Source organism: Pezoporus flaviventris, unplaced genomic scaffold, assembly GCF_033815535.1.
Source record: "Pezoporus flaviventris isolate CSIRO_AGI_PZ_B2104156 unplaced genomic scaffold, CSIRO_AGI_Pfla_v1 ptg000002l, whole genome shotgun sequence".
Taxonomy (NCBI): domain Eukaryota; kingdom Metazoa; phylum Chordata; class Aves; order Psittaciformes; family Psittacidae; genus Pezoporus; species Pezoporus flaviventris.
This window is the reverse complement of record NW_026892550.1, coordinates 53136600-53208688: the sequence shown is the minus strand read 5'-3', so window position 1 is coordinate 53208688 and position 72089 is coordinate 53136600. Positions and strand designations below refer to the sequence as shown.

General features: G+C 38.9%; 1 long non-coding RNA gene across 1 annotated transcript; it reads right to left on the bottom strand.

The window, feature by feature from the left end:
- Positions 1-45652: 45652 nt before the first annotated feature.
- LOC133275499 (uncharacterized) lies at positions 45653-48763 on the bottom strand. Its single transcript, XR_009745550.1, has 2 exons — positions 48139-48763; positions 45653-46775 (listed from the first exon to the last, which is right to left on the bottom strand). It is a non-coding gene; the product is annotated as an uncharacterized LOC133275499 (long non-coding RNA).
- Between the last annotated feature and the right edge of the window lie 23326 nt (positions 48764-72089).

The window sequence follows — 72089 nt, the reverse complement described above, 5'->3', positions numbered from 1 at the left end:
CCACCCAGGAACAACGGACTTTTCAAAATTCAAACCGTACGAGCAAAAGATGATGTTCATGTAATGTTGTGCATTTCAGGTAGTATCTGCCAATCTCGGAAACCAAATGCTATGCATAACACTTCAACTCTTCCCTGCAATGCATTTATATAAGCCATCAGGTAAAATAAAAGGGTTTACATTACAAACAATCTAACCTTTAGATCCCACAGGGTTACACTTCCAAAACAATCCCACTTTTAATAAGATATGCTATGAATAGAAACATTTTCAATCTTACATTAGTAGCAGCTTTGCAAAGTAACATCTCAAGCCCACAGTTTTTTGGCCAAGATGCCACACTGCACTGTATATCATGTGAGAGGAATTAATAATCAAGTACGGGTTGCTATTCTAAATTGGGAACTTCATTATAATAAGAAAAAACATGCATATGTCTTTCCTTATTTTCTTGAAAAACTTCTGCAACAGCCCTTCAACTGGAAGAAAGAGCTCTCCATTGCTTAATGCTGTGCACACTGATTGCTGGCTGGTGTGTGCATTTCAGGAACAAACATATTTCTTTAGAAACACAGTCTAAAAGCATAATGTGTTCAACATGAAGCAGTTCTGTTTGTGCAAGTAATTTGCTCATACATTTCAATAAATCAAATTTGGAAGAAAAAGGAAAGAAAACCCACATATTTTATTTTCAGCTGAACTCTTTCATTTCAGAACTTGATTTCCCCCACAGCCCCTTTACAATTTGCCTGCCTAAAACTATTCTGTGAGCTTTCTTTGGGTAACTATGTTGAAGCTCCCATTTCATAAAATCAGTATGACAAAATGTTCTCCTATTGACTGCCCTACAAGAGACAGCTGGAGAGAAAAGCAAGAATACATTGACAAATAAATGCTTTTAAGAATGACTTGCCCTGACTTTTAAGGTAAATCTTAGTAATGAATATGCAAGACAGCCTCAACACCCAAATTATAAGAATAGAAGAGCAGGAAAAAAAAAGAAGGAATAAAGGGGGTACTTATCAGATACAGACAAACCTAGAGTGAAATATGCAGGGTTACATTTTGTGCTTCATCACTGACAAAGCCAGAGGTTTTTGTTACTTAATCTTTTGGACCCTACCGTAAGGGTCTGACTGTAGTTATGCACAGATCCAGCATCTCCTATTTACTACATCACATTTTATTTTATTTCTTCCTATCATCATCCTAGCCATTCTCCTTAAAAAGGACAAACTATAATGCAAAAGCCCTACTCCTGGAAAAGCAGAGCAAAAAGCAACATTAGAAGAAAGATTTGGGGCTGCTTCTTATACCACAGGTTTACCAGCCCTTTTACCTGACAAATAGAAGACTTGCCAACCCCATCACAAACAGTTTCTAGGGTTAAATAAAGTCATTTTCAAGGGGTTTTCAGCCATGGAAGTGTTAGCTGGAGAACGGGAGAAACAGGGAGTATTTTGGAAGCTGAAGAATCTGGAAGTGGAAGGGTTACTTGATTTTTACATTTCTGTTTTATTTTTTAAACCCAATTTGAACTCAGGCACTGAGATTCATCCCACTTGAAATAACACAGTTGAAATAATTATGCTTACTTGGAGCCGCTACAGGCGCTGATGGCCACAATTTAAACTTCCTAATGACTGTGGTGGGCAGATTACCAGGGGGAGGACCACTCACTGCTTGTGCCAGAGTGACTCTTTGACCTTTTGTGCAGCACCTGAGCAGCCTTGGATATTTCCTGCTCAGTCAGCCAGTAACAGAGGACAAATAGAATAATTTTAAATTAATTACAATCCCCATCAGTATATTCATGTATCCAAACAAATTAGAGAAAAAAAAAACCTCCATAAACTTGTTCCAACTTTTTTAAAGAGTTGATTCTGGTACCCTAAATAAAATTATTTAACATATATATTGTTTTTAAAAACTCCAATTATGTTATAAAATAATATTGGCAGCAAAATTCTAAAGTGGAGGCATCCAGACTCTCTGTAAGGAAAGGCTGCATTAACAAGCTGCCAGGAGCCCGACAGCTGCATTTAATTTTCATAAAAGGGAGCAGATTGCTTCAGCTGCCCCCCATAGGGAGGTGAGGCCCAGGGTGTATCCTAGAAGGCACGGCTGCTGCTGCCCCAGGCATCCCACGCGCAAGACAGGGCAGCCTCACACCACATCCCACAGTCTAGTGAGCCTCTCTTGCGTGCAGTGGTAATCTGGCATTTTCCTTCTCCCTTTCCACTAGTTTAGGAGTGAGGCTGTGACAGAAAAAGGACACTTAACTTCTTTTTAATTCACCCATACTCTATGGGTACAATAGGATAGGACAGGAAATAATTAATGACTAATGCAAGCCTCCTTTTTATGCACTCAGAGAACGGCTTCTTTAGATGTTAATGGTTCTGCTAGATATCAGTTTCAAAAGTCCACACAACTCAGGCTGCTGAAGAGGGCAAAAGTTGAGGCAAGCAGAACCGCAGTGCACATCTTTCAGAGGATTTATTTTTCACCCAAGTCTATAATGTATTATTTATGATTCCAAGACCGCTACCAGTTGCTGATGATGTCACACTTGGCTTTTTACATCTTTTCTGCCACCTGAATTCTAACTCTGAGAAATCTTACACTGCAGGGAAAGGCAGGAAGATGTCAAAAAGCATGTGCTATGACTTATCACGCCTCAAACATGCTGAGAACACAGACACTATGTAATGCCTGATAGAGTGCTTTCGCATTGGGACATCAACAGCTTTTCCTTTGTCAGTAGTGCTAAATGAATTGGAAGATTGCTGTGCTACAGCTTCTCAGTCAGGAGAGCTGTCAGCAGCTTTGCGATGGCCATCTGGGGAAAACAAACGCTTGGCCCAAAGCAAGATGACGTAACAGGAGAGGAGCACTGGTAGGGACATGGTGGATTATATTAAAAACCCATCTTATTTGTTAGCTATCTGTGGATGACAGCATTGGAGTGCACAATAAAATGCTTTTATGATGCTCTGTAAATCCCTTGGGTTCACCACACTTGTGTACATCTTGAGCTCATCTATTGGCCAGGAATGAAACAGAAGTCAGTAATATTTCATTCAAGATTACAATTGTTATTTATGTATAACTCAAATAATAGCTGCTGCATAGTGCAGAAGTCTGTCAACTATATTTTCCTTTTTTTTTTTCTTGACACACATCTTTTCAACTCATTTCCCTTGCACATTTGTTTAGTAAAAGATATAAATACTTTCTTTGCTGTGCTGTGGAAAACTAATGCTGTAAGGTAATGTGCAACATGTATTAGTTTTGTTGTACACAGAAAAAGAGCGAACCCATCTTAACAAAGACAAATGCCAAAAATCAAGTGTCTGCTACCCCAGTTTTATGATGAACAGAAAATTCCTTGTGCTTGCAAGATTCAATCACAATAACAATTCAATGTATTGATTAACAAATAATATCAAAATTTGTAAAATATGATGATCAGTTCATGACTATTTCCCAATCATGCAAAGGTTATTCAGTTGCATGTCTTTAGCTTACACTGTTAGGTCTTGGCTGACTCATAGTGGCAGAATGGGTGAGATTTGAATCCCACTTGGTTGTTGAAGTAGAAGGACTGTGTTCAGTTTGATGGACTTTCTCCTGATTTACAACAGGTTAATGGAAATCAGAAGCTGGCAAAATCCCCTTGGATTTCTTTTTGGCCAAATCTACAGCATAATGGCAAAACAGTACTGAGGAGGGTGCAGTGAATCAGCAGACCAAAGTGACCCGTTCAAAGATGACACTGAGAAGTTTGCATGGCTATAGCACAACCAGAACCCCTCTAAACTCAAAAATAAAAAAATTGAGATGTCAAAGGCAAAGGAGGAAAAAAATAGCAATCTTTCTTGTATCTCCCTTGTTTAAAGAACACTCAGAAATACATAAGCAATACAGACAACATTTGCTACACTGAATGTTAGCCCAATAGTCCACTAGGATGCGATAGTCTGCACTGAAGCTCAGCTATTAGACTTGCATCCTAGCAGTTTACAATACACCTGCCACTCATAAAAAATCATGTAAACTGAAATGTAGCCAGAAAGGAGAGGTACAGAAATCCAGTGTCGGATTTATTTAGATAAAGATGTTTGACTTTGAAGTCCACATTAGCAATCAAGCTTACATTCACTCAGAAAAAGAAGAAAAGTATCTTACCTGAATTTCAGAGGATCATTTCTGTCAACCAGGACTTCAGCAGAGACCCAGATTTAACTTACAGTTTTCTCAATGGAAAGGTAAACAGTACAGCATGTTCTGAAAATTAAGATTCGATGATTAAAGACATCATTTATGACACATGAGCTTGCTCAGTTTGTTTCTTTGTGCATTTCAGTATGATTCACTAAAAAATCTGCTGATAGTACATTTTTGCTTAGCCCCATTTGCTTGGTCTGTTTGTTTGCAGTTACCGTAGTTTCCAGGCACCTTCCTTTAAGGAATAGCAAAATACAGGTAATAATAATAGGAGCCATAAATTCACCAAACATTGTGGATGCATGAATTGTCTAAAATAAAAAAAAAAACAAAAAACACTCTCCCACTCTCCCACTTCCCCCCCCCCCCCCCCCCCAAAAATACAACAAAGCAAGTTGCAAAAGAAGCAGCTGTGTCCCTGGATTCCATCAGAAACCTGATTCTAAGAAATTACATATCAGGACAAGACCACGAACTTCAGTGCAAATTCCTGAAATAAAATTTTTAGGGTTTGATTTTTTTTGTTTGTTTGCTTGGGCTTTTTTTGGGGGGGGGAGGTGTTCTTTTTTTTTTTTTTTAGTTGGCTGGTTTCATTTTGTGGTTATTTTTGTTACTGTTTTGTTTGTTTTCTTGTAATAAGAAAATAAAATCAGGGTTAGTCACAATGCCACAGAACAGGTACAGCGTGTAACTGAAACATCCAAATTCTCAGAGACAAACAAAGACATTGTCTCCACTGCTTGCAGAGCAGGCAAACAGCAACAGGAAGAATTATGCCTCTAGCCCAACCTCTCATTAGCTTCCATTAAAAAAAAGAACCAAACAAAATCAAACACAAACACCACATGCTACTCAAACAATATTAAGAAGACTGTAAGTATCCAATTGCAAAGATTGTGTCATTCTTTAGATACTCAGTTAGTTGAAAGGACCACTTGAATCTATGCAGAGATGTAATTTCAGGTGTGTTCTCTATCCAGAACTAATCAGGAAAAAAGGAAACTTCCCCCTTTAACAAGAAAACATCAAGTAGTATTTGATAAACAGACTTACAAGTTCCCATTTGAACATTCAAATGGTAAGTCATAGCTATACAAGGCAAGCAAAAATCTCTATTTGTATGTGGGTTGCTGTAGAGTGATGAAAGGAAGATGTGCGAGCGGCAAATATTGCTCTCTTGGCAGCCTTCATATAGCTGAATAAGGAAACACTTCAAAGAAATAGCACAAAAGTCACAGTTGAAAAGGCAGAATGATTTTTTGGAAGTATTTTGTGACTGCTCATCTGTTACCTAAAACGTTCACATAGCTCCCAGTAGTAAATAATTCCTTCCTCCCTGCAAGGCAGGCATTTTTCCTTTTTTCAGAGAGGCAGAAGAGTTTAAAGCTCTAAGGCTGGGACCCAGGTTAGTAGGGTTCTGCTACTGGGTCAAAGCTGTGACCTTAAACCAGTCATCTTCTCCCTTTGCAGGCCTATTTTTTTCTTTTTGTTTGTAACTTCTTGACCATTTATGGTACTTCGTTCATCCATTGGGCAGCTGTCAGTTTGCCTGCATTCCTTCTCTCCCATTATTGGGATGGTTCGAGGTTTTCTTCCTAATCACACCTAATTGGCTGTTTAAAATGCATAATCCACTTTAGAAGGTTACTGTAGCAGAGGCTTTCAGGAAATGTGTGTGCTTACGTTATCGAAGGTCTGTCTTTGGCATAAATCGTTTGTGGTTTTCTACCCCTTCACCCCACCACATCACTAGAGATGTTTGGAAAAATGCACAAGCAGCTTCCAAGAGTCTTCTACAGCACTGCATTTTCACTAGGAAACAACAACAGTTGATGAGGGAGGTATAGGTTTGGACTGATGCTTTGGAGGAGGTGATGTTATATAACAGCAAACTGGATTAATCAACAGGCATTTTAAATTAATGAACTGCATTATAAGCAATTCACAATGTGCATAGTTTAAATAATTTTATCAAAAATAGAAATAAAATCAACATTTACAAGAAACTACACATCTACTATCAGTGTTTTTTCCTGCCCAAACACTGAAAGATATGATACTGCAATATACTGAAGTCTTTAATCAATCAAGAGGAAGAGAAAGGGTGAGGAGAAAAGAGAGAAAGAGAATTACAGGAGAATTAAGATTCCTAACCTGCTAAAGATCCAATAGCCACTGTTGGAAAAGGGATATCTTCTATAATAACCACATTTATTATGCATTGCTAGTAAAATCCTGACAGGTTTATCAAGTCATTATACAGAAACCCTACCAACAGTGCATGCTCACATACCAAAAGCCCACAGTCTAAAATTACATGTTTAGGCATTCGTTGGATAAGAATATTTCAGGGGGGAAGATGGGTGAAAAAAAAGAGAAGAGATAAAAAGAAAGACTCTCCTAATAACATGAGCGGAGTCAGGCATATCTGCAGGTCTTGACAACTACATTATTTCCACCGTTGTTATCTCAATGTTACTCTATAAGCCCCCTGAAAATACCTTGTAAAAGGATAACTCAGAATCCACTGATCCTATGAAAGTACAGGTTTTAATTGCCTAAACCAACATCCTCCTCTGCATTTTCTCTCTTTACAAAAGATCCTAATAGACCTGAAGCACCCAGGACAGAAACAGGGCAGGATTATAGAACACAGCAAATTTAAACAAAATTCACCAAACCACTGCAGGTTTGTGAACTGATTTTTGAGGAGCTGGGTGTTCCAATAGAGCAGAAAAAATATGGATAGAAAATGAGGTTTTTTTTTTTTTTAGGAAAGGTTATGCTGACACTTAAGAGCGACATCTGGTTTACCCAAGAATAAGTGCCAATAAATACCTTAAGATGGAGCATTGACCACACACCTCTGCAATCACACTGCAGATATGTGAAATTTATCGTAGGCCTCCCTGTTATTTACCTCACTAGAAGAAGCACATTGCTAAAAAGCAAGAACAAACAAACAAACAAACCAACCCACCTGTCTGTGAGGCTGTCAAACAAACTGAAGCAGGAGATGAAGGCAGTGAGAACTCATTCAACATCACGATACAGTCAGCATGGTAGACACAGTGGTCCTGGTTCACAGCTCACATATCCAACTTCATGTGGCCAAGTCAGTGCAGACCAGGGAACATTAGCTCCTGCATTTCAACGCTTAAGTGACTTGCACCACAACAGCAGGGAACAAAGGCAAAGGAAATCAGGTTTTGTGCAGAGTTTATTACTAAAGTGTGGATTAACACCATTTCCAGGTCACAGAATTCAGCCTAGGTAATTAATTTCCTTGCTGAATTTGCCCGAAGTCTTCCTTGGTTTTGTGCTCACCAGCAGCAGCTCCCACTGCAGCTACAAGTCAGAAATCGCACAGGTATGTTCTAAAAATAAAGTCCTAATGGAGAATTTGGATAAACTGACCTAAAACAGAGTCACCAATGTCTCTTTCAGAGAGTTTCTAAGCAGTGTTAGAGGCAGTGAACTTTCTTTTTCATGCTGTTTCTGTTAGAATCAAAAAAAAAAAGCCGTAGTACTGTAAAAAAATGGACAAGTGTCCTTGTTTTGGTTAGGTTAAAGTTAATTTTCTTCCTAGTAGTTGGTATAGTGTCCTGTTTTTGATTTAAGTTAAGAATAATATTGATAATACATGGAAGTTCTAGTTGCTAAGCAGTGCTTTTGCTAAGTCAAGGACTTTCCAACTTCTTATAGTTCTCTGTTAGCAAGGAGGCTGGGGGCGCACAAAGAGTTGGGAGGGGACACAGCCAGGACAGCTGCCCCCAACCGACCAAAGAGACATTCCTTACCATATAGCGTCATGCTCAGCAATAAAACTGGGGGGAGTTGGCTGGGGAATGGAGGCCCACTGCTCATGTACTGGCTGGGCGTCAATCTGTAGGTGGTGAGCAATTGCACTGTGCATCACTTGTTTTGTATATTCTTTTATGATTATCGCTATTTTGACATTCCTTTCAGTCCTATTAAATTGCCTTTATCTCAGATCATGAGTTTTTACTTTTTTCTGACTCTCTTCCCCTTCCTACTAAGGGTGGAGGGGGAGTGAGTGAATGGCTGTGTGGTGTGCAGCTTTCTGCCAGGTTAAGCCACAACAAGAAGATATTCTTAATTTTTGCATTAAAAAAAGTATGATTAGAAATATAAAAAATCCCAACTGGCCAGGTCTGCCTGAGAAAACCTGAGAAGAGAAGTAGGAACTTGAAAATCAGAAACCTGACAATTCACACAGAGGCAGGCATGATTGAAGCATATTGAAGACAAAACAGGGCATCTATCAGATATCAGGCTTTTATGCAAAATGAGCAGTTACAAATTGAGACATCAAACTTGTCAATCAAAACCTTCCATCTTTTCTATGTTTCAAAAGGAGTTTAAACTTTCACTAAAGCATGCTTGTTTTTTCTAGAGTTGGAAATAACCAATAGTTTATCAAGATGCTATTTGTTCATTTTGTCTACCGCACCTGAACCAGGGAGGCCAGAAAGGTATGGAAACAATCTATCCTTAAAACCCTTCCCTAAAGAAATCTGGACATGTGCAAAAGAAATTAAAATGCTCATAAATTTTTGTTTTTTTTTTTAAATAAAGCACTTGCTTCATGCAGGGACAGAGATTTTTGACTGGATTGACCAGGGAAAAATGATCCACGAGGAGGGTTCAGACACTGAGCCTTGATAGGCAGTCACAATAACTCTGATGAAGCAGCTGTTGTTGGCATTACCAAAGTTTACATATCAATTTATGACAGTGTGATGTGTCAGTATAGTATTGCTCAGTAGCAATTAGTTTCATTTGGAGCGATTAGCTCAGTTACTTACAGATGCCCGTGGTGTTAGGAGCCATTCAGAGTTTGCCTGCAACTTTCTGCTTTAAAAAGTCTTTGAGTATTACAGACATTTCTTGCAACCCAAAATCCAGATTAAAACATGACGGAAGCAACGCTTGGAATAAAAAAAAAATCAGGATGCCTAGAATGGATGAGCAAAAGCCAAGTTATCAACAGCAAATTCTCTAAATGTCAGTGCTGCTCCCCACTTACTGGAGAGGAATTGGTTTCAGTCAGAACTGCAGCGCTCATGCAGCTTCACCCAAAGAGCATTGCTGAGGCATCTGCAGAGGTAAGCAACAGGTAGACAAAAAAGGTCATCCTTCTTTTCCTATACATAGACTCCCTCTATCCTGACATCCAGATCGGCTGGAAGAAAAATCATGTGCCCTTCCAGATGAGGCTCTTTCTGCAGATAGAACAAAGCTCTGTGCTTGCAGGGACTGCATGTACACAGCAGGATCTGTGCTAGTACGGTAGATCCTGACCACCTCTCCAGGTTGGATCCTAGCCAAAAACCCTTTGGCACAACAGCAATAGTATTACAATAACATTGTTGTACCAGAGGGTTGTGGATTTTCCTGTGGAGAACTCTAAATCTGATATACAAACTGGCATACAAAACATCCCCAAGACAGGGGATGCTTTAATCATCCCATTAATAAAACCTTAAATATCAATTGCTCAGGTACCAATTATATTAAAAGAAATGTAAAAATAAGCTGCCAACATTTTAATATCCCAGTGACAATAAGATACTTTACTGGTTATACTCATGCATTTTGATAGAACTGCAACTGCTTCTGGAGTGGAGGCCCTTCCCTTAATTAAACAAGGTACAAATTAATAAGATTAACACGGTGCTACTCTAGTAATATTTGCCCTTGTATACCACTCATGGATAGTATACAGCATGTGATATACTCCAGTCCTCTGCATGTTAATTCCAGGTCACAGTTTAATTAGCCCATGCATAATATATTTGAGGGATCTCTATTTGTGATTTGATTGCTTTTGTGTTGGAGTTTTAATTCAAGAATCATTTCTTGTATCATCTCTATTCTGGGCAGGGGAAGACCATGCTGGTCCTAGGAAAAGCACAGCAGCCTTTGGAAATCCTTTGCCAGTGATGAGGTGAGATGAGAACCAGCAGTAGCATGATCTTCTGCATTAAACTCCCATCTCCCCAAAGCACTCTCTTAAGAATCTCAGCCAGTCTGCATTGCGTGCCTACCCATAGATGCTGATCCCTAGTGATTTTAAATATTTCTTTCCCAACATGTAAACCCAAAATTGCTTCCGACATAAATGTCCATCTTTGGATCACAGCCGAAGAGTAGCTGATTACATTCCTATGAATGTTAGGCCTTGTATGATACAAGGAAAATTGTAATCCCTGACATGGAAGGTTTAAAATGTTTTACAGAGGTTATTTTCAAAAAGCAATCCTCTGAGGTCCTATGAAGGACTTACAAAATGCTCGCAAGTATAAAAATAATATTTTACTGGTCTCCCTTCCTTAATTTTTATCTTTTTTGTCATGTATAGACATGGTCCCCTGACTCTGAAGTAAATAAGATTAAGATTTAAAATTATTCAAATTACTATTTTTTGGGTGTAAAAATCAAAAGTTGTTTAGTCAGAAAATATGAACGAATCGCTCATAAACGTATATGTAATATTGGGTTTCTATCAATGCTTCTAATAATTAGGAAATTACTAACTAAATTGAAGTCATCTAAGCAGTATACGCTAAGTATAGCCAGAGACACAAAGTATCATGAAAACAAAAATATAAAGAGTTTGAGGGCATGATATCAAAAAGAGAAATATATCCACATAATTATTCAACACCAAACATTAATCCAGTGAATAAAAGCACTAAGGGTTTAAAGTAATTTGGCTAGCACACACAAATCACTTTGCTACAGTAATCACATGCTCAGACTAATTGCGCACCTGATTCTAAAATAAACCCCACAGCTTAAAACATTAATCAGAGGGTTAAGACACTGGTGCTGAAAGCAATAGGATACAGTTATATGTTCATTGTGTTTTAGATAGGGTTGTTTCACACATCAGTGCTAGCTTGGTCTACAGCAATCCAAGAGTCAGACTGAGCATGTTCATTGGACATATACCTTTTTTTTCCTGATAATATCACAATTTGCACACACAACATACCAACAGGGTAGCAGATGAAGAAAGAAACAGAACAATTAATTGATGTCATTTTTACATACCTTAGGAACATTTCATTAATAGGAATTTAAGTTAGCCCCCACTACTTTTCTGCATTTCTGTGGTCACGAGTGCTGTTTCTCAGACAATACCGTCCTTTTCACAACCTGTGCCTTGGAAAGGTCTGCAGAAAAAATGAAGCCATCTAGATTTCTGAAGATGTCGTGTCCCTCCTTACAATAACAAATTGCCTTGAGGATGTACTTTAAATTATAGATCTCCAATTATAAACCATGTTTTCACATTCTTCTATACCGTTTTTGTTCCAAATGAGTGCCACCTGTTTCCAATAGCAAAATAACTTATTAGTCAATTGTTATCAATTAACCTTCAGCAACCACACACTGCATTACAAAAGGATTATGAATGTAGATCAGATCGCAGTCCATCACAGGGAAGGAATTAGGTGTATACATAGTCAAAGTCTGTTACACCATATTCTGTCTGTAAATTACCACACCAGTGTTTTCAGTATATAAAAAAAAACCTTGGTGCATATTAATACTTGCTGGAGCTTCTCATGCAATGAGGGGACCTAGCAGTAGTAGCAGTGTAAGACCTATAGTACTAGAATTTACCTAAATCTAATTTTTCTGTCTTTCATCCACATCTCATGTCAGGATGCGTTATGCATTCTTTGTGCTCAAAGAGAAATATACTTCCACAAAAAAAAAAAAAAAAGCAACAAACATAACCCCAATCTATTAACAACAATTATTTACATTAACATAAAGAATTATCAATCCTATGTTGTATTACATACTATGCTTGAAGAACTTCTAGGCTTCTCCTCAATCCCCATGGTTTTTTTGGTATTATGATCTCATCCTTGCTTGCTTTCCTTGGGTCTGGCAAATCAACAAATATTACTGAGACTGTAGTCCATCCTAATTCCAGTGCCATGACAAGCCTTCAGCAGCAGTGGTGTCACAGCTGCCAATTAAAAACATAACAACTTACTGTTGAGAACTGGCAAGGGATGTGCTCAGTTGTCTGACACTCCTTCATTTCTAAAATGCTTCCTTGGTTCTTAAGCTGATGATCCCTGTTAACACCAATACAGATTGGGAAGCTGAACTCAGATGTAATGATCGCAGGCTCTTAGAGATCATAGCCCTGTTAGTAGACACCAAACTGAATGAACTGCAGAAACAAGTGACAGCAAAAATGTTATTAACTGTTCCCAATAGTCACTGCTTTGAGATACAGATTCACCTCAATATGCACTCTCTCTTCTCTGTCCCTTTGTGATAAAACAACATGCATGAGAAAAATTATCCTTTCTCTCCAGCTGCAGATTTTTGTCTGCTGTTAACTTTTCTTGCTCTGTTTCACTCCTGACATTCCCATATTTCACCAACTATTTCTAGTGTTGGCTGGTCTAAAGAAAACTAAAAATCAAATGTGGTCCCCATAGGAGTCATTTTAAAATAACAAGCTTTTCTTATTAATGAACTTGCTGTTTAAAGGATAACCCAGACTCATGGAAGCCAGGGACCAAGGCCACTGAAGCCAATGAGGCCTAGACATGTCCTGCATTCAAGAAACCTCACTGCGTTTTGAGGCAATACCATCTGCTTAGATGAGAATTGCTCTTTCAAAGACCCGTGACGTGTGGCTGTGTCTTAGAGGAATTTTTCTCTAGGATTCCCCCTTTTTTATTTGGACACCTCAGAGCAGGAATGTGTCTGTGTTCTCACATGTACTGTCATCTCTTCATCTTCAAAAGCAAAAACAAACTTCTATCTCACCCCACGCTTGTGGCTTCTGCAGTTGTAACTTATGTCTAAGTACGCAAGCGTATTCAGACAAATGAACCACATTATCACACCAGACATGCTGACCTAACCCCAGATGAACACAAGCCATCAAGATGAAAGAGCTATCAAGGGGAAAAGAACACTGTATTTCTTAGGAAAATACTGTTTCTTAAGCACCAGTTTTATTTTATCAAGACATTTTTGTTTCTGAAGGAAGAAGCAAAAATGCAATTAAAGAAAAAGGCCGAACATATGAATGTCATTTGCATGGTTAAGCAGAGATAACATAGTATTCTGTATTTAATCCTACCCCTACCCTGTTGTCGTGGTTTAAACCCAGTCAGGTAACTTGTTCACTCACTCCCAGTGAGTGGTGCCGAGCTGACAACAATCAAGGTCCGTGTCCGTCTCCCCCCCCCCTGCACCGGGGCTCTCCCCTTCCCCGCTCCCGGAGGAACGGGGAGGAGGATCGAGAGAGTGCAACTCCTACAGGTTGAGACAAGAACAGTCCAGCAACAAATCACCACCGCTACTATCAGCTAAAACAATGATAAGGGAAAATAACAAGGGAAGAGAATACGATACCACCGGCCAAGAAAACGAGTTCCACCCGGAAGCCCCTGTCCTTCCGGGTAACTCCCAGTTACCCCCCACCCCGGGCATGACGTGCTGTGGTATGGAATACCTCCCTGGCTAGCCCGGGTCAGGCGCCCTGTCTCTGCTTCCTCACAGCTTCCCCTCCTCCCTGGCAGAGCATGAGCCTCACAGAGTCCTTGGTCAGGGTAAACATCACTTAGCAACAACCGACAACATCGGCTTCACCAACACTGTTCTCAAACTAGAAGTCAAAACACAGCACTGCACCAGTTAACACAAAGGAAAAAAACATGACTGCTACTGCTGAACCCAGGACATTATCCACCCCTTATTCCATACCATTCACGTCGTGCTCAGATCCCACATTTTCAATACACCATCGCTCTCCCACATATATACATCCATATACATACAGACCAAGAGGAAAAAATCATTTTCTTAGTGCATGGACCAATCCCTATAATGCTGCCGAGTCCATTCGGTCCATGATGTTCCAAGTTCATTCTCTGTTGGGATGATGGCTGGAGGGAAGTCAGGGCCAGTCGCTGGTGACCTGGAGACATCTAGTTGATGGGCTATAAAAGCATTACATAGCAGGCAACAGTATACAATTGAGTTCACTGGCTTTTTTCCCCTAAAATCAAATCCCCTTGAGGTATACATCGGACTTCCCCATCTTCCCGCATTACCCACCAAGTATATCCAGGTCCCTGAGCAAAAGCAATCCCACGAGTGGGTTTGCCTTTACCTGAAGCAGGAATAACCCAGACTGTCTTCCCCAGCAAATTCTTCATCTGCACCACGGGAACTTTGTCCCCCTCTACAATATGTAAAAGTTCTGACTGGGCTGGGCCAGCCCTGTTGGCAGATCCTCTGGTGTTGACCAACCAGGTGGCCTTTGGTAAATGTGTATCCCAATGCTTGAAAGTTCCCCCACCCATCGCTCTCAGTGTAGTTTTTAACAGCCCATTGTACCGTTCGATTTTCCCAGAGGCTGGTGCATGGTAGGGGATGTGATATACCCACTCAATGCCATGCTCTTTGGCCCAAATATCTATAAGGTTATTCCGGAAACGAGTCCCATTGTCTGATTCAATTCTCTCTGGGGTGCCGTGTCGCCACAAAATCTGTTTCTCAAGGCCCAGGATAGTGTTCCGGGCAGTGGCATGGGGCACAGCGTATGTTTCCAGCCACCCGGTGGTTGCTTCCACCATGGTAAGCACATGGCGCTTGCCTTGGCGGGTTGGTGGCAGTGTGATATAGTCAATCTGCCAGGCCTCCCCATATTTATACTTCAACCATCGTCCTCCATACCAAAGAGGCTTTAACCGCTTGGCTTGTTTAATTGCAGCACATGTTTCACACTCATGAATAACCTGGGCAATAGTGTCCATTGTTAAGTCCACCCCTCGGTCACGGGCCCATCTATATGTTGCATCTCTGCCCTGATGGCCTGAAGTGTCATGGGCCCACCGGGCCAGAAATAATTCACCTTTATGTTGCCAATCTAAGTCCATCTGAGCCACTTCAATCTTAGCCGCTTTATCCACTTGTTGGTTGTTCTGGTGTTCCTCAGTGGCCTGACTCTTGGGTACATGGGCATCTACATGACGTACCTTCACCACCAGGTTCTGCACCCGGGCAGCAATATCTTTCCACAGTGCAGCAGCCCAGATGGGTTTACCTCTGCGTTGCCAGTTGTTCTGCTTCCATTGCTTCAACCACCCCCACAGGGCATTTGCCACCATCCATGAGTCAGTATAGAGATAAAGTACTGGCCACTTTTCTCATTCAGCAATGTCCAGGGCCAGCTGGATGGCTTTCACCTCGGCAAATTGACTCGATTCACCCTCTCCTTCAGCAGTTTCTGCAACTTGTCGTCCAGGACTCCATACAGCTGCCTTCCATCTCCGATGCTTTCCCACAATACGGCAAGAGCCATCAGTAAGCAAGGCATACTGCTTTTCACTTTCTGACAGTTTATTATATGGTGGGGCCTCTTCAGCACGCACCACCTCCTCCTCTGGTGACATTCCGAAGTCTTTGCCCTCTGGCCAGTCCATGATGACTTCTAGAATGCCTGGACGACTGGGATTTCCTATTCGAGTTCGTTGTGTAATTAGTGCAGCCCATTTACTCCATGTAGCATCAGTTGCATGATGTGTAGAGGAGACCCTGCCTTTGAACATCCAGCCCAGCACGGGCAGCCGGGGTGCCAGGAGGAGCTGTGCTTCAGTGCCAATCACTTCCGAAGCAGCTCGAACCCCTTCATACGCTGCCAGTATCTCTTTCTCAGTTGGGGTATAGCTGGCCTCAGATCCTTTGTATCCCCGACTCCAAAAGCCGAGGGGTCGACCTCGAGTCTCCCCTGGAGCTTTCTGCCAGAGGCTCCAGGTAGGACCGTTCTCCCCAGCTGCAGTGTACAGTACATTTTTTACATCTGGCCCGGTCCGGACTGGTCCAAGGGCTACTGCATGAACTATCTCGCGTTTAATTTGCTCAAAGGCTTGTTGCTGCTCAGGGCCCCATTTAAAATCATTCTTCTTCCGGGTCACATGATAGAGAGGGCTTACAATCGAACTGTAATTTGGGATGTGCATTCTCCAGAACCCCACTGCACCCAAGAAAGCTTGCGTTTCTTTCTTATTAGTTGGTGGAGACATTGCTGTTATCTTGTTGATCACATCTGTGGGGATCTGTCTACGTCCATCTTGCCATTTTATTCCCAAAAACTGAATCTCCTGTGCAGGTCCCTTGACCTTACTCCGTTTTATGGCAAAACCGGCTTTCAGCAGGATTTGGATTATTTTCCTCCCTTTCTCAAAGACTTCTTCCGCTGTATCGCCCCACACAATAATGTCATCAATGTATTGCAGGTGTTCTGGAGCTTGCCCCTGTTCCAGTGCGGTCTGGATCAGTCCATGGCAAATGGTAGGGCTGTGTTTCCACCCCTGGGGCAGTCGGTTCCAAGTGAACTGGACACCCCTCCAAGTAAAAGCAAACTGTGGCCTGCACTCTGCTGCCAAAGGAATGGAGAAAAATGCATTGGCAATATCAATCGTGGCATACCACTTGGCTGCCTTTGACTCTAGTTCATACTGAAGTTCTAGCATGTCCGGTACGGCAGCACTCAATGGTGGTGTGACTTCATTCAGGCCACGATAGTCTACTGTTAGTCTCCATTCTCCATTAGACTTTCGCACTGGCCATATGGGGCTATTGAAGGGTGAGCGGGTCCTGCTGATCACCCCCTGACTCTCCAGTCTACGGATCAGCTGATGGATGGGAATCAGGGAGTCTCGGTTGGTGCGATATTGCCGCCGGTGCACTGTTGTGGTCACAATTGGCACTTGTTGTTCTTCAACTTTCAGCAACCCCACAGCAGAGGGATCTTCTGAGAGACCAGGCAAGGTGGACAACTGCTCAATTTCCTCAGTCTCCAAAGCAGCAATACCAAAAGCCCACCGGTACCCTTTTGGGTCTTTGAAGTACCCTCTCTTGAGGTAGTCTATGCCGAGGATGCATGGAGCCTCTGGACCAGTCACAATAGGGTGCTTTTGCCACTCCCTCCCAGTCAGGCTGATTTCAGCCTCCAGCACAGTCAACTCTTGGGATCCTCCTGTTACTCCAGAAATATAGATGGGTTCCACCCCTTGACAGCTTGATGGCATCAGGGTACACTGTGCACCGGTATCTACTAGAGCCTTATACTTCTGTGGGACTGATGTGCCAGGCCATCTGATCCACACAGTCCAGTAAATCTGATTGTCCCCTACCTCCACCTGGCTGGAGGCAGGGCCCCTCTAATGGTCGTCACAGCATTGGACACTTAAGTCGTGTTGAAAGGGATTATTCTTCGTTATCACAGGAGCTGGAGTAAAATCAGCTCTTCCACTCCATCTGGGAAACTGCTCACCAGAGACTGAAGCCGTAGCTCTCATGGGACGATCAGTCTTGGCCCTTGCTCCCCTCTTCAGTTCACTCACCCGTTCCTCCAAAGCTGAAGTAGGTTTTCCATCCCACTTTGTCATGTCTTCTCCGTGATCCAGCAGGTAAAATCATAGGGTACCCCGTGGCGTATACCTTCTGTATCTCCTCTCTTGAATAATAGGACGTCTTTTGTTAATAGCTGAGACGTGTGTTGGTACACGTGAGGAGCTGGATAAATCAGATACATCGTCCCTCAATTTGTCGAGGTCCTGGGACAGTTTTTTCACAGCTGAGATGATGGAAGGAGTGAGATTGTCTTCGAACTCTCGGAGTTTATGAACCATTTCATCCACTGTTAGTGGTACTATGTCATTCCAGGTCACTGTTGCCAATGAATGGGCATATGATGACGGTGCATTCCGTGTAAGTTTTCGCCACATGGGTCGTGTACATTCAACTTCATCTGGATCTATAGGTGTATCCCCGTTATTCGGCTTGATGTGATAGATCATCTCTACGATGGCCGATTCCCTCAGAGACTGGATGCCTTTGTCTATAGTAGTCCACTTGGCCGAACGACTCGTAACATCGTCCTTGTACGGAAACCTTTCTTTCACAGCTGCCAAGAGCCTCCTCCAAAGGCTGAGGGACTTTTTCTCTCTTGCAATTGCTTTGTCAATTCCCCCTTCTCTAGCAAGTGATCCCAGCTGCTTGGCTTCTGTACCTTCTAGTTCGTGACCATCGGCCCCATTGTCCCAGCATCGGAGTAACCAGGTGATGATGTGCTCCCCTGGTTGACGGGTAAAATCTTTTCGCATATTCCGCAGCTCGGTTGAGGTCCGAGGTCGAGAAGTTACCTCTTCTTCTTCTTCTTCGTCATGTGATGATGACTCCTGATCAGATTCTGGACCGGGTGGTGAATTCATTGGTTCTTCATCTCGCTTCACCCTTTTTGCCTCCTTTTTGCTTGTTCTCTTGCGTACAGGGGCAACTGATATTGGTACGAATTGGTCCTCTGGTTTGGCTGCAGTGATTATCACTGTGGTTTGAGTAGCGACTGTACTTGTTGCTGGGGGTGGTGCAGCTACCGTGCTTGGAGCTGGGGTAACCGCGCTGTCTGTTGCAGTTGAAGTTTGAGCAGCTGCTGTACTTGCCACTGGGGTAGCTGCGCAGTTCATTGCAGCCAAAGTTTGAGTAGCGACTGTCGCTTTGCCCTCAAATCCGCCGATATTCTTTTCCTTTTGAAGGTGCTGGATAGTGTTGAACAAGGCCCTGTAAGCATAGGCCAAGCCCCAGCACGTTGCCGTGATTTGTCCATCTCTGGTATGGCCAGAATGACCACACACCTCATTTAAGTGTTTTACTAATTCTTCTGGATTTTGCAGTTGTTCGGTAGTGAAATTCCAAAATACTGGAGGGGCCCACTGACCTAGATACTTGCCCATACTATCCCACACACCCTGCCACTCATGGCTGTCCAGCCTCTGGGAAAATCTCTCGGTCCTCCTACATCGTCTTTTGACCCCAGACAAGACCCAAACCTGAATCTGCTTAACTCTTGAAATCAATAGTGGGCAAAACACACTCTGTATGCGTGTTAGCATGGTGATTCCCATCACTATCAGTAAACAAGTCTCAACAGCATTAAAAGGCCATTCAAAAAATTCAAAACTCTCAAATGTAAATGGTCTGGGGGGACGACTAGGAGGGTAAAAGGATGTCTCCTTCACAGGTTGAGCACCTGAGAAGGAGAAAAAAGATGTGTAATTGCTAAGCACCTCCATCATATACCTCCCAAAGTATAAAGGTGGTGACCACACTGGGAACATAAACCAGATCAGTTTCATGATCAATGATTCTATTGTATTACAAGTCATTACCATAAAGTACAATGGGATAAAAACCTTAGCCCAAGCCCCACCCTTGAAAAACACTAATACAGCCAATACCGGATGGACGTAAGATATGGTATACTGAAACTGTGAGATCAAGAGGAAAAACCTTGAGAGCCAATAAATCAGCATTGTGACGAGTGACTATCAATCCAGTCAGATCTGTTCTTATCTCAACCCCTCGTGCCCCACGTTGGGCGCCAAAAAGAACTGTCGTGGTTTAAACCCAGTCAGGTAACTTGTTCACTCACTCCCAGTGAGTGGTGCCGAGCTGACAACAATCAAGGTCCGTGTCCGTCTCCCCCCCCCCCTGCACCGGGGCTCTCCCCTTCCCCGCTCCCGGAGGAACGGGGAGGAGGATCGAGAGAGTGCAACTCCTACGGGTTGAGACAAGAACAGTCCAGCAACAAATCACCACCGCTACTATCAGCTAAAACAATGATAAGGGAAAATAACAAGGGAAGAGAATACGATACCACCGGCCAAGAAAACGAGTTCCACCCGGAAGCCCCTGTCCTTCCGGGTAACTCCCAGTTACCCCCCACCCCGGGCATGACGTGCTGTGGTATGGAATACCTCCCCGGCTAGCCCGGGTCAGGCGCCCTGTCTCTGCTTCCTCACAGCTTCCCCTCCTCCCTGGCAGAGCATGAGCCTCACAGAGTCCTTGGTCAGGGTAAACATCACTTAGCAACAACCGACAACATCGGCTTCACCAACGCTGTTCTCAAACTAGAAGTCAAAACACAGCACTGCACCAGTTAACACAAAGGAAAAAAACATGACTGCTACTGCTGAACCCAGGACACCTGTCTTCTTAGTACAGTGCAAATGAGAAATTGAAACTTTGGTAAAACATCCACAAGCTTCATTAAATTGCAGCCCTGTTTAATTAATAGTAGAGTTCTAAGGTGCATCGTTGTCTGCTCTCTCTTCTTACAAGGTTTGAAATGGGTCTCCCTAATAGAAGCTGAAGAAATAAGGTTAAAGAAATACAATGACAACTCAGACTGAATTTTGGCTTGTACTTTCAAGACACTCGAGGGGGTGGGGGGTGGAGGAAGTATTTTCCATGCTTTCTGTTAGTTTGCAGCTTTCCTCAGTGCCAGCACATACAAAAACCGGTTCTGAGATTCTCTGCCTCCAGTTCTTGATCCCACTTTTTACCTTGTGCGGTTCCAGGTCCCTTCACACCGCGTCCAGTCCAACCCCTTACAGCCTCTTTCCTCCCAAAATTATTTCATCCCAGGACCCTTCCTGCCTGTCCTGGTCTTTGCTGTGAGTAGGTGAATGGAAACTGGCACTTGAAAGCATACCCGTGTTACATTTCTGTTGCACAGGGCTTTCTCATGATAGTGCTGAACACATCAATAGCAGACACTGTGCTGCAGAGGTGCATAAATGGAAGCAGAACTGTGGGACTGGGGAAACTTTTCCAGGCCTGTGCTCCCAATTTACACCACTGTAAATGAAGGAAGATTTATGTACTCAGACACTTGGTTGAAAGTTATCCATAACAGACTTACAAAAATAGGTGAATAATAATGAAGAATTTGATGTCTATAAAACCAATTCAAATGTCAAGAAGAGTCATATATGCAATGTAGGCACTAGGCTTCAGCCTGCAAAGAAACTGGCAGAAAATCACAGCATGTCATGCACTTCCCTTTGTCTTCACATGTGAGTACTTTTGGTGTTTACATCCCAAAGACATGGATGACAACAGAATATATACAGCAGCCTGTGCAATAATCATGCTAAAAACTCTGAAATTTCTCATATCAAGTAATGCTCTAGCATAACGCTCAGCTGCACAGAAATACGTTATAACTTTATTACAGCATTAAAGCTGCTAACTTACTTTGGATAGAACCCTTTCTATAACCTGTCCCCATGAAATTATTTCACTACTACCTTGCTCAGAGCATTCATCTCTCTATTGTCCATAATTATTTCAATGTGCTCCTTTTTGCCCTTTTATTTCCATTAAGACAACTATAATTATGAGGCTGTTTCTTGTCTTAGACATCCTTGCATCACTAAGAGCAGTAAACCTCCATGAGGCTATGCTGTTAATCTTACCCATAATGACAGAACTTGTAATATTCTGGAATCAAATCCATTTTACAGCTTGTTTTACAGCTTCAGGGTTAGTTGTAAGAGTGACAGCTCCTGTGAGATGAGATTAGTTCATCTTTTACAAAACATGTAAAGCATTTGTTCTGATAAGGTTTTCTGGTGCTTTTAATGTCGTCCACTACTTGACTTTTATTATTTTGTTTAATAACTAAAGTATTCCACACAATGGTGTAAAAAATGTTACTTTTCATGCTGATGCCAGAAAAAATGCACCCCTGCACTCTCTCCTTTTTCTTGTCTTTTTTATTATTATTACTATTATTATTATTATTATTATTCTTTAACTACTCAGAGACTTAAAGAGTCATTATGAAGGTTTCAGTTTTAATTCTTCTTAAATCTGGTCTGCAAGAAGAGATGCCTCTTATAGATTTCCTGACAGCTTAATGACCTAGACTTCTAGAAATGTTTTTTCGTTATTAGCTATGCTGTAAAGGAAACCAACATCAGCACTGCTTCTAAGGGAGAAACTAAAAAACCCTCCACCTAAATGGGGATCGGACATAAGGAATTTTGTAATTCTGAATTTAATATGCTTGTTTTCGGTGGCAGGCAGCTTTAGACACCAATTACATATAAATTAAGTACACTGGAATTGCTTCTGTGACTTACATTTATGGGGTGTGATACGAATAAAAGACCAGCCTGGATTTTGAGCAGACGCATTCTAGGCAGCAGATCTGAATCTGTTTGAACTTTAGGGGAATTAGATGTGGGTTGACATTTGTGGCTTTGGTTCACCTCCACAAGGTTTCACAAAACCAGAATATCAAAACCAATTTCCTCAGAACCTGGAGATGCTCTATTCTCAGTTCTACCTCTGAACTTCATGGAGGCAGTAAGTGACTAAGGCTCAACAAGTGGCTTATTGAAGTTCATTGAAAGACTTGAAAATTAGAAAACCCCATCCCAAAAGTAAAGAAAAAATGTTTCCAATTACACAAGCAAGCCAGTCTGTGGTTTATACAGGGCAGAGTGCATGCAAGCCTTACAAGCAGGTGTGAGAAAGCTCATTTTAGATATCTTGTACTTTCTTTTTAATCAAATCCTTCTCCGAGATTTTTTGTGTATCATAATCTGAATTAACAAGAGGCTGACATAATCATCTTCACTGGAACTTTGCATAGCTGTTGTATTTGAAATTGTCAGTGTTAATGCACTGATGTAAGCAATCATTTTGACTCTGTTTCCTAGGACAATTCCCTCAATCAACATGGTAATATCATTGGACTGGCTATTATTCATCCCAAGAAAATCCTATTGATTTCACTGAGGTGGTATTAGGCTTTGAACATTTACAGATGCTGGATTATGCTCCTGGTGGCTTCTTATAGATCTCACATCCTCCTCTGGTTTCCACCCTCCAAGGAGCTTTCCTCAGTAGACCCATGTCCTCTATAAATGTTTCACCCAGAAGTCTTCACCCTACTTATTAGAGCCCTGGGGTCCTTTGGGATGTGAGTCAGGCCAAAAGGCAATCAAAGGTTGTTCTAACATCTATTACTTGAAATCGTGCTTTGTTATGTTGAAGAGTCAATTAGCTGTCAGATATGCAATTAAATCAACCTGTACAGTATCTCATTAAATCAGATATGAAGCAAAGAATGATTTTTTTAATTTTTTTTTTTTTTTTTAGACAAAGATTTTCCTGGTATCAAAAACACCTGAGCAGCTTCCATGCCTGAAATTTATCCTGGAGCTATTTGGGATAAGATTGCCAAAATGTTCCATGTCCTTTGACTCATTTACTTTGATGAGAGCTGAGTGGCAGAATCTTTATGTACTGCTTAGAAATTTGGGATCATGGGAAACACGTCTGTAATCAAATGAAAGCACAGTATTGCGTGTATTTTAATTGCTCTTGCTCTATTATTACTAATTCATCAAGACAATGCTAAACCACAGGAAGACTGGTGAAAAGGCTTTTTACGGCTGCAGCAAAAGGAGTTCATAGGAACAGTCAAAGCTGTTCAACTGTCAGCACATTGGACCAGTGGCTGCCAAGACAGAAACTGACACAGGAATGAAACGGTGATGAAATTCAGAATTTTCAGAGGACCCAAATCAGAGGGTCCTCAAGATCTCACTTTAACAATTGTTAAAGTCTCACCAATGGATATACCGTGCTTCCTGGATACGGTTTATTTGAAAGAGTTTGTGTTTCCAGTGATTTCAGGCTCTAACACATGTAAGACCTAGTCAAGAAGCAGGTATAAAGAAACTGGGAACATCATCAGAGGAATGTGAAAGGAGTGACATAACTCTAAATTATAATGTAAAAATAAGAAGAAAAATAGTACTGGAAAGATAGATCTTCACTATTCTTTCCTCTTTAATTATTTAAAAAAGGGGGCAGGGAAGAAACCTCGAATTCTCTCTTGCCTGCCTATTACTTCTAGCAATTTCTGGTTACAGGCTTAATAGCCCCAGTGGACTGATAAGGACTGAAAACAAATAACACAGCTACAGTGAGTAATTAAAAATGGCTAGCTAGGATTCGTTGTCCACTTGTTTGTTGTGGATGACTATTTTTAAACTTTATCACTACTTTTGTTGTAAAAACACATATTCTAGAATATGTCAGCCAGGCTGACTGAAAAGGTCAGACTAGTCAGAGGTCTTCATGTGCTTGTACATTTTTCAAGACTTGTTTCAACCCATACTTATTTCACTACTGAGTTATCTGCATTTGGCTACTAATGAAAATCTGCTATAAAAGGCAACTTCTCAGGAAACATAAACCAAAGACCTGGATCTCTGAGTGAGCTACCACTCAAAGAGTACATCAGTATGTGGTATGAGCAACACATCCCTCCCGTGGGGGGAACCAGCCTCCCCAAGCCCCCATCTCCCTCCCACGTTGCTTCAGGAGGAAAGCAAAAACGCCCTGACCCTTACCCTCAGAAGGTTGTAAGGTTGTCACCTAACCCTCAAGGATTAATTCAGACTAATTTAGCTCCTGCTGCGCTCAGAGGGGCTTATGGTTGTTCCTAATGTGCTGTCTTAATGCCATGAAAACGCATTTACCTCACCTGTACCCTGCAGCTCTTCGGCAGTTCCAGGGAAGTTGCTGCAGCAGAATGCAAGTCCCAGTTGCTGTGCTGGATTGCTAGCTTCCCACAAAAGGATATCCAACAGTCAGTCTCATCCAACGGAAGCCACTTTTGGAGGCTTTTTGCTTTTCTTACAAGGATCCTCAGTCTGACAGTGACATTAACAGAGCTGTAAATACATGATAAAATAATCTGACATTTTTGTGGGTAACTCACGTCTCACTAGTATTCAAGTTATTGAACACATGGTTATTCAAGTGCCATGTAAAACAGTGCTTAGGCAGATCACTCAGACCATCACTCTTTTCCCATCTGGGGCTTTAGCCACCCTACCTAGCAAAATGTCTTGTGACAGGCACCTCAGCCAGTAAAATTTAACAGTTCATGGTAAACCTGTGGAGAACTGCATGCAGGACAAACACAGCAATTTAGTGAGCTGTTAACAGAAAGGGCTAAGTCACTTGCAGGAGGTTACCAACACCAGAGCTTTCCACTTAAAGCCAACAGCTTTCCAGCTTGCCGAGTGCATGCAGTCACAGGAGTTTCCTGGGATCACTGTTTTGATGACTAAGACAGGAGGTTTGTAGATCTTGGAGTGGACACAGCAAAATAAGAAAAATGGGTGATATTGTTTCAAACCATAAGTGCACTGGTTTGCTAGGTACTGTGCCAATAATCTCTTGCATCTGAAGTGGTACGTTTCCAGACAGAGGCATAGACTGTGAAACTGCTCAAGGGTAAGGTATTAGCTAAGGGATTGGGCAAACACAGTGATATACAAGTGCTCCCAAATCCCAGGTGCAACTTGGATTGATTTTTTATTTTAAATAATAAACATAATTAACTTTTAAAATTGGAGGGCTCTGGTAGACACTGGAATTGGAATTTCATGAAAGATTATTACAGAAATTACAGAATAATGGAACTCTTCCTACATTTCTTCTTTTGCTTGTGAACAAAGGAAGCTGCTTTTGACCTTCCAGCCCAAAAGTGCAGCTGCCCATTTACACTGGGGTTAGCTGAGGCTCAGAGAAGTGTTAAATCTCTATGAAACCTCACGTCACCCCTCCCACTCCTGGGTCGTTTCTGAAATATGTTTCCCTTCTGTATAATTCTAGTCATACTAAAATCAAACAGCTCTTTAGCTCCATTAGAAAGACAAATTCAGTGAGAAACCCAGCTCAGTTTTAAGACTGGGGATTTAGATATATTTCAGACATTCAGATGAGTTTAATTCAACTTAAAATGCCTATAATTTGGGAATCATATTTCTTCCTGATTTTATCCCATGCTTATACGATGTCAAGAAAAATTTACATGACACATAGGCGCCTAATGATGTGCTCCTCAGTCTGTGGTCTCTGCTAGTATAAAATCTCTCCCAGGCTGTTACTCTTCAGTATGCACAAAAGTTTCTTCAGTACCATTGGTAAGTCACTATGTTATTTCAAACCTTGTACAACTTGTGTTTCCAAATGCAAATGACTTAGTAAACTATGCAGTTGTCTCCAGCTATCCTCAGAGTAATCTTCAGATTGAGAGGGAAATGAAAAATCAGGAAACAAACTTTCCCTCATTCACTGAAAAGCAAGCTTTTCTCTGCTAAGACTGTAACTTTTAATTAGGCAAGAAATAAATAATTGAGAGTTGGGCAGACTATAAAACTGTAATTACCTTTTCAAATCACTGCTAACAAGCAAATTAGCCACAGCACAGAATAGCAGCAGATCAATACCACCAGTAAAATTAAAAAGATTTCGCTGATTGTGTATTGTCTGTGGATGCAAACTGTAAAAGAGGTCCCTGCAGGCCTCACAACAATAACCTACAAAAGAACGAGACACAAAGGGTATCGAGCTCAAAGATACTTCAATTTCCCTAGGTGGTGAGCACTCGTCCTATCAAACCACCTATTAGTCACAAACTCATACAACCAAGAACTTTCAGGCCTCTTGAGATCTCCTGTCAACTTGAAAGAGATAATACCAATGAGAGGCACTAGTTCCTCTTAAAGCATGTTCAGTTTATTGTTTTTCAATGGCTCAAGCAATTTATGAGGGTGATGCTGCCAACACATATAAATAAGTTTGCACATCCACTCCTCAGCAAAGGTCTGGAGGCTCACTGCAAATTAGTTAGCTCAGAGAATTAAAACAGTAAGTGGGCAGACGCATCTAAAATCACAAGATTCTGCTGGAGAACAAAAAAAAAAACAAAACAAACCCATAAATCTTTTCTTCACTTACTTTAAAAGTTACTGGCTGACATTATGGCAATGGCGCATTTACAAACGTTTTGTATGGTTGTGTATTTGGTAAAAATAATTGCAACTTTGCTGCATCTGACTTTGCTACAGCACACGTTCAGTTCTTTCTGAAAATGCTGAATGATACGGCTATTTTCTAAAAAATGTCATTTTGCAGTACTGAATACTAGCAAGATTTGTGTTTGAAAAGTGAAAAATGTAATTTTGAGATACCTGAAAGTAAGATTTCCTTTTTTCTTTTACCAACTGTATACTGCACTCAAATAATGCAGAGAAATAACTTCAAACTACTTGTTCAAGCATCCAATACAGTTAATACATTCTCAAGAGCTATGTTTATGTTTGCATATGTATGCAATTTAGTTTTTATACAACCATAACAATAGCTTTATTTTAAAATAATTTAACTATACACATAACACAACATACCTTCAATATATTTTCTTATCAGCTAAGTAATAAATAAGCTTAGGAAATCTTTCAGACAGGATTTTAACTGCAATTAACAATGCACTAGTTATATGGTTTACTGTCAGAAACTGTACATACAGCATCATAAGTTCAAGGGTAAAGATGTGTTGTATAGCAAAGCTTTGCAGTCTTCCTGCTATGCGTCTGTAAATGTTGAAATGAAAGAATAAGGCTGATATCCATGATGATAAATAACATTTGTTCTAATATTCTAATTCTTAACCTATAACTAGCCTGCTTATTATTATGCCATCGATTAGAACATGTTTTAAGCGGCTGTTCTATCAGTTGCCTTTCCTTGTACAATTTACAGTAGCAGAAGTTATTATATCTTCAACACAAAGCATTCCAAAAACTCCTTTTAATTACTTTCTTGTGGCACAATAGGAAAATTTAATTCTTAAAATCTTAATGTATTTGCTACATCTTGAGTGCTTGTCTTTGCAAACAAAACAGAGCATACCTATATTTACATGTTTTCTGTGTCCTGAAACCACTGAGGAAGCACAGTATGGTATAGTAGCTGCAGGGATGAGACAGTAATTTTTAGAAGACATACCTGTAGAAAGCTGACCACCCAGACATGGCAAGGAATTACTTCTGTCAACTGATCCCCTCTTTTACTCTGGATAAGGATTGTACCTTGTACAGAACTGATGTGGACAAGAACATTTCCTGGGTGTTCCTGATGGGACTAACTCTGCTCCCCATGCTGCCAGTCAGGGTGGTGGTAGGGCAGCATCCCCACAAAGAGATATTGCAGGGTCAGCTAATGCAGCAGGAGAACTGTGAAGTCAAACTTGGGACACTGGACTGGTTGATGGGGGACACTCCCAGGTGTCCACAGACCCCATGGACTGTAGGAGAGCCCTTAAAGCCTTGCCAGACATCCCAAAGCCTGTTAAAATTAACACTGAAAGGAGAGGTGGATGAACTGAGAGAGTGCAAATGTCCTGCGGATATGAAAAATGCTGACTAGGTCTCAGCCAGAGGGGCAAATAATAATTGTGAATCAGAAGCTGGTATTGCCTCCACTGCATTATTCAAGGTATGCTTCATTTCATTTTTAATATAAATATCTGTGTTACGCTGTGTGCTTGTGGTTTCATATTCCCAAGAGAGAGACTGGGGAAGAAATACCTGTAAAGGTGACTACAGGGCTTAAATTTTAAGTCCCTAAAGCCTGGGAGCTTTAGGTATGGGTTTGAGCCATATGTTTTATTTATTTTAGGAAGGGTCCCCTAGACATATTATTGAACCAGCCTTGGTTACTGTTATTGATATCTGACATAAGGTTATACTTAATCACTAACATTTAGTACCACCACTATGAGGAATCTGAAAAATCCAGTCTGACCAGCCAATCTACCATTATGGGAAATCCTTTCCAGACTCCAACAGGCAACTGCATAAATAAAGCACACAGCAAAATATCAAACCAATGAATAAGCTGTCATATAAACAAGCCAAACAAGCTAGTAAAAACCACACTAGCATGTAAAGTAGGAAAACAGAGATCTGTGCCATCAGAAAGAGACATATGAACCAGGACAGCAAATGTACTTTCTTGCAAGGGATCAGGCTATGGAGGGGCAGGCAGAACAGCTGAGAGAGGCTCTGACTCCCTCTCTGTAGCCACAAAATAGAAGCAATAAGAAGTATCTTTTTAAAAACAGCAAAGGAACAAATATATGTTTATAGTGTAGGGCTTGGAAATGCATGGGAGAACAGACAAAAAGCCCCTTTTCTTGCATGTAAAAGTTTGGTGAAGGAAGTTTTTTGCTATTTCTGTGTTGGAGCCATGCATGACCGTTCAGAAAGAAGGGTTCCACCTTTCTGAAATTAATCTGAATGCAAATTAAAAAAGGTGGGAATCAGTTCCATTGATTTGTAAATGCTGAGCCTATGCCATCCGTGGAAATCCCTCGCCCTCGATAGCCAGCTGAATATTACTTTTTGTTTTTTCATCCCTTCAGGAGGGATAACCACACTCTTTATAAAAACAAAACAAAATTGACCACTTCTGCCAGTGCTACAACTCTGCACCAATTGTGACAACTAAACCACTTATGTTACATTGGCCTAACTTTTCTAAATCTTAAGAAGCCATGGAGTTTTACATTGCTGGAGGACAACTTATTCTTATTTTAGGTCAGAACCTGAGAGAGAGTAATCTGACATGATTAAATCACTGAAAGTCAGAATTGTGAAGTCCAGCCCACACTGTTTACAGCAGCAAAGCATTTAGCTCAGTAAGCTTAACCCAGCCCTATACGCACCCACTGTCACCACGTAGGTTCTAAATTAGCCCTTTTCCAATATCTGTATTAAATACCATTTGTTTCTTTTCCAGCTTCGATGTTGCTGAATCTGCATTCCAGATGAGAATCAAAACACATCATATCCATATTAGACTTCCTGAGAATATAAGAGAAGTAGAAATCATGCAGATCATGTACACCACAGTTACATTAAAAAAAAAATTAACAGACTAGTAACAGATGCTTTAATCACAGTGTTGTATATAGTAACCATCCCCTTTTCCCACAAGCTAAGTCTGTAATTACTACGTATTTGCATAGGGGACTCATATCTGAGACATGTGGCTGTAATGACAGGTTTCTCTCTTATTTTTCACCATTAGAGTTGCTACATTTTTATTTTTAAAGTAGAAACAAGAATCCACACAATGTCTAAAAAAACACATTGAAATATTTTCTAAGAAATTAGTGGGCAAATCTATCAATGGAAAGTTATTGTGTGCCACTGAGTGTGGTTTTGGAAATAAAACCTCCTATGAGATTTATGATATTGCTCATGTGTACTTCACTTTTCATCCAAAAGGAAGCCAGCTAACTCTTTTTAAGAACAAGTTTCACAACAGTGTTTTTCTTCTTCTCACTTGGAAACATGTTCAATTTGGGAATAAAAATGAGTTACTTCACCTGTTGTGGTGGATCAGATGTCTGAGTCACTACATCACGCTCATTTCAACTGAAATCAATTCTCTGCAACAGGAGGCAGTGGCAAGAGCTGCAAAGCATTGCAAAGATACAGAGGACAAAGACTGTGTCTTTGTAGTTCTTGCCATCAAGTTGTATACTCTTCTTCTCCATTCATCTCTAATCTAAATTCCAAAATGCCCATCTAATTGCCAAATGATAGTTAGGAGCCTAAATAAGCACCAAAACTACCTTCACAGTGTTTCATTTTCATCCTTACCTCATGTAAAATTTCTAGACTCAGTTCAAGACCAGTATGTGGAAAGACAGGGTGAAAACAGGTTGACGAAATGAGCTGTTGATGAGTCAGTTATGGAGAAGATGAAATAATGGGGAAATGGATAGAGGTTGTACAGATATGAAATTAAAAGAAAGGATTCCAAATATTAAAAAAATAATAACCTCTTGTGGTATTAAATAGTTTTGTTTTAGTATTATTTTTTCTGGGACAAATTAGGGGAGACAGTACTCTACCCTTGTCAGGATCATTTCTTGTGCTTTATGGTAAATTAAAACCACCTACCTCTACCTGACCTCTTTGACAATCCTATTTGGAATCCATAGGACATTATAATCATAGAAGTTGAGAGCATCAGAGAGATTGCTAAATATCATTTAAACTGGTTAGCGAATGGTCCCTGCAATATGGACCTTAGCCATCATAAACAGCAAGGAGTTTGGTATCACCTGTTCACACAACTTGGCTGCTTGTCAGTGCATGAATATACTTGAAGATTCATAAACAAGGTCTGGTAAGGTTTCCTACACGTGTTGTGGAATGTGTGTATTGCAGCTGTCAGCATTTCCCAGCCCAATCTTGAATTCAACTAAATGTCACCAATTTTTCTGCTTTTGGACTAAGTTGATCATGGGCAGTACTTCTGCCCTTTGGTTTTTGGGGCTCCTCTACACCTGACTCTTCATTTATTGCTTCACTTTTTTCCTTTGGTTGTCCTATTTGGCAGGAACTTTCTCATCTCTTTTCTCAGCTTTCTGTGGAGAGCCTAATAAAAGCTACTCTTGAATCTCCTTTTCTCTTTATTTTACACCTTAGCACTGGCTGATCTTATCCTTCCACCAAAAAAAATTTAAATGCGGGTAATGTCTCCAGGCTGTTGGCACACACAGTTACCTTCCCGCTTCAGAGCTGCCAGCCAAACTGGAATTCAACTTCACTGTTCTGACAAATCATCATCTCAGTATGGCTAAAACAAAGAACTTTCTTTCTATTTTTAATCTCACCTCTTAAATTTGAGCAGGAAATTTTTTACTAGATATATTTTCTTTACATTCAAGTCTTGTCCCTGCTTTCTACAACACATGGTTAGAATGCAGACTTACTTACCTATCTGCCTGTCCAATGACATTTGGATATTTCCCATAGCCTTGGACAAAGGAAATGCCAGCTTAATGAACAGATATTTGCCCCAGATAGCCTACTAAGATAATTTTCATTGCTTTGCCAATGGCTGCTTCCCCTGTGCATTCACCTTCTCTACAACTCATAACCTGTTTGTCTTCGCTTTCAGAGCTCTTCACCACCCATGTTCATGCATTATCAAATGATTGACTTGTGCCTTGGGTCTTCAATCTCTCTCATATTCCTCTTAGGCATAGAAATATACTATCTGCATACTTTCTACTATGCTGCAGATAAAGTTACCCATAAATACCTGTGAAATTACTTCCTTAACCTATTCCAATTCATCTTTAAAGCTCTCCTTGACAGCAATTACTTTGGGAATATGCTCTGCCACTGCTCGGGGTGCTGATCATTGTTTTTCAGTGTTCCCTCCACTGCCTGCATCCACCCGTTTTCTGTCATCTGATACTCAGGTATTGGAAATGCTTGACCGCAGACTCATCTCTTTCTCTCTACTGATACAGCAAGCAGTCAAACAGGTTCCTGTCCCATGACTGGTCTCTGATTCATACAGGTAGTAAAAAGGAATAACAATAACAGTAAGAAACAATAATAACAACAGGAACAACAATAATAAAAGAAACAAAGAAAGCTTTAGGTATTTAATACGAAATACACTTCATTGCAGCAGGTTTCTAGAACATGACATACAGAAGCACTGGAAACAGCAAGGAAGAATGACGGGTAGGGTTGGGGAAACAAAACCAGGTGAAAGAAAAATCATGTCTTAATATGATATTTTATGCTTTCTTTCTAATTAATTAAAAAAAAAAATAGAAAAACAAAACCAACCAACCAACAAAACACAAAAAACCCAACCCAAACAACAAACCAACCCCCTCACAATCCTAACAAGTAAACAAAAGATAAAAACCAGGAGGAAAAGAGACTGTCACAGGAAACAAGCAGGAGAAATGCAGATGGCACTCAGAAATGTCAGACACAAGTAGTAATACAAAGTCAGGAAATTGTTGCCCCTAGTGCTGAGTTTGGCCCATAGTCATGTGTAGCACTACTTAACCCACCTTCCAATATCAATAGTTCACTGTAATGCGTGCTATAATGTTAGGTTTTATATTTATATTTACTCATTCTTATGTGAACTCCACTTGCAGAGCTTAAGGAAAACACATCTTTCCGCAATTACTTTTTTAAAGGTGAATGCTGAGTACAGAACTAGCTCACTTTTATTGCCTTTCACCTCCTCATTTCTGACATCAATGGGAAATAACCATCTGTGTAACTACCCAAATACATCTGTGGGAAAAAATCTATGCCAGGAAATAATATTACACTCATAACATCCCCTTAAGCAAGGAAGTTTAGTGACGCAGATGTCTCTGTCCCTCTTCTCTTGTGCCCACACTAGAGGGTCAGAGGTGAGAACCTGGCTTTGAATGCTTGACTTCCATGAGCTCTTTTGGCTTTGCTGGCACCTTTGTCTCTGATACTTACCTTGCAGCTTGTTGTCCCCCTTATATCTGTCTTGGAGCATATGGTAAGAGATTCCTTGTGACAAAGCCTATGGAATTTTTACTCATTTTTGAATGCAAGAATTTTGAAGTTTGAGGCTTTGTTCTTCTGATGAGGTTTTTGTACACTTGGCTATTATTTAAAAAGCTGGGAAAAGATGAAAGTAATATTAAAAAAAAAGTCAGGCTGACTAGCAGATCTCTGGAATAACGTATTGTCTTTAGGTTTAAAACTGGAATGCTTCACAGTAGCATTAATATGACAAACAAAAGCAAACCCAAGCAATTTAAAGGACATTAATAGCTGATGTACAAACATTTAAGAAACAGCAGGAAATTTGGACTAAATGAAAGCAGAAGTAAGGAGAGACAGCTGGGAGAGGGGAACAAGAACACTCAAAATCTTGTGCCAGCAAATGATAAAGTACAGTTTTTACAAGCCCACTTTCTTTATTCTCTATTCAAATTAAAGAAACATTTTGCTACTGTCAGTAATATTTATGCACTGACTAAAGCTAAAAACACACTGGCGGTGGGAATTTTAAGTTGTTTTATTCAGAACAACATGTGTAAAATACATGCAAAAAAATCCCCCAAAATTACCCAATGCATTGTGTTCAAATTTAAGTTTCTATTTAAAAAAAAAAAAAAAGAGGTTGACCTTGAAACTTTTCTGCACATGAGTAGTCACTTCAGGTCAATAATAACCATGCAGATATTTCAAAGCACTACACAAGCGTTCATTTATCAACAGGAAAATTTAGGCTTATAAAGACAAGTCCAGAAAAAAAGGATTTACAGGATCAGGTCCTAATTTTTATCTGTCATATTTAAACTGATTTAAAGCTAAATACCTTCAAAACCCTGAGGTAAAATACAGTACATATACTTATGAGTTAAAGAGGCTGTAGAAAGCACAGAAGATAAACTTAACAAGGTAAGAACAGGAAGTTCAGTGCCTCTTTATAAGCTTTGGGTTCGGTATCCAACTGCCAAACCTTTTCCAGCTTTCCCTTATTCCAAAATACACTTTAAAAGAAAACACTGACATAGATATACGTGCACAAGTACACCATGTTTTGGGGTGTTTTTTTGTTTGTTTTGGGGATTTTGTTGTTTTTTTATTTTATTTTATTTTTAAAAAAGTTCTAAATTCTTAGGAATAATTTGCTGTGGATTCAAATATCATTTCCCTTTTCCTAAATGGGAAAAGTTATAATTTTGCATTTTTTAAATGAAGTAGGAAATAGAAGGATAGGGATCCTTCAGTAATGCTATTTCTTCAGTCTGTGTCGTCTGGTATTTTTCTCTGAAACTGGTTGTTTGTGTTTGTATTTTCCTAGAATTGTGTTCTCCGTGCTTACCATGAATTTTTAAAAAAGGGTATTTCTAGTCAGGGTGGAGAACTTGATATAATTTCGTTGAAATCACAAGCCATATATAAGAACTTAGTTGCATCATTAGGTAAAACTTGAGATGTTCAGAAAGGCACATTTGTAAACATAGCTGCTCTGGCCACAGGCAATGAGGACAGTCTTTCTTAACACCTCTGTACTAAGGAAAGTGTATTTCTTTCTTTAGGTCTTCTTGTGCCAACATTTTTTGAGCAGAAGTTGAAATCAGTGGTTTGCCCTGCCTAAAAAATTGATGGTTTTTGTGTTACATACTACAGAGGGGTCCAAGACACACACATGGACCTGCATCTAAAAGAGTCATTGCAGCAGCCCAGAACAATTCCATGACTATTTCCATGAATTACACCCCTCCTTTGTTGAGGTTCCCAATAGTCCAGATCTCTACAGAAAGCCATTCCTCTTTTGCAATGGAGTGACACACACACAGAAACCTTCTTCTAGTCCAAATATATGCATTTGTAAGCTTTTAGTGCAAGCACCGTGAATCTTGGGTGCTTTGGCTGGAGGACTAGAAAAGGTAACTTTGTACTATTGAAGAAAAATCCTTCTGCGAGCCAAAGGCTGAAGCAGCAGGCGTTACCGGGCCAAGCTGGCAAATGAACAAGTGGAGATGAATCTTACGCAGGGCTGTCAAGAAGCTAACGAGGAGAATGAACCAATGGTAAATTAAATCATATTGAAGCTGTATTGCAAATGGCGTATTAAAAGTATGGAATAAAGAAAAAAACAATTGCTATTGGTGCAAGACGGCAAAGCAGCACCAATGATGACAAATATCACACAAAAAATTGGGTTTAGCACAGGATTTTCTCATACTTGCAGTCTAAATCAATCCTGGCAGCTGAACGTGAAGAATATTAGCCTAAGTTTGGTCCCAGCTAGTTAGCAGAACCATTACAGTTCAAAACAGATTTCTCATGTTGGGAATAAAAGGTGCTCATCAAAAAGCTGATGAGCAACTACAAGGAGACAGCCCTACAATAATCAATCATCAATCAGTTATAGAAAGCGCTTATTCTGCCATTATACAAAGATTGTCATTACTATATGTAGACTGTTCTCATGAGAGAAGACATAATGGTTTCTTTCAATGACTAAAGCAATAGTTTATATGCAGTAGAACACAATTCTAGGAAAATACAAACATAAACAACCAGTTTCAGAGAAAAATACCAGACGACACAGACTGAAGAAATAGCATTACTGAAGGATCCCTATCCTTCTATTTCCTACTTCATTTAAAAAATGCAAAATTATAACTTTTCCCATTTAGGAAAAGGGAAATGATATTTGAATCCACAGCAAATTATTCCTAAGAATTTAGAACTTTTTTTAAAATAAAATAAAAAAAAAAAAAAAAACAAAATCCCCAAAACAAACAAAAAAACACCCCAAACCAAAACAAACAAACAGAAAAACCAAAAACAAAACCCCCAAAACACCCAACTTTTTTTGATTCCCTTTCAAAATGACAGAGAACACTGCATTGGTCTAAATTTTGACAGTGGAAACTGACTTAGTGAAATGTGTGCACTTTTAGAGTAAGCAGAGGGCTATTTTAAGCTCCATGGAAAAAATTATGAATAATATTAGAATATTAGTTTTACAATATTAGTTTAAGGTAAAGGTCAAGTATCTAAACAAAATATAGGAGCTAAATATAGCATAAATCAAAAATATCTAAAATAAAATAGGTATCTAAACAAACCTTCTGCATAAATTCAAAGTCAGAGTGCAATAATGGTTTGACTCTGCAGAAGTTCTTTATATTATAATTCATAACTCTTGAAATCTGCAGATAATAACATTAAATCCCTTGGAAAATGGGGGTGGAAGGAGAAAAGCTTTTCTGCTGTTTATTTTTGAAACATAGGCATTTTCTTTCCCTTAAGTAAGCCTACAACCACCCTGGCACCTCTTCTGCACCACTAAATAACAACTGGATGCTCATGCTTGGAAAGCTGGGTGAGGGAAGCAATTTAAAATTTATTTTCATAGTGGAAAATAGGTTTTGCCAAAATAGTTTCAGTTTATGAAAGGAGAGAACAGCTGTATTTGGTTTATAATAAATCTTTCACAAATCAGTAAAAGCAAATAGACAGCACAACTGCAACCCATAAAAGTGGAAAATATTAAACAACAGAGAGTGAAGTTGTTAAACTTTCCCACAGATGCTGTTGGTAACAAGCCTCTGCAGAATACATACGTGAAACGTGCGTGAAAAGCAAACCTGAAGGCAAGGGGCATCAGACTGATGCAGAATTACTTATTAGAGAAATATCCTATTAAGGTGGTTATTCTGGCTATGGAGGAAGGTGTCTCCAGCAGTTTCCTACTCCCATTACTGAATGTTAGTGCAGAATAATTACTTGCTTGCCAAAAATGAGAGGACATTGACCCTGCAGACTTATTGAATTCATACTGCTTGCCTCCAGGCCATGTCGGGGGTTATTCAATTTTGCCTGAGGAGGACAATCTATTATGAGAGATGAGTCAAGAAGGCATCTTCCCTGATTGCCCACCAAAACCATTATTGCAGTGTAGAGAGGGCATGAACAGCGGGTGGACGGACAAGGCAGCGCTGATCCCGATTACCGGGGGACCAAATACAATTTGCATTACGAGCAGCAGTGGAGCTCAGGGCAATCAGCCAGAGACGGGGCTGCTGGCCGCGCAAGCATTGCGCAGCTAATTGCTTGTGCTTGGCCTGGCAACCTTCACTCTTGTGAGGAGGAGGCTGATCGGCTTGATCTGCATCTGCGTGAATATTTGTGCATTGACAAAACCTCACAAGTTATCCCCAAAGGAAAAAACAGATGTTTCAGATGCTGTATGTTTCGGCACCTTAGACACTGCCTCTCATTACAGCATTATTGTTTGACATTGATACCTTTCAGCGATTTAACAAGGCAGAGTTAAGTCACAGCTTCATTTAAAATGAACAGACTAACAAAAAAACCCCAATAACCCCCCACCCAAAAAAACAAATATGCACCGAAAGATCTAAAAAAAACCAACCTCCTCCCAAGAAACTAAAATAACAGATTAATTTTTGTTGAACAATAAATACGTGTTTCTTTCCAACAAACTTGCCTCAACATCAATCACTTTAATCACTTTAAATCAGGCTCCCCTTTTTAAACGAAAGCTCTTCACAGGTGCCTCAGCTTTAAAAGGGGCAGTGCTGTGTTACATACCTGAACACAGTTGCTTAATTTATGGAACTAATTGGACATGTAAAATAAATCAATGTTTTCCAGTTCTCAAAGGATATGCCCTTCCCAACATTGCCTGGTGATAGTGATATTGATCTGAAACCTGACTCAAAGCAAAATGAAACCACTAGAAATGCTATGTGGCTCATTTAAATGTGTTGGGGTTTATTTGGACCACATTAAACTCTTTGCCTGAAGGAAAAACAGAAACTTAGTGAAGGAATTCATGTGAAAACATGGGTATCAGCATGGAAAAAATTCAATCATTTCCTCAGTTTTGTTACTGAAAAAGTGGGGAATCATCCTCCTGTCTTGCTTCCTATTTTCCAATATTTTGGGTAGTCTGGACGTGTTAAACTATGATGGAAAGCTGCTACCTCAATAAAAAAAATTAGCAAATCCTAACATCAAAGAAAGCCTAAAATATCTTTTTCTAGGTTTGAAAGTTAGTTAAAACCTACAGCTAGTAAGCTTGCAAAATTTAAATCAAATATGAATTTGAATGCATCCTAGTAAATGTGTGAAACCCCACTTTTCATTGTTTTGCTGTCCATGTTAGCATAAATTATCACCTTTAAAAAGAGAACAGAAATTCTAATGTTACCCACGGATCACCAAAACCAAGAACAAGGCAAAATGGGTACAAATATAAATTAATTTCTTCTGACATGGTGACCAGTTTGTAGGGACATGTTGATGGGTAGACTGCGTATGTAACTACAAGTTACCAAATTGAAACCATGCCTTGGATTATAATGAAGGCAAACAAACTGAGACGAAGACGTTGTGTCAATTTTGTTTACGGTTCACAAGAGCAGCCCATATTTAAGGGTTTGGTTTAAGACTGATCAAGTCAGTTCTTTCCTCAGAAAAAATCCCATCATTAACTGTTGTCCTTCAAAAAAAAAAGAAAAAATCTGTTTATAGTAACTTCTTTCATTCACGTATCCTTTTAATGAAGCAGAAAAGTAACTGTCAGAGCAACAGCAAGGTGCATAAACACAGATACTGAGTGTCACTTTGGCTACCTGGGACATCCCTTTTGTCCAACTTTTCCAGAAGGGCTCAGATCTCCCATCCATCCTGGGTCATCTTCTCTCCAGTTGCACTATCTAGATTGAAACAAGGTTCAGGCACCTGATTCACATCATACAGAAACATTACAGAACTATTATAAAGCATTATATAATATTAAGTAATCACTGAAAAACATTCAAACCTTGCTCTGAGAATGTTTTCTTAATTTTCTCCCTGGCTTTTCTGCAGTGAGCATTCCTGTAACATCAGACCGTTTCAGTGCAGTGGGACAACTTCTGCCTGAAGTGAACCAAGGGACTTCTGGCCAAGATACCCCTTGTCACATTTGCTGTGTGTATCCCACACATTGCATGATGGAAAGTCCTTGAGCAATATACTACTATAATGAGATAATGATAACAACAATATTTTGCATTCTCAGTTGATGTTTATTCAGTTGAAAGCTAAGTCCCAAGTTACATGAAAGAGCTGTATTAAAGAAGACTCCATTTTAATATTTACTAACTTCTTAGTGCCTGACTTGGCAACCACCATAACATTTTTTCAACCACAGGGGTTTTTGAAAGCTTTGTGCTCTCTGAAAAGGACTGGGGAAAACTCTGGATGGATTTTTTTTTTGTTTTACTTCCAGGCATGCTAATGAAATTGCTCTGTGTATCTTCATAAGGACATCCAAAGGCTTCATGAGCTGTACTGAGATTCAGCATACCTTGTCTACACTAGGAAGCAATATACAGGTAAGGGCAGAGGATAAATTTAATTCTTATTCCTATGTGAAAAAGAAAGAAGCAATCAACTGGCTATTGCACTTTACAAGTAATTGCTAACAGTGGTGAAATGGTGACAGCTGAGAACCTTCCTTGTCGTCATGGAAGAGCAGCACAAAAAAACAAATTTCCTGCCACCTTGGTGTTCCTTGTTTGGCCTTTTTGGTCTACTGGTAGGGAAGGACATCCTACCTGAGGCATAGTGCTAAAATGGCTCACTTTTTGCCAGCATAAAGTTTACCTTCCTAGCATATTTAGCACAATCTACTAGTGTTAAATAGTAAACCCGCAGTATTTTGTGTAATCTCTACACAAATGTCATCTACCTGCCCTTTCCACAGAGACCACATCAATTCACATCTCAAGATACCTGATGATTATTCTCAAGATGAAACACAGTTTTAATGATTCATTCTCCATTGCAAGCCTGCCCCAACCTAGAGACAGCTCAAAATGCTTCAGCTAAGTCTGGTTTTAGTTCCATTAGAAAATATGACTACTGGCTTTCCAAACTTCTCTTAAGGAAGTATTTTTGCATGCAGCTTTTCTTGCAAAAGTGCTGACAGATAGGTACTATAACAGACCCACAGCATTTCTGTGGCCCCAGTAGCTTCACTGTAGATGCAAATATTTTTCAGATGATATTCAGAGTCCACTGTCCCTAGGGAATGTACTTTAGCACAAGATGGATCCTCACAACCTGCAGAAAAACAACCCTGCAGGATGATCATGTACTTTCCAAGCGCTGTTTACCAGAAATATATGGCTTTTTATGGCCAGAAAGACAAAGCTCAGTGTTCACACTTGTTAAATTCCTGACTTGGATATTTTAGAATTAAGTGCACCAGACAGATTTCTCTTTTTTTTCCCAGCATTTTTTGCTGTCTTTCCTACTAGGTGACCAGTTTTAATAATATCCCCACTGGATCTCTAAAAATTAGTATTCTGTAATGTTTCCTTTATGAGAGAGTCAGATTAACCAGAAATGACAGGACAGAGAACAGAGACACACTGCTCAACTCTGCTCTTCATTCACAATTCTCTCATGAAATCATCAACAATTTTGCATGACTAAAGGCAGGAAGATTTGGCAAAGGAGACTATGATGTTGAGCTCTGTCCTGCACCACAAACAGACATCCAGTCCTCCACATTCTGCTGTGGCATAAAATGGCTTTCTTAACATTTTGCATAAAACAAAGCTACTCCTCTGAGGATATTTGCCCTTTATTTTCAAAAGCAACCTTCCTCCTACCACTGGAAGTGCCTGGAACTCAATCAGCACCTCATCTGAAAGGATTGACTTGAGACATTGATTCTTGAGGTGCTGGATTAAGGCAGTAGGAGTGAGGCAGATTGATCCCATTTGTAGATTTGTCTTTCAGCTTTTATGCTACAGAAACCATTTTTACATTTTTCAACTCCTTTTTTCTGTCTAGCTTTTAAGAGAGAAAATGATTTTTCCCTGCAGTCATTTTAGACTCACAGATATAAAAGTGTGTCTGTGGCCACTTCAGTGAATTTACTAATTGCATCCAATGCTTCAGTTTTATTTCTGGTTTCATACTAAATAAGGATTTTCTTTGAACATATTTTGGAAACAGATTCTTTTAGACCATCAACATATTCTATTACATAAACTACGTTTTAGACACTCTTTTATGTAAGACTGCTTATCTAACGCAGTGCAACAAGTCCAAAAAAGCTGTTAAACGGTAATATAGAAATAATTAGCATGTCTTTAAAGAATGCTAAAACTCTAAAAAGAAAACTTTTATGCCAGACTCCAAGTTATACAGAGCCCTTTTTGTAGCAATCCACAAGAGCAAGTTACCAGAAACACAATAGGATCTGTAAAATAAAAATGCTTGGGAGAAATGATGAGGAGCACAGGACCAATAAAATATCCTTCTTCACTGTTTCTCTGCTGGAGATAATTTGGCTAAAATAAAAGAGTTTGCTTCCCAGCAATCCCTGAGTGCCAGTGCAATCCTCGGGAATCATCATTAGCCATACATTTGAGTAAAGCATAAATATGTTAAAACTGCCTCTGTAATGGACAAGGTCCTCTGGCACCGCATATGTTACTTCTGGTCATGGACCATAATTCTGAGCTCAGCAGTGTTCACATACGTACCTCCATTTGGGACAGCAGCAGTAAAAATTTAAAGGTCTCTGGTTTCCATATGATATTTTCATATAGATGGATTTTGCTCTGCAATGTAGGATTAGGATTAGAGTACAGACATTCTAAAACTTCATGGCTTCTTTCCCAACCTGGGTGGTTCTTATTAGAATCACATGGGAACATAAACTGATCATAAAAATAGTAAATCTGTTATTATTTCAGTTATATTTGTTATACATGAGATATATTGTGAGAAATATAAATTCTAAATCTAAACCAGCAAAGTGATGTTAAACCACCAAGTTTCCAGGACATGAGAATTGTTTAAGTAAACAATAAACTTTGAAAATCATCTTTTGAATGGCTTGCACTATTCTATACAGCACATCAAAGCCTGGTGTGTAAGGCGTTTCTATGATAGCACTGTCCAGGTTTGTATGTGTAAAAGTAGGAGCACATGTACCTAGAAAAGAAGGCCATCAAACTGGTAAATGAAGAGAACCCCAGCAAGAGCTAGATCTAGTTGAATGAGTGAAAGAAAAACCCCAGCTTATAAAATCACAAAGAATATTATCTTCAAGGTAAAGACTAATTTGGGGTGAGAGGACCTGGAGAAAAACCTTGTCAAAGCTGGGTGGAATGAACAGACCAGAATGATAGGCTGCTGTAGGCAACTCAGGTTGACCTGACTTGCCTAAAGTGACTGAAACAGGAGGCACTGGCAAGAGGAAATAAAAAACCTTTGAACCAGAGGTGACAACAAAATGTGTGAGAGGAAATGGTAAAGAAACTGGCAGAGGTACTAACCTGAGTAGAAGAAAACAGATCCAGGGTAATGACGTAGAGGTGGCAGTTTGCTTAAATGAAGTCGTCACTCAAAAGATAGAAATAAAGACAAGGATAAGGTCCTCTGAGTGCGAATATGCACTTCTGGCCTGACTGCAACCACAAATATCGTAATAGAAAAAATCAGCTCAGCAGCCGTGATTCAAAACAGAATAACCAACTTCAGTACAACTGGGAGCGAACCTTTTGAGCTCTTTTCCTCTCCTTAATTGGTTTCTTTGACTGTTTTCCCTCTACTCACAGCAATTTTCTGATGTTTTCTCCAGAAGTTTTCTCTAGGTTCTTAAGCACCACTGAAACACATAAAGTAAGAGTATTGAGCCAAATCGTATCTCAGAACTAGCTGTCCAGCCTTGGTTCCCCAAGGAAGTATTAATTTCAAGCACATGGCCCAACAGGTTAGCACCTTGCACTCAGATAAGCTCAACTCAGTGGATTTCTGGAGGATGTGATTGACTTTTCTTGCTTAGAGATGTGGGATAAAGTAAAAATGTCTCTCTGCATTGTTTACAGGAAAAAAATTGCAGACCTGCTTCTACAGATTTTTATGCAATACATCTGAAGGTGCAAAATAACCCAGTGACATGGTGGGCTGTACACACTGACTGCTGTGTTTAGACTTTCTGTGTTATGCTCAAGTCTGAAACATCTGACACAACTCTCGGTGGCCTTTAGTTATTGGGTAGCCATAAATGAACTCGCAAGAGCAAATGCTAGCATTAGGATGAAGATAACTCTTCCCAAGGAGTGTAAACTGTGCATAGGAACGGGTACTCAGAATGGTGACCAGAAATAAGAAGGGAGGTCAAGTATTTTAAAATGTATTTTAAACCAGGACCTAGCAGGGCAGCAGCCCACAGCCTAAACACCAACAGTGGGAAAATGTGATGTGGTCGGTGGGTCAGCTCTGTTACCTGTCACTTGCAGATGCTGCAACACATGCAGGCTGCTACTTTCCAAAATAAGGGTTCACAGATGAAGACAGGGGTGCACCTTCTAGACTTGTAAATGCTGTACACTATGTCCTCCCACATGCCTGTCACCTCTGAGAGTCAGCAAAGGAGCTCACCTCCCTTTTCTGCTACTGGCAGGTCTCAGGTGGCCATGCGGCACGCCAGGTCACAGCCCTGCTGCATCCCCTGCACCAGCCCCAGCCTGACTGGGAGCTTGAAATGGAGCACAGCTTCTCCCAGCACTGCCTCTGCTGGAGCAGCCACTGCAGCCAGGGTCAGCTGTTAATTCATGGTCTTCTCCCAGGGCCTAATACGCTTTCCATTTCAAATTTTATTTGCTGTAAGCTTTCAACTTTTTGCTACCTCATTACATGTGCCATGTCTTACTATGAGTTTTGAATCGAGTTGAGTTATTCTAAAGCATAATTTTCTGTCTTGTTTCTCCCACCTTTGTCAAAAAGTCAAGAAGCTGTACAAATTCTCACCTCAATGTCAGAAACATTCTTCCATTCAGGGTGACCATTTGTCAAAAGACCTTTTAAATAAAGAAAAACAAAAAAAATTAAACAGTCTGTACTGTGATTTAGCAGCTGTTTTTACCATAGGAACACCAGCACCACTTGCTGAATTGTCTTTGCCTAATGTTTGTTTGAATGTACGTGTGAGAATGCTGGCATATAAAACATTAGGCTATCATTTGGCATCTGGAACAGTGGTGCAGCAATTAATAGCTCCAGCTTGCAGATAACATTCAGATTGACCACTGATCTATTGAACTGTTATATTTAGAAAGGAAAATCTCATAGGCTATTGAATTTGAATCTGTTCCAGCTACTCTGCAAAGCTCTTTTTTTGCTTCCTTTTCTCTCCCCTGCAGTGGAATTCTCCAAGGAAAATGGAGTAAAATATTTTGCTGGAGGGGATACTTTACTTTCAAGATTTATACCTTTGCACCACAAATATAGCAAGGAGAAAAAAAAATTAAAGACAATAGTAAAAATGTTGAAAGAATTAGAAAGTTTATTTTCTATCTCTGCATGAGAGTTTGACAGTCAAACAGGGATTGTTTGTTCTATCACTGGGGGGTAATTTTTATGTTAGGCAGCCTCGATCAAACTGAAATAACAAACATTATTTTATTTTAATAATAGTTATTTCTCTTCTGATGCAATGTCAAGGGAAGAACTGTCCTTCCTTCTCAGACATCTGCTACAGAGAAATTGCTAATTATCTTGACAGATACAACCTGAAATCTTGTTTCGATGAGTTTTGATCTATATACTGTAAAATATACCAAAGAATAATGTGTACAAGCCTGTTAGCATGCTAGCGGCATGTATTTATAGATGTTTTGTCTCTGTTTACAGTGTCTCTACTTACAGTGTCTACCCATAGTTTGTATGTTGAGTTAATACTTGCCTTTGTATTTCCAATATGATGGTCAGACCACCATGCGCACCCCTATTACCATCTACCTTTCTCTGAGAGAGGAAATATGTATTAGATTATTTAATAGTCTGCAAATCCAAACCTGAGGGAATATTTTGCTGATCATTTCACCTTGTGCATTCTTCTCCTCTTTATTGTCTTCTTAAAGCATCATGAATGACTTTTCTGCTGTTATAAGTGTTGATAATGAAAACAAACAAGTACATGTTATTATTAAAGAGATTCTTGCCAGGAGGTAAAAGAAAGATGTGCTCCTATGAGAATTGCTTACATATTCTGTGGATTGTAGATAGTATAGCTTTACATTTATTGAAATTGTCTTTCCCCCCTCTAGTTCTAAGAAAATGTGCCTAAAGCTATTATTGCATCTATCGACTCTGTGGGATTTAATGGACGTGGCTTCTGCTCCCAAGTGGTTGGAAAATGACCTCTATGAAGCAAAGTTCAAGCAGAGTGAAAGCTCTGAGACTGAGATTAGAGACCTGTCAGTTGCCTGGTAAGATAAAAGTGTAAAATTATATGTGACGCTCAGTTCAGTCACATCAAACAGCTCAGAAATGTTTACTGAATGAACTACACAGTCACTAATTACAGTTTCCCCTTAAGTATTCACATTATCATGGGCAACAAATACCTAGAGAATCTGGAAAGGGAAAGCTTCTAATAAGTATGCAACAATTACAGCAGGCATGGTTTTGCACCTTAATTTTCTTACAGTGATTGTTTATAGTGAAGAGGCAAGCTTGGCCTGTCATCACATACAGTATCTATCTCAGTTTCAGATCTTCTGAGAAAACAATATGATAAATCTTTAATCAAAATATAGTTACATGAGCATATCTACTAACACTATAATAAACACGGCTTCCTCAAAACATGGAAAAAACATTGCCTTAACCTAGTGACCCTTAGTGACCAGACTGTTCAGTATAGCTATATATATAATGTCCAATGATTACAGCAGCAATTAAAAAACAGATGAATCAAAGTGTGTTGAATTCTTCTTCTTTCCAGAGGAAGTGTGTTAACCTTGTATGTCATGGATTTTTTTCCATTCTTGCAACTTTTCCTATGCTGAAAACTGCCTTTCTTTTGATGTTTACTAATTGCATATTTTGTAACGTAGTACAGAAGAATAATAATAAAAGGTTCTCCTTCAGCAAGCAAGGACCCTCCTCTACACTTCAGTTGTCACCCACAAAAAACTTTGACCATAGACACGATCCAGAAAGCAAAAGGAAGATGCAGAGGCTCAAGGAATTCTGAGCTGAGCTTTGTAAGGCAGTTGCAGTAAGCTGACATGAGACGCTTCAAGTGAGAAGGAAGGACAAGGACAGCTGGTGTCCACATGCTAGAAGACATGTTCCATCATCCACTTCCAAGACCACTGAGGCAGCAAAGTCATTAATAAACCCACAGAGAGAGAAACCTGGGATGATCCATTTCCATGGACACAGAGTAATGAAGTACTCAAGCACGCGGCTATACAGAAATAGAAGTGACTGTTCAACCTGTTGCCCTTTGCATGCTGTATGTGGCTAATTTATGGTTCCTATTGGGTTTATTTCTCCTTTCTTTCTTTTTTTGAAAATGCATTTTACACAATGGGAGTGTCTTTTTTTTCTTCTCAGTGATTTTTGGTGTCATGCTATACTCTATTCAGGAAAAGAAAAATCATTTTTATTGGTGGAATAACTGCAGCAGATAAAAAATGATAAAACAATATATAAAATCTCACAGTTATACTGAACTGCAGAGCCAGTCTGGAAGAAACTACTGTTTTGACATCCACATATTTCTACTGTCTACTGAAAATATAGTTTAGTTAAACTGTTTTAAATTAGCAAGTTTAAAAAAAAAATTATTTCATTGAAAAATATTTGCTGCAGCAGTTATCATCAAACATAGCTTTATGTCTGGCTCTGAATTTAATATATACCTTTGATTTTTTTTATTCTTGTAATTTTTCTCAGATAAAAAATAGCTTTTTCCTGATCTTTGTTAATTCCAAATTCTATAACATCATTAAAATAGCCTATTTAACAAATGCAGGACATTAATCTTCTGCAATATATTCAATAACCTGCTGGTAAAAAAATATGGTATTTTTTTCTTTCTACTTTTATATGATCTCTAAAATGCGCTTAATTAAAATTGATCTCTCTTACTTGAAATCTTTACAGAGTGACTTAAAGAAACATGGCCTCAAACACAGTTATTTGAATTTACATTAGCAAAAGGTCCAACCAATAACATGTAGTTGTTGTTACATACTGTCCTTTACACTTAATGCCACTGTCTCAAGCATTTTAATCACAATGAAGCATTCTGTTTCCAACTGATTTTTACAGACCCCTTGATTAAACCTCCAAAAGTCTCTAAACCATTGTCCCTGGCATGACGATAAGCATGCAGAACAGAACAGGTTAGCTGAAATTTAAAAGGGGGAGGTTTGTTTGCTCAGTATGGATATTCTGGAGGGGTGGGAGTCTTGTGCTAAGTTCTGGTCGAGTTCACAGACACAGGTCACAAAAAGCACATCTCACAGTATTTTTCCTGTTAGCTGAATTAGCGGCACCATGAACTCTGAAGAATTAACCCAAGATTGCATCAACAGGGATGTGATATTCTGCTTTTTAACACTTGGTGTTTTAAAGCCCTGTAACCATCCTTGAGAAGTCATTGTAACCAGAATAACACATTAATACTTTTTTCCCTTTTAATTTCTACATCTGTCTGACTCTACACAGGCAGTAACCTCATTGATAAATTACCTTCCCTAATCTCTTCTGAAATAAATATTTTATACTTGATGTCTGTTTCATTGACAGAGGTGTTAGTTCTATAAAAAAACAAACCACCCAGAAATGGATGCCAGAGAAATTAAACTTGTACTGCAGCCAAAACAGGTTAAGGACACAAGGGCATGTAACAAGACATCCAAAGTAGCTTATGTACAAAGTAGCAAATGTACTTATGTGGACAAAAATCTGTAAATATGTGAAAATAAACCATTACCTCTTCCACAATGCTTTGCCAGAAGGAAAAGTCCGACAGCACTGCCATTCTCTGAATTTTTACTTTCACTGTCCCCAGGTATGTTGAAGGTAGATGTTTCAAAGACAGTGACATGAGAAACGCAGCTCAGGTGACTTAGCAGAGATCTTAAGGAGTGGAGACAAATACACACTCTGGACTTGCTGATATATGAAAAAAGACTCAAGTCTTTCACATGCGATCTGTTAACAAATGGTAGCATATTAACATTAAATGCAGTCAGATTTTGGGTGAAGAGTGGGATCAAGAGAGAAAGGCTAATGGTTTACTATAAAGGTTTGGAAATCATGATGAAATATAGCACTTTTTAAAAATTGTGCACATATTCCATACCCGGAGCTCAAAATCCATAAGGAGAAAAGCCCTTTTGGAGAAGGTGATTTCCTTCAAACTCTGCCATTCATGGAAAATTTGCAGAGCTACCCCTGCACAGAGTTCACACAGTCCTGAATCTCCTCTTAACTCTCCTGTTCTTGATAGCAAAGGAAACAAAAAAAACCCCATACTCTCTTATTTGGAAATGAATACCCAAATCTTCCTCTCCACTATCATTGTATTCTCCCTTCCCAGTATTTATTCTTATATATTAAAAAAAATGTTAAAGATCAATTTAAAAGATGAAAAGTGTTTCAAATGTTTAAAACAAAAAAATGTTTCAAATTTGTTTAAATTGTTTTTTATAGTAATGATTTTCAAAAACTGAAGACATGAAGGATATGTTCTGGGTTTGACTTCCTGTGGGCTAGGAGTAGGATAAATTATGATTTTGCATTGTAAAAGGTGATCTCTCCTCCTTACCAGTGCTATCAGCATCTGCAGGTCTTATCCACGGGGAACAATTAATTTTTTCCCGAACAAGTTTGCTCATTAAGGTATCTGACTACCACTTTATTTATTTCCAATAGATGGTGCCCTCTTTTTGTAGCAGATGTTGAAACTGAAAATAAGGTCCTTAAATGTATGCTATAATGACTGGGGAATGTCAAAGTGTAGCCTGCCTCCCATTTGCACTGTAACAAGTATGAAGCTCAGGCTCTCCCTCTGGTACTCAGTGGGAAGTTGTAACTCGCTAATTGGTGACCTGAGAAAGGACAGGTTATTCAGCAAATATTTCCTTTATATAAAACATGAATTATACACTGAAGTCAAATATCACATGATGAAAACAGAAACAGATAAATGGCCATTCCCTTTGCAGATGTTCAGACTGAACTCTCCCCTCCTGGTAGCGCCACATCCCCCCACCTCCAATGTTCTTTTGGCTCAGACAGGGCCTTGAGGTGCAAAGAAAACAGCAATTTGCAGTGCCTTCTCCTGCCTCCTCTATCTCATCTTTTCCCTTCAAAAAATTATACCTGATCTTTAGTCCCCACTCTACAAATTTATTGTGAATTATTATTTTTCTTTGAAATTCACCTTTAATAATTCCCACACTTTCACTCTTCCCATACCCAATACCTCAGGATGGCCAGGTGGATTGCTTGTATCATCAGAAGAGAGTATAGTAGCCTCACTGCTTCCCTTATCATGGTCAGTCTGAGACAGTCCTCTAGCCAATTTAACAACGGCTGTCTCCCACCACAGTAAACCACTTTATAGCACTCTTATCCGATTCAAATTGACCTGCAGGGCACATTTCAGTAGCAGCTTAATTCACTTTCTCCCTTCCCTCGAGCTGAAAGCAGTAGGGCATTAGTTGCCATATAATGTAACATCTTTGTCTTGTTTTTTCTATTATCTGGACTAAGTAAATCATAACAACAGCAATATAGTTGTGAGTTGATTTAAATGAAGAAATATGGTTCAGTGTTAAAATAATTCCTCTAATTTATATATAGCAAAGCCTCACACAACGTGTTATGTCAATGACATCCCAAACCAAGAGGTGCAATCTTGAGAAATTGTTTGATTAACTTCCATCTTGTAAAACATCTTCTCATAGCAAGTGCTTAAGCCTGTAAGAGCTGCCAAGTTCAAGCCGGTGTGGCGCATGCTATAAGTCTTTCTGCAGTCCTTTGGGCCACTTCGCAACAAGAGCTACCATTTTGCTGTCACTGTCACTTCGCATATCTAGTCTCTAAAGCTCTGTTCGTTGTTTCATTCTGTTCTATGTCTCCCTTAGGAACTTCTTCATTTTAATATAAATAGAGCGCTTCATCATGCAGTGCCAAAGACTCCTGGAAGGTACAACTCTCAATATTACTGAAAACAATGCATACAGATGAATTTGGCAGCAGATCACAAACAAAAGGCCTTAATGAAAAAGGGTAAGCTTCCTAACCCGAAGGTGCAAAAGGAAGTTTGGTAACAATAAAGGAAAGGGGAAATTAGCACCTCCCTCTGTTAATCATTGGTTCAGTCATTATTTACAAACATCACCAGAAGCAGATAATTATAGGCTTTTGCCATACATCATGAATACATTGTACTGTATGCATATTTTTATAGTTAATTTTTAATGGAACTTTTCTTTTAACATGCAAATTAATTTTCCTTCTGAATTGGGATTTTTTTTTTTTAATACCATAATATTGCTAAGCAAAACAATTATATCTGTTTTAGAAAACTATGTCTTAGAAAAACCTTAATTTTAGAAATTTTAATAGCTGGTTTTTAATGTTGGTTAAAACTTTACATAATTAATTGTCAATTTTGCCTTTTTTCTATCCTTCCATTTACAAGATATGATCAAGAATATTATAATAAGAGGTGACATAATATAATATCAAAATAGGAAAATTAGGACAGGATTGGATAATAGGTTTAGGGATACCCAGGCAGAGGCACGAACCTTAATGCGTTACATGTTAAGAAAACACAAAATAAAAAAGTTTCTAACACTTTCATAGTAATGGGAGGTTAGGGAGGGGAAGTGCTTCAGTCACTGCATGACACTATATGACATGGAAACTGTGATATGGTATGTTCTGGTCAGCTAATACTTAGGACCAGGATAAAGTTTTATATTTTTGGAAGAAAACGTCTCCTATAAAAGTGACACTTGAGACATTTCAGAAGAGATGAATGAAATCAGGGATTATTTTAGTTCTGCAAACTTCTCACGTGTTGCTGCATAAACCCAGTACCACTGACAGGCTGGATCTCATCCTTTTTTGCATAAAGTAGCATGAGGGGATCAAATAAAAGTTGTGTTTTACCCTAGCAATAGCTTCTAATGGCAATTGCACTTAAACCATCTTGTCCACAAACCTCTAATATATAGCTGTTTCTATTCTAATGTATTCTATCTATATGGGAATATTTTCAGGATCATATTAGCTCATGCTTGCATATTTAATGTTGTTATTCTAGTTTAGTAGCTTACTCTATGACTTTTCTTAGCATTTCTGTTTCCTTTTTTGCTCTCTACAGTGAACACACAGGTTATCTCATATTTACTACACTTTTTCAAATACTTTGTGTGCACAAACATCCCAGCCATTTGGAAATTACTAATATCCAGTTACAAATTCACAAGTGGCAAATATGCAACCGTGAAATTCAGTAGTCACAAAGCAGAACATTTGTACCTTGTAAATTCCTGTACATATCTTAAGTTGCATGATGGGGAGCAGCAGGTGACGTTATCCAGTTTTATGTACACTTTACCTTTCTCTAACACCCCGCCTACCAATGCCACTGAAGTATAGAGTTTCATTCATTCATTCACTTTAATGGAAACCCCCATCATGTGCAAAATAACCCCCCCAAAACTCTAAAACATTTTAGAGAATTAAACATGACCAAAGCTGATGCAGACTTTTATCTGGATAGGTATATTTGTGTGGTTATGTATGTGCTCATTTATGTAGATGAAAGCAGGCAGAGAGGGAGGACAGAGGTCACACTACAGTATTACCCTCTCTCCCCCCCACCACATAATACAAGCACCTCAAAAATATTAGCATATCTAAGCTCATGATACCTCTGTGAGACAAAGAATTGTTATTATTCCTTTTTTAGAAACCAAAAATTGAGCCTGGAGCCATCCAGCCAGGTCAGCATCTCCCATTTTGCTGCCCAACAGCAGAGCTCTTGGCTCTGCAGGTTTTACTTTTGCAGTCTTTCCTGCTTAACAGAAAAGTTCAGCAAAACTTTCAAATTAAACAAGATCATTTAGGGCAACTCAATTCATTGGTAGCAATGCTGAGGGGAGGTTTTAATGTTCCAACTTCATCCCCTGCTCCCAGTGAGAGCTTGGGTTATTTCACGCTGAGGAGCACAATGCAGATGCCCTCCCTCCTGTGAACCACCTCTGAGACTAAGACTACAGGACTGTGATACCTCCCTTTCTTTTGGCCAAGAAAACTGCACACAGAAGGGTCAGGCCAGGCCCAGGCCTCCTGAACATCAAGTGTAGCACATGGGGGACAGAGTCCCCATATCCAGGCATCACCTCCAGGGAAACACATCTCCAACAGGGGCATTTCTCTTCCTGCAGAACTCAGGTGACAAACATCTTGTGGAGGTCTGTGGAGCAGGACAAGCTGAAATTGCGTTTACTTTGTGCACGATGGAAATGCTCCTAGACATGTGTAGAGGCTTTTACTATAGAAGTAACACTTCTGCAGTATTAGCCCTATGTACTATTTACTATAGCCATAAAAATTCCAGCTTTTTTAAAAACCAACAAATGCTAGGGAAGGGGTAAATGACAAATCTTGCAAAACAGACATGAACAGGAAGGAAGAATGAGAATACCATCTAATGCTACTTTATACATGCTTAACACAATGATCTGCTCCCAAATTACATTTCAAAAGCTGTACGGTCTATACACTAGTCACTTCTCAAACAGCTATCATAAAAAATAATTTCTTGATATCTATAAGATGCCCTTTTACCAAGCAAAGAAAACATAGAGCTCCGTGATTATTATTTTCAAATATACAGTATCCTACTTCATAAGTAGTCCAGTGTATCTTCAGCCACACCACTCAGAGTAAAATGCTACTTGGGGAATAATGGGGGATGAAGTCTACCTCGTAATTATAAAAGATAGTGGCACAAAAGCAAGCGCTGGTATTTAATCTTCTTATACCATAACTGATACCTTCCAATGAGGCAGAGCAGCAGACACAAGCCTGTTTACTCAGAAGGCAAGTAGACTAGTAGAAATCCTTCAATAACAGTGGCCAAATTCTGCTGTTACATTGCAAATTAACTGGTGGCAGAACTGAGTTTCAGTTTTCTGAGAAAAAGTCCTTCTTTTTTTGTGTTTTGTATATAAATAATATGTGGTATTTTTGTGAGGAAATTGTTGTGTAACTCATATTCACTTTGTGCTTAGAAGTTTTTGCCTCACCTGTGTCAAAACATCATAATCTTACAGCTGCTAATTGCAGCACAGTGGCGCCTTGAGTTATTTTTGTGGTCAGCATGAGATGGCATGTGACATTATATGTTATACTAACCCTCAATGAGGCCTTTCTCTCATAAAGATTTTAATGCAGAAAGAGGATGGTATGGAATCTTCAAACATCACTTTAATCTGCAAGTACATCTTTCTTGATCATTATGTAAAATTAAGGTGATTTAATTATTTGACAGATTTACTGTGGTGTAACACATTAACTAGCTAATACTTTTAAGGCAGTTTGTCAAAATAAGCGCACATTAGTTCAGCTCCGACTATGCTGGGCTTTTGCCCAAGCAGAAAATGAGCGAATAAAAACAAGAATTTAACATGATGAGTCATAGCAATCATATTAAAAACTTACCTTTTAGGGAACACATTAGGTGATACCCTGCAGCCCATATTTAGTAACTCTCTGATTGACATTGGCAAGAATTTTGCTGTTTAGGAGACACACAGGGACTCAGATTTTTCCTGCTCTGTCTCCAAAATGCCAACAGATCGGATGTGTTTTGAGAACCAAAACCAACTGAATTTTTAAAAGAGCATTTTTAAATCATTTAAATCAGTTTTTTAACAGCCTGTGAATAGACATATGTTCTTTCAGCCAAGTACGTGTATCAGGTTTCCTGGAAACCATCCCACTAGGGCATGACTATAGCTCAAATATAAGCAGTGAAGCACTTAAAAGGGGGCTAATTAGCTATTTGCTGTACTTGACAGATAAAAGATGTATGCAAGCACAGAGAAAAGACTGCAAATATAGATATCCCTGATTATGTTATTGTCCAACATTTTAATTAATTTCTTAGACCATCTTTGTGTAATGTAAAAAGGTTTTAAAAGATGTGATAGTAACAAGGCTGTGATGTTTCTTTAACTAATCACCATCACTGCAGGGTGCTGGAAATTTTAAAGCACGTTTTATATGCTCAGTTCATTGAAGAATTACTTTTACTTCTACTGGCCTTAATTTTTCCTTTATTTGCAGAGCAGCAATGAGAAAGGTGCGATTTGATTCAACTAGTGTGCTGCTCAGAAGCTATGGCAGATGCCATTTTGGCATGCAAATCATCTACAGAGAAGACAGACTGGCTGGTAACTACAAATAGGGGCACATGATAAAATGTTTGGGCTCCATCAGAATCCCTAAAACTCATTTACTAGGTGAGGGAGCACCATAGCTTCTTTGAGACTTGTTTTAGCTACCCATAAAATTGGGGAATCATATTTATCTGTCACTTGCGAGCACTGTGTTGCTTTACACCACACGCCCTACAAGTTCTCTGTAAAACCTCAAATGAAATATATTTTCACTTCTAATTTTAGCCAAAACCAAAGTTGTGTACAATATGAGGTTAGCCAAGTAAAGAAATACATTAACCAAACCTTCTGAAATAAAACCATTTTGGATCAGGGTTTAGATTCCAGCAGGGATTAGGGCTCCTTCCTTATTTACTCATATGGTTTCACAAGTTCACAATGACATGCAGTGACTTTGGCTATAAATCATTTGGATGTATTTCCATAAGTATCTCAAGAAGGAAGAATTTGGCCCATGCTGCATCAAACAATGGGGTGTGCAGGTAAAAATGTAGGTACCAACAGAGTAAACAGCAGCATTTTAAGCTTTGTTAATAGCTAGGGGCCAAGTACGTTAAAGTAGCAGACAATTTGTTTGATAAGCAATTGATATCTGACAGGCCAGTGACATCCTTGTTGTCAGGAGATCACGGCTCCAGTCTCAGTATATGACTTCAAAAATTTCACTAGGGGAAAAATTACAGTCAGGCAAGCAGCAGCTACGCATAGCCTAAGGCACTATCTGCCAATAACTAAGTCCTAGGGAAAACTGATTTGTGGCTTCTGATCACATGAACCTATAGCCTTCACTATTGACTAATTGTGGTTCATCTGGATGTAGATCTATCCTGGCTAACAAGAAAGCACTAGAGGTCTTCATTTAGCCATTGAGCTGAGTCTCTGGAGACATGTGTGCAGCTGTCTTTACCTTCTTACCAATCAACACATCAAAAGCTGCAGAATATATTTCCACTTTCAGAAATGCAAACTGCAAGTGAGATAAAGTTGCCAAACTAGTCTTGAAAAAGAGTGAATGATTATGACTCTACTCCAAATACAAAAGATAAATCACTTATGATCGTGCAGAACTTTGCTATCTATATAAATTTAGAACAGGCACAATAGAGTCAATTTATCAGCTGGACAGCCACATCATTTTAATGTAACTGTAAAGGATTAAAGAATTTTAGGTGCCTTTTTTTCCTACCAAGCATCAAACCAGGGAGAATATAAGCAGTCCAGGTGAATGCACACTCCCTTGCAAAAAATGACTAGTGAATGATGCTGTTTGAATTTGTTTTATTTCAGTGAAAATAATGTAGTTAAAAATCATCTACTTTATGCCATGAAAAGCAGTGTTAATTACCATGCAAAGCATCCTACCTAGTCCAAACATTACGCTAAAATTGGAGAAAAAAATTATCAAGCACTATTATGGAAGTATTTGAAGCTAAAGCTACAAAAGAGATAGGGTCAGCAATTTTGACTTAAATCACTTTCTTGGCTTCTGCTCAGGTTAACTATTCATTCAAATAAAGGAAGTACTGGCAAGACACAGAACACCACCACTGAAGGAGCTGAGCTCCCTCATACTCCATCAATGCTATCAGAGTTTAAAAGTCCACAGCAATTTTAGGGCTCAATTATAGTTTGACTTAAAGTCCAGAATTAGATCACATTTGATTTAATAGTCAAACAACTTGCTCAGTCCCAAATGAACAAGAGTTTTGTGATGTCCATTAATCATGGCAGGACCAGTCAGTGCTGATTCTGACTCTCAGTCTCATAATAAGAGGCATACCAAAACCACCACCACTGCTTTTCCTTGGTTGTACTGTCTCAGTAAGTCAAAAGAAAAGCTTTTCTTGTGAGATTTCTGTTTCCTCCCAGTCCAGAAGGATGAGAGCACAGAGAGGTGCAGAGTCCTTGTAGGACTTCAGTATCTCTGCTTGTCAGCTTGGCTGCAGAAGAGAAATGGCAAATATTTTTGCCATTCAGTCAAATTAAATTGAGGTTTGCAGTCTGCAGAAAAGGGCAAATTGAGCACATAAAATTAAAAGCAATGTAGAATTCCCTTACAATGTCAATCCTGAAGCTAATGGTACACATTTCTAGTTATTTTAATGGATGCATTTTTCTGGATTGCATATGTTACTGAGATCAAAGAGGAAACTAAAATTAGCTGGGCAGCCTAGGTCCAGAAATTATTAGAAATTTAGAGGGAGAGATTATTTAAATTTAAAACTTGTTCTTCAGGGCAGACTGTTTTATGTAGGTAAAGCAGAAGAAGCTGTGAGAGTGTTTTCAAAGTTCTTAGGTTTTAACAGAGTAAATTCCTGCATCTGCTGAGATGTACCTATTGCTGCTTATTATTATTACTACCAATTTTGATCTAGCACACAGATGTGCTTTTTTGTTGTTTTTAAAGTAATATATATATTACTTTTCTTTTTGTTGGACTTCTACTGTGGAGCTTTTGCCCACTAGACTTATGATAAATGACAGAAGTTCTTACAGGCAGGGCAAGCAGTTCAGCCTGTTCCCAAAGCTGCCACATCTTTCTTGTTACAAGACCTTCCTTTCACACTGGTTTTGCAGAATTAACTCCCAAGGATAACATTTTCCATACTGACAGAGTTACTCTGAAGTGTATCTTGAGATCTTGCCTCTTGTCTTGAATGCCTCTATATTCAAAGCAGTATGGCTTGTTACCACTTTTTCAAAAATGCCATCAGTTGGCCAAATTGCAAAATTTTGTGAGGAAAAATAGAAAAGAAATAAAGAAAATCAAACTTCAGTACCATCTCAGTAAAAATGGCTTCCACTTTTAAGGTTTTTTCAAAGTAAAAACTGAAGATTTCACCTTACTGAACTCTGAACCCCACAAACAGAGATGGGTGTTAACCCAGAGCAAGGCTGACCTGCAATCATTTCTCAAAATTTTCTCTCAAAGGGCCATTCCTCTCCAGGGCTGCTGACATGTACTGTAGCTAGGATCAGGGCACCACCAGCATTTCTTGTGCTCCTTGTTACTGCTCCCTGTGCACATGGAGAGAAGGCGCTACAGCTGGAAACCAACGTGATGGAAAACTATGAGGAGGGAGACGGGGTTGTGTGAAGGAGCCCAGTGGCCATGCAAGCAGAGAACAGAGAAAAACTGTGATGAGTATTTTATAAAGAATGGGGTAAAGGGAGGATAGATAAGATTTCATGAGAAATTTCGAGATAAATGGTTTGGGTTTGTATATTTTTTTTAATATATATTTTTTTTTTTTAGGAAACACTAATTTACCAAGCTTGAACCTTCCCTGCAGAAATTACAGCTTTCCTATTACATGTCATTCAGGAAAGGGTTCTCACCTCCTGAATGGAAATTTTGGAAGGAGAAAAGGTGGGGGGAGAGAAGGGAAGAGAAAACGTATCCCAGAATATCTCAGTGCTTCAAATGTTTGCCTAAGCACTATGGGACACCCCTCATAGGCCTAATTCAGACCTGGACTTGAACTTCTTTCTACAGGAATATCCTAATAGCCAGGGCATTGGTTGATTTCTTCAAATGTTTCTACACAACAATCTACTCTTCAATTAGAAAATACCTACATGCAAAATTCCTCACCTAGTCCCCTATTCCCCTCATGAAAAAACAAGGCAAGACATCACTAAGAACTGAATTACAAGACTTATAGTCTTATAATCTTCATCTTCTCATCCAGTGTACAGAACCAAGCTTCTCTGGAGATGGATATAGACTTTGAAGGAAACAACTATACCCTTACTTCATCCATCAGAAAAGTTACCAAGTCTGCAGAAAAGGAATCTGACCACCGCAGAATATGACATGAGGTCATCTCATCATCAGAGCAGTTCTCACTCAAGAATTAGCTTCTTCAGAAATATGCATCTCTAAAAGAAAACCTTTCACAGATGCTCACTAACAAGGCACTTCTATCTAGGCACCTGAACACAAGCTGAAGATACTGATCTGCAGAATACACCACTCCCAAGTGCGCTTTGTGTATTTCAAGTACATACCATATATTCCAAAGCAAAAGAAAAGAGTAAAACAAGCTCTGGATGAGGAGGCAAAGGAGGACCTCTTTAACCCCAAAATGTCAAGCCTAAATAAAAGTGTTTCCATAAGAAGCAAGAGCTGATGACAGAACTGTTTGCTTACAAAGAAGTACACACAAAACAAGGAGAGAAGTTATTGTGTTTTCTCATCCTAACCCCTCTCAAGTTTCTTGGTAATTGTTTTGCAGACTGGATAGCTGCTTTGTGAACAAATTGCCTTTCTTCCCATTAGGAATTTGAACTCTCTGACTTCCTGGAGGAAAACCCTGAATCATTCTGGTATTCTATCACAATTAAAAGCAGCTGAAGGAAATACTTGGCACATCATAACATTTGTGATATGCCTCATTTCTGAAAATATCTAAGCATAGAAGCTAGACTCTTGAGACATTTTTTACTACCTCTACAGCAATTTGGGAATTGGTTGGGTAAAAATTACCTTTTTTACTTCTACGGGTAGAAATTACTAGGGCAGTAATTTCCATAATAAAGACATAAATCTAAACAAATAGTATAAATCAAAATAATTATTTTTAAGTCTGTTTGCAGAACTCTGAAAACCCAGAGACATAAAACCCACATAAGAAACATGAGTAAAGTAAAATCTAAAACCTGGCTAATTTCACCGTGCTAGAAAGGAGATTGCAGTTTTGATAAAACCTTAGATTTCATCAAGAGAGCGTCTTCAGAATTAGAAGACGTAGCATCAGGCTGGCACATACCAATGCAAGCCCTCAGGAGGATTGGCATGATGAGGACTGGTGAGCTTTTGAAAGTGGGATGTAGCTCTTTAGCTCTAGGAGGTCAAATCACCTTCACCTTTTCCCAAAGTCTTTAAGAGGCTGAAAGTATCTGTAAATTGTTTCTGCCAGGGATACAGCAGCCACACATCTCTTCAGGGGACACAGTTTATACTTAGCTAATAAATACGGCTAGAACTGTACTCATGGTGGTTAGAAATGGTAGCTTGGAGATCAATCCTATTTCTCCATTTATCTTTTGCAGGAAGCCAAGTCAGCAAGGCCTAAAGTGCTTTAGGACTTCCTTTTTTACATGCTGAGGAAGACACTGGCTTACCAGGCTCCACTCAAGGTAACTAGAGCGCACAGAAGGTTTCACATGCAGATACGTATTCCGAATAACTCCTCCTTTCTCTTTTCTTTTTCTATCCAAAAAGAACAGCTGAATAACTCCCCCCATGGGTATAACATTATTTTTTGCATTAGCAATAAGGTAATTCCAGCACTTTCAGCATGGCAAACTAACCATAATGTGAGAATGATTAATACTCGCTATGAATGATAAAACCTGAAGGCATTACCTCCCCTATTGTTTCCAGAAAATGAGTGAGCCTTACCTACAGAAACCCAAAGAAAAGTATATTAAGTGGATTGGCCCAAAGCTCTGTGGTAGGACACATCCTTCACGCCTGTGTTGTCAAAGGGAACAGAGGCCATTGCTTCACTCTTCTCCATGTGTGTAACATGCTGTTACCGTTTCTCCTCCAGCCTCGTGAAATCCAGAGCCTTGAGAAGAAAAAATTGGTCCAAAGCACCGTAGCTGTTTATTTGACCACTACTGCTAACATTCTAACACTGTTTAGAGCACATTAGGTGGTATAATGAGGCCACTACTAAGCGTTCCAATCAAAGGGATTCATTTGAGGGCTGGTGCAAGTGTCTTCAAAGTCACACTCAGAATGGGTGTATCATTTTTATCTGCTTCTCTCCTTTTTCCTAACTTTATTTACCAAGAAACATTTCATTCCCCCACAGGTACAGTTTTCCAATTATTTCCTGCCTTACAGATTAAACATTATATAATATCAAAAATAACACAACCTTGTTTGGTGAATGAGACCTGTCTTACACTTTGCTAACATTATAGCCAGATTTCACGGTCATGGGAAAACAAAACACCCCAAATGGAGCAGTTATTAATTCAATAAATCCAGCTGCTCTCAGTGCTTTGGGCAAAAGGCAAAGTTAAAAGCATCTGCTCATTGACGACATGTGAGACCTGACTAGGGGAAGGTAGCTGTTTTAGCACATCATCCACCACTTTGAAGGCTGACTGCACTCAATTTCTTAGACAATCTACACACCATTTTCAGTTCTGTACCTCCATAATTTATCACAACAATACCTCAAGCATACAGACTGGGGGGGGGGAAGGGAATGAAAGCAATTTACAGTATCAAGATGAAAGAAGCTGGTCTGCTCAAGAAGACCTACTATGTAAATCATATCCACAACTTAAAGGAATGTCACCATAATATTCTGGAATTAATTTTTCCAGCATTCCTATATAGGTCACACAAAGGTAAATGTACTTTCCTCCTCCCCCTACCACTATATCTGGAGTTGTTTATCAATACGTTAAAGAGGAAATTAATTCTACCTCCCCTTTTCTACATGGACAATAAGAACCTTATGTATAAAAACTTTTGATAAAAATAACAGCAATCAGTAAAAAATCAATGTGCAGTCTGTCTAGGTGTTTTCTCTTCAGATTTTTGGGCACATCCTTCAAAATTTACTCTTCATGACACTCAAGATTAAGAAAGGAAAATAAACTTTTCCCACTGATAAGCTAGATCACAAACAGCATTGTATCATAGACATATCTCATCAATCCTAGCTAGCAAAAAAAATGCAAAGGTTATGTGCAGCATTCATAATGTTTCTAATAAATTAAATATGTGATTTTAAGCCATTTTTTTAACTTGATTTCAAACACAGATCTATATTTTCAGACAGTTTTCTAAATTAGAATTGCTAAATATGTCTGATTAATCAAAGGTGTGTTCTCCAATGGGAAAATACTGATTTTCCTTTATAAGAATTTGTGCAGGCACAACTTTGCTTTTTTATTGATGGGTAGATAACAGTCTTTTGCACACAAGTTTGTTTTACCTATGTTCAGCAGGTGCACCATGTATTCCAAGGAGAGCTAAAATGTGTGTGCAAATCTCCTTACAGAGTTTTACCTCTTCTTTCAATTATCAATGACATATTTATCTAATAAACCTCTGAATTTAGCTACATTTATTGTGTGCGTCTCAGCACTCGAACAGCCTCTCAGTCTCTTTTTCCCCCTGGATTTACTTGTAAAGGTACAAGCATGTTAACAGTTTCAAACAGCTGCTATGGAAAAAAAACATCATGAATGTTTCCTTCTTCCTCCTCAATTGTGGATTTAAATCTCAAAATACACTGAGGCTGGGCTGCAAAAAGCAGTTGCAGTTACAGGATTAACTCCAGACACCTCCTGCTCCAGCAGGCTCGAAGTCGGAGCTTATACCAGTGGAAAGGTGATACAAGAGATATTCCTCTCTTGTTTTTCACACTGGTGGGTCCTGACATTTTGGGTCAAGCAAACTTTTAATGAATGGGAAAACTATTTGAAGTTATATTTAAATATTTCTAAATATATTCCATGTTTTTCTCTCCTTCCAAGGAATATATTTTTAGACTTCAGGCAGCCAGTTTTAAAGAGGCCTCTGAAAAGAATACAAACTAAGACTGTAATTCTGCAGAATATGTAGTGCATTTGTAATATGTGGTTTCACACTGGAAAGGTAACCCGTTCCCATAAGAAATATATATTAGCTCTCAAATGGATAATCCCTGTATCTTAAACCATGCTTCACCTCAAATTCTTAGATAACCTTTTGCATGCACTACAGTCATATCCCCAATGTGTATCTAAACATTTCCTTTCTAATACTATCCTTCACATAGGCACATGCATAGACCCCATTGCTCCCTACTCAATGTACGTCACACATGGGCTATTCAATTTAACATTATCATCACCTCATCATCCATTTAGCAAATAAGTATATAAAACTATGCTTGCAATACTATGACTCCTTTCTGAAATCAATCACTCCAAGTCTGACTCCACCCTGCCACAGAAATTGACTTAAAATTATAATTTAATTTTTTTTTCTCATCTAGTTCTAACACAACACTTTGAATCTTCAGGGGGTTTTCTTGTTTGTTTTCCCAAGGCAGGTCCTCTCTGTGATACCCTGATAATCTTACCAATAGTTATTCCTTAGCTATCAGGCTACAGTGAAAATATCATTGCATTCTGAGGGCAGATCATCACACCCCATTTCACTGAGGCTCCACTGATGTACACAGTGAATCACCAGATTTAAGGCTCACAATGTCACAAACATTTGCCACTTTAACTGGCCAAACAACACTGGCCAGAGAATGCAAATTGGACAGGGAGTACTTCAGAGTTTTTGTCTAAACATTAAAAGACATTCAGAAAATATTTCTGTCTTTCTAAATATCCCAGACAGTACAATGTGCCTCTGTGGTCTTGACAACCATGCAAATGTAAAGGGTTTTCAAAAGGACTTCTGTTAAAAAGCAGTTGATAACAACCTACAGTCCTAAAAAATAGTATGGTATCTACTGGATCTCCACACTAAATAGATCCTTCCATATGATAAGTAGTCTTGTACTAATAATGGACTTAGTCAATGCCATTATTCATACAGAAGTAGACTAATTGGTATGAATAAGGATTTAATTGTGCCTCAGTATTCAGCATTTAGCTTCCAAACATGCATCAGTGTTAGCGCCTCATGACTAAAACCACAGGTTTAACCAAAGGTTTGGAAATAAACATATTTTTTTCTAGCCATACATAATAAATAGTTCATTTAAAAATCATTAATATCTTCTCCCCTGCTTTCACATAGAGAAAGACACAAAATAAATTCTCACCTGATTCTTTCTCATGGACTTGTATTATAGACTCAGCTTGAACCTGCAGTGGACTGGGGCATGGCTTCAGTCACTTTCTTTACAATAGAAGGTTATTCTTCATGGCCCATCTTCTGTGCTAGGTCCAAGTACACTGACTGGGTGAATCAGTGCACCTAGTGCAGAGGGAGAAGGGAGGAGCTGTCAGAACTGCCATCCGCAGGAGGCCAAAGAGCTGCAGGTCAAGACTGATTCACGTTAGAATGCCTGTGATTGTCCTGGAAGTTCAGCTAGATGAAGATACCTTGCTCAAGCAGATAACAACAAATACATTGTCATTTTCTGCAAGGCACATGGCACCTTTTGTATTTTACTACATTGCCCATCTGAGTGCTAAGGGGACTGTAAAGCTTCTCAGGTCAGACGTTTTAAAATGACAATGTTTCTGATATGCGGAAAGGCAATCAAGGGTGGAGAGAGGAGAAACAAGTGCTGGTGGCAGTCACTAGAGAAGGATGCAAAGGTTTATGGCACTGGACCCAGAACTTCCGTCAAAGAGCTGAAGTCAAAAAGAAGTTAGTACCACACTCCACCTGATTTTGCATCACTTATTGGAGTGGCACAAATCTGTTTCTCTCTGTTGCAAATCAACAAAGATTGAAAAGGAAGAAAAGGAGGAGTTTGGTGTTGCAAGGTGGCTCCTCCGGACACCAGGGTGCTGAGACAGTGTGAGCTTCCCTTGGAGTGCTATGGGAGCCAGGAGAGAATGCTGGTCCCTTCTGCCAGCTCCTGGTTGAGCCTCAGGAGAGGGGATGGGGGGGCATCTCCCAAGATCTCCTGGGAAGACAGTTCACTGCTGTCCCACCATTTTTTACTTCTATAGCTGCAAAACTGAAAGCCAGAAAATGTGCATACAGTGTAACTCCTGTACCATGCATTCCTTTCTTCTTAGTTTGTTTTCCCATGTGATGTCTGTAACCATTTTCCATGTTCTTGGGTTTGGCCTTTTCCCTCTTTCACTATCCTGTATATTTTGGATATTCCCTGTCTCAGACTGGAAAGAGTAGCAGAAAAGTCTTTGTTGCCTGGAAACTCCTCAAGTTCTTATTATGCGGTTCACAGCAAAGATGTGTGTATCATTGCCAAATAATTACACTGTGAATGTTGTATTCCTGCTGCTTTAGGATGGCTGTCAAAACTTAAAGAAGGGAAACCGACTTAACAAAGAACAGAAAAAAAAAACAACACAGTCCTTTGTGCACCTTAAGTACTAGCTATTAGAGAAAAACTTTAATTACAGTTGATTTAGTAATACAAAAGTTTTCTGTGCAAGTTCAGAAGAGAGAGCTTCTGCTCAGGTAGTTTTATAAAATTGGTAATGGGTGCTCCATGTCTATAACCTGGAATCCAATTGGAGGACGAATGCACCTCATTACAACAGCAATATATATTCTTATTTATAATTAGTCCTCTTTTTACAAATACAGTCAAATGGCTGAAAGTCAGCTTTGCTTTTGTTCTTCTGTGTATCAGCCGTTGTAGTACAAGGGGAAGGAAGCAGTGACACTCAATCTCACTTTCAAGGGATGGACCCTTCTAGGAATAAAGAAATAAAAACACGGCTGTATTTGATAGCATATGTGGAACTAGCATGAAAAATAATCTGCTTTTTTTACAGCTGACTAAATGCTGTGTGGGATACTGAGCAGATACAGATTAGTGTATATACATGCACTTTGTAATTACTGACAAATAACTCCCAATAGGTCAAGACAACTGATGGGCAGTGTCACAGTAAATGACAAGGCTTGATTCCTCTATTACCATCAGTTTAAATTTGGTGTTTTTTCCTGTGTGAGGTTTAAAAAAATTTCCAAATGCTTAATTTATGTTTAATCTGATATATTTAATGTCCCTGAAGACCTACTTTATAATAGCTTTCTTTAGGAATGATACACGTTATAACTCCTTCCCCCACACACACATTACTTTTCCTTTTCTTTTAAATAACAAATTTGTTTAAGAAATAAAAAAGAGCGTGAGACAGAAAGCTTATATTTCAGGGAAGAATGGTGTGAGGGGCCAGGGAGGCCACATAATTGGGTGTGATGTGTCAGTTTCTCTAGTGACTGTCGGGACTATTCTGTCATCACTTCCGCAGCGCGTAAGCGAGAGGACTGCACAAATCCCCACGTCTCCCGTGACTTAACCAAACACTGGAGTCTCCTCTAAGAGAAACTTAGTCAGGAGTTGTGCAGGTGGTTTATACATTAGCGAAGGAAGAAAGAGAGGGGGGGATGTAAAAGAAAGGCAAAGGATGAGAGTGTGACATTAAGAGGGGCTTGCCAAAACCAGCATATTATATCGGTTTTGCTAAGCAAATTGTACTCCTAAAAATAAAACAACTAAAAAACCCACAAAAAATCCCAACAAAAGAGTCTCAACCTACCCTAGCTATATATATATATACACCTTATTTTTTATATATGTAGTATGTATACATATACCCCTTATATATATACACACACATTATTCATATATATATGTGTGTGTATATATATATATATATATATATACACACACCCACCCCCCTTATTTTACAGCTTTGGGCTACTCTGTAAACATGGCTCTTACATTATTTCTCTAGTTGCTTTCTCTTCCCTAAAGGGAAAACAGAAAAAACTAACAACATACCACACTTCACCTACTTTCTGACTGGGCAGATAAACACAGTAGGTAGTTAAGAGACACTGCAGCTGTAGTTCTTTCTCCCTAAATCTTCCTTAGAGGCATTCAATCGCAATGGGCTGTATTCATCCCCTCTACCTTAGATGGCAAAATATAGACCTTCATATTGGTCACCTCTTTTTATTCAAAAGAATGAAATAGGCAGATCTACAGGATGGTTCATCTGATAAATTCTAGGAATCGGTCTTACAAGAAGAAATGCATCCTGAAAGTGCCATTTTCTTATATGATGATGACTTAGTGGCTTATTGTGTGAAAGACTGAAGCATCAGCATTTAAAGGAGCAAATCAAAAAATCTCTAGGTTTATTTATTTCTGTTTTAACAAAGCCACACTTAAACCATATCCAGTTCTGCAGAAGAAAAGGATCATATACTGTACTTTGGTTTTGCTATACTCCTCTACACTTCTGCTGTGCACAGCTGAGCAGAAGTCCTCACATGGTCACAATCCTTCCCTTTTCTGATTCTGGAGCCCTAAAGGTCTGAGAAATGTGAAAATGACAAAATTAAATTAAGTTCACTGCAGGCCTACTGGAACTCAATTACATAGATTTTCCTTGTCTTTCCTTGTTTCCTTGCCTTTGGAAACTGTTCTACATCAGGAGTGGTACTAATTAATACAATCCTAACTTTATTTCAGACACACAAGATGTGTTCCAACATGTATTAAACCATAGACCAGAAACGCCTTTTTGGCAATTCCCCATGTATCTAGAAACTTCTGATTTGGATAAACAGGCAAACTAGGCATACACCAGGAACAAGATCTTATACTGCAGCCCTATGGGTAGATGAACAAAACAAATTTCCCCTATGCTATGCTTCCCTCTTATGTTTTACCACTGAGTTTGGCACTACAGAATTTCACCCATACAGTACAAGCTGTTTCAAAGCACTTGCACCTGAAATAAGAATTCTGCCTACTAGTGCCTAGTGCTGCCATTACTTATATATACACACATGCAGTAAATCCTTCAGATTTCCAGAGCAGAGAAAACTAGGGATGTACTATTGTCTTTGTGGTGTTTAACTGGTATATGAACTACTCTGTGGACCCACAGTATTTTTCACAGAGATCTAGGAACAGGATTTCAGGGCACTGTCTACTTCTCTGAGTCCCTCCCTTTACACACAAAAGCAATTGCACAATAAAATAGCTCAGAAGGTTTTACAGATTATGAAACCTATGCAACACTGCAACCTGCAACAAACCAAGACCCAGTGTAAAGAAAAAGGGAAAAAAGAAAGGAGTCATAGAAAGCCACAGAAAGAAAATAGAACTGTATTTTTGATATTTTAGATATTTGAAATAAGAGGAAATTCATAAAAGGAAAGAGTACAGTGTGTGTGTTTATGGTGCTGATCACATCTCAGACGTGTTTCAGGGAAGAGTAATCTCCACTGCTTGAAAACCTTTCATGTAAAGGCTGAGGGGAAAAAAATGTACTCAAGTTTTATCTGAAAATCAGACTCCTAATATATTTACCATACGTAAATCATTTCAGATACTGCTGGAAATAACCTGAACTAGCACTCAAAGCTCCAAACTAAAGCTAGCCTGAATGGTCTGATTTGAAACAAGCCAACTAATTTGCTTTACAATTTCTTATTTCTTTTATTGCATGTTTTTTATTTTTAGGATGGGAATCAGGGATGGAAAACACCAAAAGAAACAACTTTCACAGCAATAATCCTTTGATCAGGACAAGGAAGCATGAGAAAACTTACAAGAAACCTTGTTCTCAGGAGAGGAACTCCATCTCTTTTGGAGCAAACAACATCCAGACACCCAAGCTAAAGCAGGTACATGAGAAATGCAAAAATGAGAACAGCCTTGTATCTTGCAGTATTTGAAAGGCTTGCATTTGAAGAGCATGCAAAACCAGAAACATATTTTCTTTCTACTCTCTCTGCGTTATGTATTAGATTATTATTGCCATACGTAAGACCTGTGGAATTTCGAAAAGAGCTTTCTTTATGGGCATGACAATGAATAGGATGAGCTCCAGAAATACTATGCCGTAGGGTACATGTTCTGGGACAGGTGTCCCAACCAAAGAAAATTTCTTATTTGACTTTGCTTGTCTGAAATGTACATTAATCACCTGACAGGGTCACCGCAGAGATCATAGGATTTATTATTTCAGACATCAAACATTTATTAGTTCAAACATTTCACATAGAGTAGGGGCAGAAGATTATTAGCTTCATATTATATAAATGACTGTGTCCTATTTGGCTTGCAAGTCTGCAACCACAATGGGACTGAGAACTAAAAGAACCTTAAAAAGAATTCCTTTAAACACCTTATACATGGGAGATTTTCCATTTTTGGGGCAAAAATCCAAAAGTAGAAAACACGATCAAGTTGTTTGTTTTAAATACCATAATTATTGGTTTCACTACAAGGTGCCTCTAAGTGAATTTATTTCAGAACCAGAAGCATTCACTCACTTATTTTTTTACTCACAAACTCTACAAAATAGCAATTCCATTTCTGTTTTTAACAGAGATCTCCTTGACACCCCTTTGTTCATTGCCATCTTGTGCTTAACAGCAAAACTCTCATTGTGAAGGGACCATGAGGAAGGTAAAAGCTATAACTTATCAGTATTAATGCAGAACAGTGAAACAGGAGAGAACTATATGGAAAATTTTAACTGAAGCTACAGACAATGTCTGGTTGTGTTTCCTTTCATGAAATTTCTATTTTATGTATATGTTAATATCTATAAAATGTAGTTTCAGTCATTTTACTGGTTACAGCAGAGAAGATTTTACCTTAAGTAATAGTACTTTTTAGAAGCTTATACTCCATTTTAAAAATACGTATATATAGATGTGTACTTATCTACTAATGTTTATGCTGTTAACCCTCTTGTTTAGACTAGGGATTTCCAGTTTCCATAGAGCTAATGCAGGAAATATTTTTTAAAAAAACATTCTGGGATAACAACTTTTGATAGACACATTTTCTAAAAAACTATCCCAGTAATAAGAATTTACTGATCAATCTTGCGAGGCTGAGTTTAAGTAACACAGAAGTGAAGAAATAGCAACCAAAACAGTTAAATAAATACTTTCATATTACTCTCAGTTTCTCCATCAAGGTTATTGAATTGCATTTAAAAAAAATAATAATGATAGAGAGCTTGAAGAAGAACTCAGTGTTATTCAACATCCTTAATGACAAGGATTTCCAATTTTGAGGAATTAAATTCCCACATATTTTATTATCCTAGCTGAAGCAACATTCAAACAAAAAGGCAGCCAAGCTGACATGACACCCACAACTCAAACCAAATGTAAGGTCTGATCCTCCAACTTCAGAAGCTGTCCCATGTCTTCACAAACATCTGAGGCAGCAGTGAAAGTTCATCTAAGCAAGATGAGTACTTTATTGCAAAGAAAAGCTGCATGCAGATTGACCAGCCTTTTTAGAGAAATGTGTCTGTGGACTCAGCTAGAGCAGCAGCAGAAATGGATCTCTGGCCAGATAAACTGGAAAAAAAAGTTTAGGAAAAACTTTTAGGAAAAATTTAGGAAAAAAAAGAAAAGGGTGGCGAAGCTCTTACTAACAGTTTTTAAGGTAATCCTGCACAGTAGGATATAAAGTCATGTCATTGAAAAAAAAAAAAATTTGAAATAGGAAAACAACTTTAAAAGAAACCCGGCTTTCACAGCAGAGGACAATTGTCAGTGGATTCCCATGCCTCAACTGCCTCATAAATGACCTTAAAAAAGAATGAATTTTGAGATGACAAAGATGAATGACACCACAAAAGTTTAACATATGATTGTACAAAGATCTCATAGTAATGAGACTGAGGAAAAAAATCATTGTCAATGAATATGAAGCAAAATGCAGACAAGAATTACACAATGATGGATACTAAAGTTTCAGGAAAGCAGCTGCAGACACACTGTAAGCAATTAGTGCCAGCTCAAAGTGTGGCAAAAGGAAAAAAATGGAAAAGAAAATGAAACGTTCAGAATTGATATGTAAATAATAGAGGACAAACAAAAAATTTCTTATGCTACTGTAAGTCACCGGTGTAACAGCTGCTTCTTGAATATTGGATGCTGTTCTGACTTCCATGAAAACATAGCAGAGCTTTGAAAGGCACAAAGTGTACCCAGAATGACCAAGAATGAACAAAGATACATGAGCCACTCTGTAGACAGAGAAATTAATTAGGCTGGGACTCTTCAACATGATGAAAAGCGGCAGTGCATTTGTTCACTGTTTATGTTCTCAAGTAAAAATTTCCACTGTGTCTCACAACAGAAGAACTAGGGAATATCAAATTAAATTGTTAGGCAGTCCATTTCCAATAAGGACTTTACCAGAAATTCTTTTTTTTTTTTTCCAGATAATTCAGAATAAACTTTGTTGTTTAAACTAACTCATTGCTACAGTATGCCACTAGTGTAAGTAGTATTAAAATACAACTGGCAAATTTATTGCAGAGAGGACTATTAAGGGCACTAAAACAGAACAATAAGGTAGTTTGTAAAAACAAATCTATCAAACTGAGATAATAAGAAGATGGAAAATATTCTATCTTTGTCATCTTGTTGTACTCTTTCCCTAATTTGCCAGGTGCTGTCAGAAATCAGCTAATGGACAAAATGTTACTTCTGGTGTGATTCAGCAGTCGCTTTTGTATTTCTATACCAAAACTCCAAGGAAACAAGATTGTTACTGTCTAGTGGGACAGAACTAGGTAATAGAAAACTCTTACAAAAACATACGTTGGCTCAAAATAAATTTTATGCCTTTCCATCCTTTTTGTTTAAAAAACCTCAGTTTAATACAAGAAACTAGCATTATATTTAATGCAAATTCTATGAATGCTCAATTCACTTTGAATTAGTCTTAAAGACAAGTAAAATTCCTTTCTCTGAAACTGGAAATCTCTGTTGGGTTACAAGAATAGATTAGCTGTGACTAATCTGGACTGGTTTCATGGTTGTCCTTATGTACCTACTTCTTTTTTAATTGTCCATGGGCAGTAAATTACGGTGCTGCCTCAGAACAAATGAAATTCTGGCATTTATTTCTGTATTATTCTATAATACTTAATAAAAATCCAAAATACTAATGTAGCTGTTTGATGCATGTTGAACATGCAAGTAAGTAGCTAAGGTTTAAAGTCCTTACAAGAATTGTTTTATTCTTGAACTACATTTTCTGGTACACTAATGGAAGTTACAGAAGATCATATTTTTTCCTTAAAAACCCACTAATCCTGGAAAATTAGAGAAATCAGCCAAGGCTTTTTCCATTGACGTATGGTTTCCAGACATTGGAGATGCTGAACATGGAAGCAGTCTGTCCTCCCTGTAGCAATACTTAGTCTGATTCATCAGAAACTCTTTTCCTATTCCCTGAGGTTCCTGGGATCATCACTACTCAAAAAGACTGACAGTCTGGTCATCCTTCAACACTGAAGCTTCTTTAAAGTGATAAATGTCACATTTTTGCCACTTAGTTCAGTTTCCTCTGAGTAAAACCCTCTATCTTCTGTGATTATTTGCAGCTTGATGTTTAAATTATTTCATTACTTCTCCATTATTTCTCTTTTGATAGGTCAAGTTACAGTATCTCCTCTTTTCAGCATTTTTTAATCACAAAGATATAAGCAATTTTAAGCTATTTAAAGAAACCAAAGTTATAGATATTGGTGCAAAGTTGACTTGGTCTTTGACACTACAAACACACTCACAGGACTTTCTCTTTTTATCCAACACACTTAATGTGCTATTATTTCTTTTTTTATTTCACTGACCTTTTGAATTTCTGAAATATTCAAAGGTTTTAGTAGTCGTACATTTTTCTTTTTAACACGGGCTACCATTATTGTTTACTTTCCTCATGTACCAATAATGGTATTTCCATGATATTCTATGGTTGAGACAGGC